Below are 72,089 nucleotides of genomic sequence, written 5' to 3' on the forward strand. Positions count from 1 at the left end.
CTGTGAACTTTCCATCGGATTTGTGCCAAGTCACCACACTTCCTTCCTCTCTTTGACACCACCATACTAGTGACTTTTCCTCCTCGAGCATTGAAACACTAAAACTACCAATAAACACAGAAAAACGGCCACATTTGCGTGCTTTATAATGAATCTAATGTTGAGTGTTCAGTAGGCCTATATATATGTGGTCTATTATTTCTTTACCAGTATGGGTGTCAAAAGCAAAGGCAGCTGGTGGCATCTTAATTGGGGAGAACGGTCTCATAACTATGGCTTGAACAGAATGAATGGAATGGTATCAACCACATGGTTTCCATGTTTTTGTTACCATTACATCGACTCCATTCCAGCCATTATTATGAGCACTCCTCCCCTCACCAGCCTCCTGTGGTCAAAAGTTATGGTAAAGTGAGTGTAACATTCAAAACTTCAACTAAAAGAGGACTTTGTGTAAATATATGTTCGTGCGAATATGGTATTAGATTCATTCTGTTTGATAACACCTGATACTAAGGTTATTTCCAGGCTTCAGCAGGATTAGCTTAGTTGATTTACTAATTAACTAGTAGGGTTGAATTAATTCAGTTAAGAGGGGTGAGGTTAGGTTAAGGTGAGTCTGTGATTCCCATACAGGTGGCCTGGGAAGAGGTTCGTGATAGGCCTATCTAAACAGTATTTTAAGTGGAAACACTACCTTATTCAAACAAATACTAGAGGGTAAGCACACAGTAGTAGAATTCAAGTACAGTGTAGTATATTTCAATCCTGTTGCTTCCTGTGGCTAGTTATGTTCCATAATTGATGCAGTTTTCCAGAAAGGAATAATGTTACACAACTTAAAACAAACAATTCTTATTTAAGCTGGATGTTACCTGATATTGCATGTAGGATTTGATACTGTTATGCTATTTTATAGCTTTTATCGCCACGCTTGATGCCGACTGCGCTCATCCCATCTGTGCGGGTCTTTCAAGTGCCTGTCTTCCTTTATTGGGAGAGCAGAAGAGGGGGATTAAAGAGAGAAGATTACACACGCAGCTTAGCCCTCTCTAATACAGACTCCTTTTATTACTTTTCAGACAGGGAATTAGAGGCTCAGAGAGCAGTTTAATCTGAGGCAGAAGCTCAGAACCTCACAGACAGCTGTTATGGAATGATCTTATCAGGGCAGCAGCTTAGTGTACCAACGGGAAATGAGATGTATTGTCACGTTAGTCTTGATGGATCCATCCACAGTGTTCTCCCATCTCAACCATTGATTGAGATGGTTGAGATTGGCATAGTCTGCCATCCTAACTGAGCTGCCGGAGAGGAAGGTAACTAACTGTTCAGGGATGTGACCATGAGACCAATGGTGATTAAAACAGCTGTTTCCTTCCTCTCTGGCAGCTCAGTTAGGATGGCAGAACGTCACACTATTACTATGGAGACGGAACAGAAGTTCATCTGAGTTAATTTCATCCCCAGCTTTGGAGGACAAAGCTCAACCTCATATAGGGTAAACCTATCAAACTATTAGTGTTACTGTCGGTTGGATTATAAACCTTGACTCAACTGTTCGACCATGACCAGAGGATGTAAACCAACTACTCTGTACACATTTTAATAGTAAACTATATATGAGAGAATGTGTGTAAGTTGACAAGAAATATCAAAGACGACACCTGCAAGACCTCTTGGGGTGGTGATGTATATCACATTGTCTTGGGCAGTCAGCACATGGCTGAAGCTACCTGCCGTATTAAGAGCAGATCTAGGCCTAATAAAAAGCATAAGCCCAGCAGTGACACTGTTTAGACACGTTGGCGTTGGGAGTAGGTATCGCTCCACACCGGTAAAGAGGGCTTAATGCAGGACTAATGAGGACTCCGCAAAGGTCGTTCTGACTCAGACTAACTGGGACACTGCTAGAGTTCCACTTGAATGTTCTAGAACTGATTCTAGAATTTTTATGTAAAGTTTCTAGAATGTCAATGTGCGAGAGACAGTTTTACTGGATGATTTTTAACCACTCATAAACGTGTTTATACAAGGAAAATGTATGTTTAACTTGGTTATCCAATAAAGATCAGGCCCGGATGTCAGTCCACAGTGGGAGAATAGGCCTGCTAGGTAGAGATACAGTATAACCACTGCGGTAGAGGGCATTTTGGGATAATCCTAAAACGGATTGGAACATGTGACGAGTGGATAACCGATCCCTGCAGTTTGGGACATTGTAGTGACTGGTAGGTTTGGCCAAACTGGAGGATTCCCATTTTTCTACACCTGTGATGGTGCATGCAAAGTCGTGCTGTGATTTAACTATTGTAGGGAGACAGCCAAATTATACAAAAAGCACAGCTGGTTTGGGGGAACATTGTGTGTAGACAATTGATTTTTGACATCCTCAGCTATATGGGTAATGAAATGTCTTCATAAAGTTGCAGTTACCATAATGCTGGAAGAGATACAAAGTTTCATGGCGTTGCAATAAACATGCTACAGTATCTAATAATGTAAACATGTTACAGTATCTAATAATGTAAACATGCTACAGTACCTAATGTAAACATGCCACAGTGTCTAACAATGTAAACATGTTACAGTACCTAATGTAAACATGCTACAGTATCTAATAATGTAAACATGTTACAGTATCTAATAATGTAAACATGTTACAGTACCTAATGTAAACATGCTACAGTATCTAATAATGTAAACATGCTACAGTACCTAATGTAAACATGCTACAGTATCTAATAATGTAAACATGTTACAGTACCTAATGTAAACATGCTACAGTGTCTAACAATGTAAACATTCTACAGTACCTAATAATGTAAACATGCTACAATATCTAATAATGTAAACATGTTACAGTACCTAATGTAAACATGCTACAGTGTCTAATAATGTAAACATTCTACAGTATCTAATAATGTAAACATGCTACAGTATCTAATAATGTAAACATTCTACAGTATCTAATAATGTAAACATTCTACAGTATCTAATAATGTAAACATTCTACAGTATCTAATAATGTAAACATTCTACAGTACCTAATAATGTAAACATTCTACAGTACCTAATAATGTAAACATGCTACAGTACCTAATGTAAACATGCTACAGTATCTAATAATGTAAACGTGCTACAGTGTCAATATAATATAACAATATAAGGGGCGGCAGGTAGCCTAGTGGTTAGAGGTTTGTACTAGTAACCGAAAGGTTGCAAGATCGAATCCCCGAGCTGACAAGGTAAAAATCTGTCGTTCTGCCCCTGAACAGGCAGTTAACCCACTGTTCCTAGGCCGTCATTGAAAATAATAATTTGTTCTTAACTGACTTGCCTGGTTAAATAAAGGTACAAAAAACATGCTACAGTATCTAATAGTGTTTAACAAGGGCTACAAAGTCAGGTACAAATATATGTAATTATATCTATTCATTAATTACATTAACAGTTCAGACAGCCCGGTATAGTCTCAGGTTAGTCAAAACAGAACGTTGTAATCAACCCTACCTATGACCCTGAAAGGGGAATCTCACTCAACTCTTGTTTGGTATTTAAACTTGACTGCTGACATGCAAAACATTTTGGGACTGAATCAACAGTGGACTAATGAAAAAAAATACCAAAGTATAATTTTGAAGTGGAATTCCACATTAAGGTTTTGACCCCATGCTAAGAGGACCTGGTTCCATGGTGTGACTGACTCAGGCATCTGGCTACATGACCTGTTCTCAGTAAGTCTCTGGCCCTATCCCGTTCTATCCCTGTCCTGCTCTCAGGTCAACTAAGCTCAGCTCCCTACTGTACCTGCCAATGCCGTGACGATTGCAACCGGATGATCCGGGCCTGCCTGGCTACTACACAATTGGCTTATATTTCAACTTTAACCATTTTTATTTTCTAGTGTACTTCATGATTTGAATGCATACATTGGTAAATAAAAAATGGATTGTGCAATGTGGCCAAGGATAAGATGTTGGCAAGGTATTGTAGGCTACCTCACACAACATGCATTGACATCAACCTAGGACAATACTGGTACGGTGTGTTTGGGTTCAATCCTATTGGTGGGTCTTGACAGTGCCAACACCATTCAGCCCTGATCCCTATTGGTCTTCTATTGGCAGCAGACCAAGAGGCTCTCTTCACCAATGGAAGTAAGTGCATGGTCAGCAGCACAACCAGAGACAGCCTACTCCCTCATTTTATCTGGTTCATATGCAGTCAATGAATAAAAGCAGACCAGACCCAGACGCTAATGCATTGGTGCCTACAGTATGGGAGCGCCACCCCTTAAGCGGACAGTAACTGACCATTTTAAGACAGCGGGACATCATTTGCCCACCATCTTTAAAAAGAGCATGGTCAGCAGCACTCACCCTAACTTCAACACGACCACCTCTGCTCCCTACAGCCAGTGGGTTCAGGGGGTCATGGAGAGACGGGCATGTATTTTATATCTAAATAGAGCAAATGTTGTTTGAAAAGAAGTGGCGCAGACGTCAAGCTGTCCAACTAAGACCAATTGGATCATGACGTTTGGACTTACGTGAACACCCTTCAGTTGAGTTATTACAGTCATCAACCCTTGTCAGAGCCTGGCCTTTGAGTCAATTAATTTAGGACACTGGAATACGCTTCGTCACTGTTTCTTAACTAGCGGTGCAGTGAAATAGCCTAATCACCAGAGGGCAGCATGTACAAGGATAAATAGATGACTTGGTCCATCAACGTCAATGTAATGGGCTAATGCTGAGGCCCAATATAGCAAGCCCTGAAAGATTGGCATCAATATGTACAAACTACAGGAAAACAAATCCAAAAGGTTATTTATTCTTTAAAACGAACACAAAAAAATCTTACATTTAAAAAAAAAAATTAAACATCCTTTCATTAATTTATTAAAATACATTATTCTCCTTTATGCTACATTCGGGCAAACTCATAATGCCAAGGTTGTTTTCTAAAAACTCATCCACCAAACATGAGCTATAATAACTGCCAGTCTGTATCCACACCTCAGCCATCCAACCTATTGTACATGGTCAATATCTAGCCCTTACGAAGGACTACATTTGAGTAAATTGTACTTTGACAGAATTGAACTGCTAAAGTAGAAGTATTGTAAAATAAATCAATGTAGTCCTTAATTTAAGGGCTAGGTCATATATACAGACACGTCAATTGTGACCGTTTACGTCGTCATCTCTTCCACATGGGCTAATCCTTGTCGTCGCTGCCATTTTGGTCATCGTCGATGTCCCTGCGTGGCAAGACAGTGCGGTACAGAGACGTCCCTTTAGCCTGGATGAAGGTGAGGGTCATCTTGTCCTTGGTTACCTTCAATACAAGACAACTTTATTGATCCCCTCAGGGAACGGCAAATGTACGTCTGAAATGGCACCCTATTCCCCATGTAGTGCACTATTGACCAGAGACTATTGAGAATAGTCTGCCATGTGACACATCCAAAGTCTGTCTTCAAGTATCAAAAACACAAACAGTATACAGATAAGACAATTCAATAAAACACTAGAATGGACAATTCTATTTATGACTGACCTCTCCGTGGACAAAGCCTCCCAGGGTAGAAGCCTGGCCTGTAAAAAACTTGAGGGTGTCTTTGGGGACATGTTGCCAGTGACGCCTGTCTGGGTCCAGGAAGTTACCGGCACCGCTTACTACATAGCCCACACCAGACTCCTTCAGGTACTGAGGAGAGAATAGGGAGGGGGAAATCAGTCAGGGTCATGTTTGGCAGAGCTCAAACATTTAAAAACAGCCACTACCTGAAAAGATATAATTGTGTTGAATATTTTTCTACAGTTAGCCATTCCGAACGATACCATGATGCAACTTAAAAACCTCTTAAGGATCCACCCTTTTTTTTCAATTTTCACCTAAAATGACATACCCAAATCTAACCTTCTGTAGCGCAGGCCCTGAAGCAAGGATATGCATATTCTTGGTACCATTTGAAAGGAAACACTTTGAAGTCTGTGAAAATGTGAAAGGAATCTAGGAGAATATAACACAATAGACCTGGTAAAAGATAATACAAAGGAGGAGAAAAAAAACTTCTGTATTTTTTTTGTACCTTCATCTTTGAAATGCAGAAGGCCATAATGTATTTTTCCAGCCCAGGTGCAATTTAGATTTGTCATTAGATGGCAGCAGTGTATGTGCAAAGTTTTAGACTGATCCAATGAACCATTGCATTTCTGTTCAGAGTTTTGTATCAAGACTGTCCAAATGTGCCTAATTTTTCTATTAATAACTTCATGTTCAAAATTGTGCACTCTCAAACAATAGCATGGTATTCTTTCACTGTAATAGCTACTGTAAATTGGACAGTGCAGTTACATTAACAAAAATGTAAGCTTTCTGCCCATTTCAGATATGTCTATGTCCTGGGAAATGTTCTTGTTACTTACAACCTCTTGCTAATCGCATTAGCCTACGTTAGCTCAACCGTCCCGTGGAATGGTCACCGATCCTGAAGGAGTTTTAACATTATCCATCAATAAATCGAGAATGCTAAAGTGACATGCTAAAGTAAACAATCTTCCATATGGCCTTCCTTGAACAGCAACCCTCTAGTTGATAGAATAGTTGGTTACACCACTAGTGGTTTAGGAGAAGACTATGCAAAATTAAGTTTCAAAACCTCCACAAACCTGCAGGTTGTGGTCGTGACCACAGAAGTATGCAGTGGCCTTGTGTTTGACCAGAAGGGGGCGTAGTCTCTTCAGGAGGCACTCTGTGGGGCCGTGCTCAGACACTGACCACACCGGGTAGTGACCAGCCACAAGCAGGAAGTCAGCCTTGGACTGTGCCATCCTCTGTTGCAGCCAGGTCAGCTGGTAGGTGGATACAGTAAATTAAGACTTAGTTATTGATCATTTCCTCTATTACATTGTTTTTTGAATTTGATGGAGAATTTGTCAGCAGTTGCAATTAATTAACCATAAGGACAAGAGAAGAATAACAAAAGTGTAAAAAGTACATCCAGTTGCAACAATGGTCAGGTTGACAGGGTCGGTGGAACAAAGAAAGTCAATAGAATCTCAAATCCTAAAGTGACTTTAAAAGTTCAAGCCAAAAACATTTTATTTAACAAAGCTCAGAATAATCTGTGTACCTGTCGGTTGGCCTCAATGGTGCTCAGGGGTCCGCGGGGCTTCTCATCAACGTAGTCGTCAGAGTTACCACACAGCATCACTGTATCCAGCATCATGATGCTCAGAGTGCGCTTGGTGTTGGGGATACGGAAGTTCAGCTCGTAGTAGTAGTGAGGGAACCGCCTGAGGGAGGATTGAGGCTCAATGAATGAAGACTGATCAATCAAGGTAGAGATAGAAACAGCTCAGTGAAACGGTCTGCATCCCAAATGGCACGCTAATCCCAACAGTGTACACTATTTTAGACATTTGGGATGCAGACTAGGGTGATGCAGTGAAAAGTGATTCTGCTGCATAATACAACATTCATGATCAACAGAGATGCGAATAAAAGTTTTTATGCTGTCAAAGACTTGCATAAGTTCTAAGCAAAGACAGTGGATAAATGAAGATGTCCCACTCAGGCCGTTTACCATTGAAAAAAAGGGTCACAGTTCCGTTCTGCTGAAGGAGTGGCTGTCCCATAGGCACCAATGCATTATCAGCTGGGTCTTGTCTGCTTAGTTCATGAACCAGAAAAGAGGAGTGAGTGAGATGTCTCGCCTCTGGTCTAAGTGTCCGTTTCTTACCATCTGTCAGACTTGCGGCTGTAGTCGATCTGAGCCTTGACGTTGCCCTTATGGTCGTGGTTTCCAGCCAGGATGTACCAGGGAATGTTGAGAGAGTCAGCCGTGTACACGCGCTCAAAGGTATCCTGAGAGGGCAGAGGTCATTTTAGACAGATTGATAAACAAGCGCATTCCCATTCTGTTTGCAAACCATACACCTTTCAAATTCCTTAAGACGTAACAGACACCGCAACTAACCATTAGGATCAGAAAAACATTCACAGCAAAGAAAGTAAAGATATTTGATCCATTTTGCCATAGCTGGAGTACAGCTGGAGTTACTCTGCTTAACAACTGACCTGGAATCTTGGAGAATCTGCACTGTTCACTCCAGAGTAGTAGAAGTTATCACCCAGGGCCAGAACAAAGTCTGCGCCCATCTGCTCTGCTATCTTGCCCATCTCCCAGGCCGTAGCCTTCTCCACCCGTGTGATGTAGGGAGGGTAGGGCACCCCGCCCCAGTCCCCCAGAGCCAGGAACCGGATGGACGTTTGGTTCTCTGGGGGAGAAACAACCACCATACATGTAGTATTATAGCCATTTAACAGACACTTTTAACCAAAGAAATGTACAGTTCAAGTGTATGAGGCCCATGCAGGAATCAAACCCATTACATCCTCCAACAAACACATAGCATCTCAGGACAAGGTAGTGTATATAGACAACTTACTATAACAGATTGATTTGTAGCCAAATGGGATGTGTCAGTGGAAGTATAACTGAAAAGCAGTGGGCTGGTGGGAGGTGCTATAGGAGGATGGGCTCAGTGTAATGTCTGGAATGGAATCAATGGAACAGAGTCAAACATGGGTTTTCCATTTGTTTGATACCATTCCATTCCAGCCATTACATGAGACAGTCCTCTTATAGCACCTCCCACCACTGTTGAAAATGTACATACTGCTGCTTTGCTCCAGGTCCTGGAAGACAGTGGGGAAGCAGTGGACCACAGTGAGGGCAGTCAGCAGGAGGGTGAACAGGGGAAGGGCCATCTGAAGGACAAAAACAATTCATGATAACTTGCTTGTCCAATGTTAGGACTATAGAAGAACTGAAAATACTCTGATATGGCACTACAGATTGTAGCATTCTCCCTGACAAAGCACAAACTACAGATTGAAACTAAAACATGCCAACTCAGCACAAGCAATAACCTCACATTGCACCAAGCATGAAAACTACCACAAGTAACCAAGGCTCTCGCATCATGTGTTGACAGACTCAATTCTCTATCTTCCCCAGAGCAAGCACCCCTTCTTGTAAGTCCAAAATGGCTGCTTATTGATTGTTAAGTGAGTTGACCAATCCCAGTTGGGACTCGCTGTTGCCAGTCAGAGTTCTAGTACCACTGTGGTAGGGAAGATAGAATACAGCTTGTCAGAGTTGACCATTCATAGCAGGTTAGGATAATTAGGTTAATGTTAGGGTTAGCTAAAATGCTAACAAATTCAACTTTTGAATTCAATTTGACATAAGCTGTATCCTGTCGAACCATGACCCAGGGAAGGGTCATGACTCGTGATCTCATCTCTCTCATGCCCGTTGTATTAGAAGTGTCAAATAATGAATCTAGCAGAAGTTTTGTACCTAACAAACTATTTCAAATAACCTACATCTCACCTACAGAACTACTTCTCCAAACCCCAGATACAGAGCAGTCAACTTTACATGAAGTAAAAACAGAAAATGCAGATCTATTTAGCAAAAAACAAATAGCCAGCCATATTCCTTATGAAAAAATCCTGAAAGTGCCATTTCTCCTACACTGAAACCCTACAGGTTGATAAGAATGTTATGTAAATACACTCACTGTGATGTTGGTGAGGTGTCCTGAGTGTCCTACTGCAGCCGGGTCAACAATGTCTGTCTATTCAGTCTCCACTCCTCTTTTATCAGATCCTGATTGAACAAAGGTAACCCCAGGGCCACCCCCAGCCACACCCAACCCCACCCCCAGCCACACCCAACCCCACCCCCAGCCACACCCAACCCCAGCCACAACCCCAGGCCAGTCTGTGATCAAGCCCAGACTACGACCATGCCACTGGAGCATGACAGTTGCTCACACTCTTCACCCGAGTCAGTCTTGGGACCAGAGGAGTGCTGGCATGTGACTGACATTGGTTATAAAAGCTAATGGTCAGACTCCACATTTTCCACCTCAGTGTTTCTCCTTTTCTATCTCTCAAACCTTTTTCTTCTCTCCTCTGTTTGCTCTCTCCTTATCCTCTGTTCACCAGTATCTTGAAGGCTTGATGGATTGCTTTTGAGCAAGGGGTCTTATTCCTTTTCTTGGAATGCACCCCCCATATGTTTGCAAAAAAAATAAGTAGTTTACTTATCAGTGCTTATAAATCACAGCTAGTTTCACTTCACTGTTTACTACTGTACATTTACCTCTATGAACCCACCAGGCCCCACCTAGCAGCATTGTGTGACCTTGCCATATTCACTCATCTGTCAATGTATGGGCAGATTCTGAGAAACATGACCTGAGAGGTCCTGAGGTCAAAGGAGCTGCACATCAATGATCTAACAGTACGTGTCAAACCACAGATTATCCATTATATTGACCAGGTACTCAATTGGCCGCTCTAACAATGAAAATAAATGTCTTCACAAATGGAAGGGATCAGGTGGGACCATTCTGGCTAATGTGTTTGGACACACCTACTCATTCCAGGGTATTCTTTATTTATTTCTACATTGTAGAATAACACAGAATAACACTTTTTTGGTTACTACATGATTCTGTGTCATTTCATTTTTTTTTGTCTTATTCCACAAATGTAGAAAATAGTAAATAAAGAAAAACACTTGAATATGGTCCAAACTTTTGATTGTTACGGTCTATCTATACACACACACACACACACACACACACACACACACACACACACGTATATAGCAGCATTGTATAGATAGATATCTATATTGATTACTTTTTCAATGCTACTTTTAACTTATCCAATCAGAGCTGTGAAACACAGAGGGACTTATGAGGTCTCCATGTTTGCAGCAGACACGATCACAGTTCAATAGAAATGCTGGTGGCGAGTGATTGATCCGTTTGATAAATTCCAATAGTGTTTTTTCTCAAATTTGTCAGTAGACTCAGAACAACCTAAGCATTACAAAACGTACATTAGATCAAATAAGCCATTACATTTTTTGTTAACCAAATTCAACACTCATTGACCTCCACACAAAAACTACTAGCTTGGCAAAAGAAAAAAAACACAGCATCTCTGGTCAAACTTATTCCATGATAACCCACAGCCTTTCGTTCCTCCCTTTTACTTGATTGATGAATTAAGGTCACTAATTAGTAAGGAACTCCCCTCACCTGGTTGACCAGGTCTTAAACAAAAAAAACAGCAGACAATAGGCCCTTCATGGAATGAGTTTGACACCCCTGTAGTAGAACAGGACAGAGAATATGTATGGAGGTTAATCAGAATTGTGGGAAAAAGCTGTGAATAAAACAGTATTGCATGTATATGGGGCTATATTAAAATGTACAATTTACACCACAATGGATGTTCTTCATTTATGTCATATGGTTTTTGAAGAATGATAAACAAGCAGACGTTCTCAATTAACTGATAGTTGTAAGTTGCAAATAAACTCTTCTAGCTACAGTACATACAGTGACAGTGGGGTATGGTAGGCCAGGCTCTAGAACCACAATGAGGAAGTGCATTCAGTGGCTATTGGCTAAGAGTAGAAACTAAAGCATAGCATACCTTCAGAGAAAGCCTTTGGGTCATTGGCTCCCAATGCATGAGCCATGATCTGCATCGTAATGTTACTTGTGAGGATCATCCCTGGTATTTTAAAGTGCTGCTCAAGATAAGCTAGCTACATAGTCTTTCTAGGCATTTAAAATGTAACCACCGCCAGTCAGGTCAACTATAGGATTCAGTCTATATTCAATACAGAACTAAATGTTATTTATTACAAGTTGGCCCGCAGCATGAAAACATGTCAGGGGATCGGTTGCCATGTGGAGAAGAAGCCTAAACACAGTAAACCTGGGTTCAATAACTACTTGATACCTTTCAAATACTTTGAGCGTTTGCTTTAGGCTGCCTGGAGTTTGAGTTTGCACATTTGGGACCTTTCTATTGTTTGCATTGCAACAGGCAAGCTCAATCAAGCACAGAAAAGTATTTCAAATAGTATTTAAACCCAGGTCTGAAAAACAGTTGTCAGTGTATGTAAAGTATGACACTTTGCTCCAAAATAAAAGTAATTTATTCTTACAAACAACCAGATACAAGCCTTTTACCGAAACCTTACAATGAAACAGCAATTAGCACATTTCCATTGCTCTTTCACATAAAAATCCAAGTTACTGTCAACTTGTTTTTTTTTACCACACTGCTGGTTAATATAATAACAGTTAAAACATAAAACAGTGATTCAAATTAAAATCGAAAAGAAAAAATGTAAAGAAAACAAGTCTTTGAAATAAGAACAGATTCTCCGTTTACATTCACATTCAACCTCGGGTGGCTTGACAACAGAAAAAGTGTTAAAAAAAGAAGGAAAAAAAAGAAAAAGAAACTTGAACAAAACAAGAAGTCTATGACCCAAGATAGCATCATTCTGAAAGCACTATTATTATTTCCTTTTTGTAATCCCTATACAGAACTGAACTACTTGTTAGACACATTTAGGTTACATTTACCACATGGTAAATAAAGAAATAGTCTGGTTTATGAAATAAAGAGACGGTGAAAATGACTGAGGGTTTAGGATTAATCAATTTTAGATCAATATAATGAAAGTAGAGAAAGACATGAGGGTCTTCTTTTCCTCTGGGGGAAGGCTTTATAGGGTTGGTGGGGGGCTTGAGAGAGGGATGTGGTGTGTGTGGTACCTCCTATTTGTACTGATAGTTCATGTTTCCATATCCTGTGGGGTAGGAGGTCTGCTGGGTCTGGGGAGTAGCAGCCGCGCCGTAGCCCTGGGCGGAGGCGTTCCCGTACATGCTGAAGCTCGATTGGTTGCCGTAGCCTACGGACCAATGAAACATCAATAAGAACAAGGCATTAAATAATCAACCAATCAGATGCTCTACTAACACTCTTTAAACAATTATTAAGACCACATTTGGATATCAAGTGACTAAAGACAGAACCAATATCAGAAATAATACCAGAATTCTCTATATATTGGTATACACACACATACAGAGTCTTCAGAAAGTATTCCCACTCCTTGACCTTTTTCACATTTTGTTGTTACAGCCTGAATTTAAAATTGAATAAATGTGGATTTTTTTGTCACTGGCCTACACACAATACCCCATAATGTCAAAATGGAATTATGTTTTTAGAAATGTAAACATTGGAAAAGCTGAAATGTCTTGAGCTAATAAGTATTCAACCCCTTTGTTATGACAAGGCTAAATTACGTTCCATTATTTAATAAGTTGCATGGACTCCCTCTGTGTGCAATAATTGTGTTTAACATGATTTTTGAATGACTGCCTCATCTCTGTACCCCACACATTATCATCATCATCCTCTGTTAGAATACTTCTGAAGGCACTGTTACATCAGCCAGTTACCGGTGTATGAATGCGTGTATGAGTGTGTGTGGCGGTAGGGGCCTCCTTTGGCCCCTTATATAGATTTTCACTCACCGAATTCCAACTCACCGTAACTGTACATTTGGCCCCCGGTGACAGAGCTGGGGTAGGCTGTACTGTACATAGAGTAGTCCACCTGTTGTTGCTGGGTCTGTTGGGCTTGAGCCTGAGCTGCAGTCAGCAGACTCTTCTTATCCCCTCCGTAGCCATAACTATAGGGGCTCTGCTGGTCCAGGGGAGGGGGCACCGACTGGTAGGCACCCAGGGAAGATGCACCGACCTGGGCTTGGGTGGTCATGGCGGCCGAGGTGGTGGAGGCGGTTATGGCCGGTGTGGTGTAGGATGATTCGGGGTAGAAGGTGCCGTAGCCGGTGGTGTTGCCGCTGGCGTCTGCCTCTGTGGAGGCGTCACCGGTGGAGGTGGTTGTAGTGGAAGCAGCCTCTGTTGCACCCATACTGTACAGATTGTCTGAGGGAGAGATGGACAATGAAGTTACGATTGTGCGATTGGTGAAAGGAGGACATTTAGTATTGGTTGGATGAACACTTGGCAAATGCTTTGAAGGGGATCTTTTTGAGAAAAACTGAGAAATGTATAGTGATCGTCTCTGTATCTCAGCCAAACAACTTCAACTAGGAAGTAAAAATACGGTTTATTTTCCTTTTAATTAGTCTTATTATACATTATTATTATGATGACAAATGCTCAACATTGTGTTGCAGCCCAGCCTCAGCATTTAAGTCAACATGATGGAGAGAGATGCTAGGGTTTAAATAAGAGAAGCAATGTGTAAGTGTTAAGACTCAACTTAGAGGCCAAGGAGGACAGAAAGCAAAGCTAGCAGTCAGGGCCCCCTTAGCCCACTTCTGGGGCCCCATTCCTCCCTTCTTTGAAGTAGGCCTAATCACTAATTCAATCATTATACAGGTGATGCAAGGGGGGCACATGGCTATCTAATTCATGGATTTCTAGTGAGTGATAGGTTAGGTGTGTTCATTTGTGTTTGGTAACTTATCTCTTTAGCCTTATCTATTCTATAGCCACTATAGTCTATTGAGTCACTGGTACCCATTTGAATTCCTTAAAAAGTACTTCCTTCAAGTATAATCATTAGTTCCCTTGACAACAGTGTGGAGAGAAGACACTTACGATAACCAGAGCCAGCACTGCTTCCATAATGGTAGTTTGCTGTTAACAAGAAAAGAGATATACATTTATTACCTTAACGCAAAGGAGCCAAAAAGAGTTGGACGATTTCCTAACAAGCTCTCTAGAACAGTCCGACTACAGGCTTATTATCTAGTCATTAACTTATTTACTAAATAATCAAAAATAAGCCATATTTGAATGATTTTCTGATAACCTCATCTCTGTGAGAACATGCTCTTAAAGACCTTAAGTCCAGTCTAGATCCAGAGATAGACAGTCCAAGTGAAGCGTCCTACTTTGGTTGTAGCTGCTGCCAGTCGTAGGCTTTCCTCGACCCCTGCCTCGCCCGCGGCCCCGGTTGTTAGGCTCCGTGTCGGTTGGAATGCCTCGAATAGTGCCAAAGCCTGGGATATGCTGTTGAGGGAGGGTCAGAGGTCACTAAAGGGTTCCTAGTCATGGTGTCTGTGTGGATTAATTAATGGCTATTCCTAGTCATGATTCTATAGTATTGTGAGGTGCATAACAGTGTGTGTACGAAAGATAAACTCAGCAGAAAAAGAAATGTCCCTTTTTCAGGACCCTGTCTTTCAAAGACATTTGGATTTTTACAAACTAACTTCACAGATCTTCATTGTAAAGGCTTTAAACACTGTTCCCCATGCTTGTTCAATGAACCATAAACAATTCATGAACATGCATCTGTGGAACGGTTGATTAAGACAGCAATTAAGGAAATTAAGGTCACAGTTATGAAAACTTAGGACACTAAAGAGGCCTTTCTACTGACTCTGAAAAACACCAAAAGAAAGATGCCCAGGGTCCCTGCTCATCTGCATGAACGTGCCTTAGGCATGCTGCAAGGAGGCATGCGGACTGCAGATATGGCCAGGGCAATAAATTGCAATGTCCATACTGTGAGACGCCTAAGACAGGACGATCAGCTGTCCGTGCTCGCAGTGGCAGACCACGTGTAACAACACCTGCACAGGATCGGTACATCCGAACATCACACCTGCGGGACAGGTACAGGATGGCAACAACAACTGCCGAGTTACACCAGGAACGCACAATCCCTCCATCAGTGCTCAGACTGTCCGCAATAGGCTGAGAGAGGCTGGACTGAGGGCTTGTAGGCCTGTTGTAATGGTGAGGATCCTCACCATTACATCACCAGCAACAACGTCGCCTATGGGTACAAATCCACCGTCGCTTGACCAGACAGGACTGGCAAAAATTGCTCTTCACTGACGAGTCACGGTTTTGTCTCACCAGGGGTGATGGTCGGATTCGCGTTTATCGTCGAAGGAATGAGTGTTACACCGAGGCGGAGGGTCCGTCATGGTCTGGGGCGTTGTGTCACATCATCATCGGACTGTGCTTGTTGTCATTGCAGGCAATCTCAACGCTGTGCGTTACAGGGAAGACATCCTCCTCCCTCATGTGGTACCCTTCCTATAGACTCATCCTGACATGACCCTCCAGCATGACAATGCCACCAGCCATACTGCTTGTTCTGTGCGTGATTTCCTGCAAGACAGGAATGTCAGTGTTCTGCCATGGCCAGCGAAGATCCCGGATCTCAATCCCATTGAGCACGTCTGGGACCTGTTGGATCGGAGGGTGAGGGCTAGGGCCATTCCCCGCAGAAATGTCTGGGAACTTGCAGGTGCCTTGGTGGGAGAGTGGGGTAACATCTCACAACAAGAACTGACAAATCTGGTGCTGTCCATGAGGAGATGCACTGCAGTACTTAATGCAGCTGGTGGCCACACCAGATACTGAATGTTAATTTTGACCTCCCCTTTGTTCAGGGACACATTATTCAATTTATGTTAGTCACATGTCTGTGGAACTTGTTCAGTTTATATCTCAGTTGTTGAATCTTGTTATGTTCTACAAATATTTACACGTTAAGTTTGCTGAAAATAAACGCAGTTGACAGTGAGAGGACATTTCTTTTTTTGCTGAGTTTATATCATGTCTTACCATGGAAGTGTATGTGACTGGTTTCTTCTTCTTGGGGTCAGAGTGAGGGTTATAGTAGGGCCCCGTCCCCTCTGGGAAAAGTTTGTCCAAAGCAGCTAAGGCTGCGTAGGCTTTGGCCTCCTTCTTGTTGGAGCCTCGACCTTTGAACTTCTGTCCATCTACCTCCACCTGTGAGTGGCGGAGGTGGTAACAAAGAGACACATGCTGGTTACTGTGTTTCCACATCCTGCTCTGTCAACTACATCTGGGCCCATATTCATAAAGCGTCTCAGAGTGGTAGTGCTGTTCTAGGATCGTAATGAATAAGATTCTACATAAACATGGGGGACCTGATCCTAGATCACCACTTCTACTCTGAGATGCTTTGTTGATACAAGCCCCAACCTTACTGGTTATTCATCTACTGTAGTTTCCAAATCCTTGCGCAATGAATCGATAGGATTGTCCCAAGCGTGCAAACCCCGCCCATCTGCCACTGACTGACCTCCATGACGAAGCATTTGTCATGGCTGCCCCCGGTCTCAGCAGAGAGCTCGTACTTCAGGCTGCGTCTCTTCTCGTTCAGCTCCATCACTGGGTTCTTCCCGTGCTTAGTGAGGATGGGACCGTTCTGATAGTATGGAAGACATAGCAGAACAGTCAAGTCCAATGAACATCAAGTCTATTGCAACATAACTGCTTTATAACTGCTTTATGAAAGTATTCTGTGAGATTCTGGCATTTAAGACCTTGTTCTACGTACCCAGAGTCAGATAAACTCACGGATACCATTTTTATGTTGTTGCATGCAGTAGGAAGGAAGGAAGCGGTAGTTTCGCAAGCTAATGCTAACTATCGTTAGCGCAATGACGAAGTCCACAGGTACAGTAGCAATGCTTTGTGCTGCTTTATGAAAGTATATTAAGTCAACCATTTTAAAAAGTAACAGGGAAAAGCCAGAGAACATGGGAGATATGAAGAGAGAATGACAACCTCGTCAGATGCCATGGACGCATCACTTGCTGTAGGTGTGGATGGTACGTTGGCTCCTCCCTCTTCGCCTGGTTCAATCTTCACATCCGCCCCAGTGGGCAGGCCCAACTTCTGCAGGACCTGAGACGGACAGGGAGCGAGAGGACTTGGTGGACGGCAGCCATTATAGACAGAGTCAATACAGATGACAAGGCATTCAATGCAAAAGCAGTGGATTACATTCTTGGAGAACATTCTTGGAGAACAATGACATAACACTTTGATGACAGCAAGCGAAGGTTACAGAGAGGAGAAACACTACTCTTTCTTTCAAAGAGAGTAACATTTGATTTCAGGGACCAACTTGTGTTGTACCAGTTAACCACCATCTTAAAGGGATAGTGCGATATGTGTCTAGTTACCCAGAGTCGTGGATACCATTTTTATGTCTCTACGTGCAGTATGAAGGAACTTCCAGGTAGTTTTGCACGCTAATGCTAACTAGTGTTAGCGCAATGACTGGAAGTCTACTGGTACAGCTAGCATGTTTTCGCCTAGGCATACAATCCCTTACCTTGGCAGCTAGGTGGAGTTTGGCGGTGCGTTTGGACGGCCCCGAGGCCTCGTATGTATCGCCGTCCACGTCTACGGACATGGTGAACACCGGGAAGTGCACTGGACCGCTCTGACCCGTCAGACGGTACTGCAGACCAGGCTTGTGCTGGTTGAGACGCATCAGGGCGTTCATGGCCATAGGAGAGTCCCCGGGCTTCTCTTCTGTGGCTGGGGGAAGGGAGAGTGAAAGAGAGACAGGGAGAGATAGTGAGAAAGAGATAGATGGGGGAGAAAGAGAGATGGGGGAGGGGGGAGAAAGAGGGGGAAGAAATAGAGAAAGAGGGAGAGAGCATATCAGAACAGGAACAAATGTAACCTCCTCAGAGCCTCAATGGTAGAATAGCTACGAAATATCCCATTCGAAGACCACTTCGGATACATACACGACTTCCTAGGAAATTTAGGATATTTCTGGAACTTCTGAGACTTCCTCTTCTTGCTGTCGTCTCCCCCTTTGTCCGCGGCATCATGAGGTCTCTTGGGAGGGTAGGTGGAACTGGCAAGGATCTGAGCTGGTAGGGACATGGAAAAGGGACAAGGTTCAGGAGAAGTTCAAATTCACAACACGTCAAGACTACTACTAGACAGCTAATATGAAAGTCACATTTGAGAAGCATGGGACAGGCCAGGAAGATAGCCAAAAACTGAGGAGATACTAACAACCGTAGTTTCTGAGACCTGGCCCTATGGTCCTCCTTGGTTCCCTGGCAGGCAGGGAATCCATCCCCAGCACCTTGTACAGCTGTCCGAACGCAGACAACCTTAGGGCATGCTGACAGGGAAAAACAAACATAGAACACAGTCAATCACAAAAGGAAGCACATGGGAGAGGATAACACAATTGATATTTGATATTCTACCTGGGGCGTGTTTAGGACACAACATAACAGAACTTTCAGTGACAAAAATCTTGTGTAGAACAGATATTATTGTTTTTCAATTAGAGTAGGGAATCATGTCAGCTCCATTTGTTACAATTCTACCTGGAACGTTATAGGCATAAATATTTCACCTAACCGAATAAAACTGAAGCCTGTTTCACCTGGGCACTCTGTGTAATGTCCTCACGTTGCTGAGTGTCCAGGTGGCTGATGGCGTCCACCTTCTCCTTCTCACAAGGGTCCTTGATACCCGGACCGTCTTTGGACAACAGAAGAACATTTGAATTAGTTTAATTTGGTGGACGTCATTTCTACATTGTTCTGAGAGGTGTTCCGCAAGGCTATGCTCTAGGCCCTATATTTTCTCTATTTACCCGATACAGGTCTTTAGGGATAAAAGACTTACCGGCCATCAGGATTCCAGACGCCAAGCACTCTAGAACTCTGCGGAAAGACTCTCCTGCTCCCATTGGCCGATCGCATGTTCCAATGGCCTTCTCACACAGCAGCTCTAAAGGCTAGACAGAACAGAGATAAAACAGTAGATAATGAATCTAGTTCAGGCCTGGATCCCACCGCTGCCACCAAATGTAATAATATTTATTTTCTCATATTTAGTCATTTATTGTATGACATGTATATCATTATAGTCAATATTACCTGTATTATATTAGTTTGACTTGACTCACCCATCCTCTGAGTGGAGCCCAGGTGGGGACGCGGTTACACAGGTCTCTCATAATACGGATCACGATGGCGGCCGACTTCAGGTCGTTGACCTTAGCCTGAGAGAGACAAGCACGGGCCGAGCTGAGTCAGAGGGTGCGATATCCAAAGACCTACCTACCTAGAGCACTGGCAAATTAAATAAATAAAAAGGGGTGCAATATTTCAGTAGCCTCGCGAGCCGCATGATCCCGCGAGCTTACATGAATGCGCGCTGCAGGCAGCTCACGAGGCTAATATTCCTGGACAGCACAAAGGAAAAGTGTGATACGAGTCGAATTCAACCAATTGTGTAAGTACTGAGTCATCAGGAATATTGCACCCAGAGGTAGCATAGGAAGGTTAGTGCAGTATCCCTCCAATATACCATTGGGGCCAAACACTTAATTATGAGGGAAAGGGGATACCTAGTCAGCTGCACAGCTTAATGTATTCAACCAAAATGTGCATTTAACCCAACCCCTCTGAACGAGCGATGGTTACATAGTGTGTAGGGATCCTTAAAAACAACGTAGCTACAATATCAGTTGTACTAGCAAATAACAACAATATAGTTCCAAGGAAGCAGAATGAAATCATAGAAAACAATGAGGCATTGTGAGAGCATACAAACTCACAACTCATTATGGGACAAGGCAGAATAAAAGGCACATTTGAACACTTTATTTGACAAGTAAAGACGAGATGCAAACCTGGAACCACTTGGCGTGGCGGAGAGATGCCAAGGCAGTTAGGCATTTCTGCCTGTCCAGAACGTCCGCCGGCGCGTCGCTGTCGACCGTTAGCTTTTCTATTGGTCGATGGGTGGGACAAGAAGACAAGGTACGGTTTGACCAAGGGGGGGTTCTGTCTCGAGGCTCGGGGAGGGGGCAGCTTTTCCCAAGGCAGGACAAGGACTTCTACATCTGTATTGCTTGCTGTTTGGGGTTTTAGACTGGGTTTCTGTACAGCACTTTGTGACATCGGCTGGTGTAAAAAGGGCTTTATGAATAAATTTGATTGAAGGGGACTCCCCGCATTTATAGAGAATGGACTTACCCACCTACCCTGTAGCACAAAACCCTATGCTAGGTCTAAGTGATGAGAGTGTACTCTAGCCATCAGATTCACAGTGGGTACCAGAGCATAATATTTCTCAATATAAGGTTTTGCTCGGGGGATTTCTTAGTCTTAATCAATCCTAGTCTTAGTACCCCTTCCCTCCGCCCCAGTGGTTTGGGTCATGCTGCTCTGCACCTTTCCGAGACAGAATGAGAGGCCAGTTGGTCAAAGGTCCAGCGTCCCTAAAAACTGACACACTAGAAGGCTTAGTAAGAGAGAATCAATCAGGTTTGGAATTACTGTACAAGGCAGTTGGAATCAGAATGCATCTGTGGTCGGCTCGGTACTGCAGCAAAACTGATGACTGCTTGGCTTCAGCTTGGCTTCCCCCAGCAACCAAATCTGGTCTTGATCCAAGACAAGGCCATTCTCTTGGAGGACGTAGCTACTAAAGCAGATTGAACTCAAAATGCCCTTTTTATGACTTTTAATTAGATCACATTCATCCCTTTTGCCTCTCACATACACCCCCATGCATTACTCACTCACACACACATATTGCTCTCTCTCACATACACTTTCCCTTCCATATCCTTTGCTTGTGACTGGTTGTGTTCCCATTCAACCAGGCAGGTCAAAGGAAGGGTTCAAAAACATTACCTGTCATGCCGATCAGTTTTGCTGCAATACAAGCCTCACGTTACACTGTTCTGCATTAAAAACACATGCAATCAAATCTATATCCGCGCATTGGCTGGCATTCTCAGAAAAGCCTTCATTTCTTAACTTGAACAATACAATTAACTGTAAATTAAGTCGTACATTACTGTTATTAAAATCACCAAAAACATTATTACACAATGCATTATTAACGACTAAAAGAGGCATTGTAGCGATGAAGATTGTCGCCGTTTTGTTACATAATTACAGCGAATAGAAGAACTCCGAGCTCCAGTGAAGAACCAATCAGATTGTTTGTTCACTGGCATCGGTTCTAAAGTAGCCACTGTGCAGGTTCCACTAATCTCTATATTGACTGATCAGGTATTTAAATGGTGTCTCAGTGTATGGATCAGTAGGGAGCTGCACAGTAACATGCTTTAAGTGAATAGTAACACACAGATTATCAGCTGTTGCTGTAGCTGATCTGAAGTTGCCTGCTGTTAAGTGCAGTCCAGGGCTGCCTACATTCAGCAAAGCACAATGTTGTGGAACATTGCAGATAGAAATATCACACATAATATCTATTGGTGCACATATCTATCACAAATAGATCTCTACATCATATTTCTATCTGAGACGTCCCACAACGCTGTGCCCTGAACACAGCCGTGGTAGTGTTGGGCAGTCCCAGCCTCCTGGCCTGGTTTGAGGCTGGTCATACCTCCAGGTGGTCCCTCCAGGGGGGTGGTAGCTTCGGCACCCTCTGGCTCAGCCTCCATGCGGATCATGGGGGAGGTCAGGTGAATGGTTAGGGTCAGGACGGGCTCCTTGATGCTCTTGATCACAATCTCCGCCTCCTCTGGGATCTGGGTGACCTCATACTTGTCCTCTGTGACGAGCTTTAGTAGAGTTGGAATGATGGGAAAATACATCAGTTAGGATTTTGGCTTACAGAAGGGTTGGCTTGGCTTACAGTACAGTACAGAAAGAGAGACAATATTAGCATAGAGGCAGCACCTTTCACAACCAAAAATACCTTAGGTCCTATTGCAACTCTCTCGGTCACTCTCATACTCTCACTTCAAAATTACCAGAGAGACGTTAACATCATCGAAGGATATCGGTCTCCATTGGGAAAGAGGTCTTCTGAGCGAAATGGGACTTCCTGGTTGAGTAAAGGTTAAATGAAATAGACACACTACCTCAATCTGGGTGGAGAGGTTCTCAGCCACCTTCTTGAGCAGGGTGACAGTGGGTTTCTCAGTGCAGAGCAGCACCAGCTCCAGGTCCATGTCTCCCTTCAGCAGCAGGCCCTTGGCCACCAGGCCCACCCTCATCACCCCACGCAGGATACGCTCTGGAGGGGGAGCCACCTCACTGGGACAGGGGAGGGAGTACCAAGGAAATGCTTATTCAGAGACAAATGCAATAAGTAAATCTACAAGATATGAAGAACCACACATTTCCAAGATAAGATGTACTGTTATCCTTCACTTCTTTCTTTCTCTCTCTAAAAATGCATCTTGCCTTCCTATGTTGAAGTATTCATTACATTTTAGACTTTTAGCAGATGCTCTTATCCAGAGTGACTTACAGGAGCAATTAGGGTTAAGTGCCTTGCTCAAGAGCACCAACAGATTTTTCACCTAGTCGGCTTGGGGATTCGAACCAGCGCCCTTTCGGTTACTGACGAAACGCTCTTAACCACTAGGCTACCTGCAGCCTAAGAGTCACAGATCTTAATTGCTTGGATTAGTGAAAGTAATAGGATGTTAATCCTGCTCTCAGCATCAAGCTGAGCTTAACTCAAGGAAATGACGAAAGAAGCGTTTCCAAACAAATCAAATCAACCTTTATTTGTCACATGCGCCGAATACAACAAGTGTAGACTTTACCGTGAAATGCTTACTTACAAGCCCAACAGTGCAATTCAAGAAAAGTTAAGAAAATATTTACCAAGTAGACTAGAGTAAAAAGTAATAATAAAAAGTAACACAATAAGGAGGCTATATACATGGGGTACCGGTACCAAGTCAGTGTGCGGGCGTACAGGTTAGTTGAGGTAATCTGTACACGTAGGTGGGGGTGAAGTGACTATGCACAGATAATAAACAGCAAGTAGCAGCAGTGTACAAAAGGGGGTTGAAGCTGTTGAGGAGCCTTTTGGTCCTAGACTTGGTGCTCCGGTACCGCTTGCCGTGCGGTAGCAGAGAGATCAGTCTATGACTTGGGTGACTGGAGTCTCTGACAATTTTATGGGCTTTCCTCTGACACCGCCTGGTATAGGTCCTGCAGTACCAGGGTCTTTGATCAGTCTTTCTTACCTCTCCTCTGCCCCCTCCACAGGTACAGGCACCACCCCGACTCCGGCCTCCACATCCAGCAGGTCGGAGACGGTCTTGAGGGCACACTCTACGTGGGAGATGACTGTCTGCACCGCCTCCAGCTCCTCAGACGATGGGTACACCGCCGCGTGCTTCGCCATCATGTGGCGGTCGTCGCTCACGAAGATACGCATGGGAGGCGTGCGCACCGGAGGGGCCTGGAAGAGAGAAGGTAAGATGGAAAAGGGTAAGTGAGATGTGGGTCGTGTTCAGTTGGGCACACAGCAGGAAAACGGTTTGTAAGGGAAAACTATGTTCTTATTGTAATAAAATCAACCGTGCATCTTGCCTTTTTAAATGCCCGGCCATCTTTAGACAGCTGTTCGTTCCACAACACAAAATTCTAAAACAGTTTTGTATCCTCTAGTCTCTCCTTATATTGGCTGTTAGATGTGAAGTAGGCTTATTTTACTTTAATGCTTTTGGGTAAAGTTTGTTAACTTAAAAAAAAAAAATTATGGTATTAAAACAGTTATTTTATTTTCATGGCGGTCTTCATGCATAATTGTCGGTTACATGATTATACAGTTACCATGCCAGCCCTAAGCACTGCTTTAATTTGTTCCAATGGAATAGGATGTGTATGAATGATCTGGAAAACCAGTATGACTAGTAAGTACAAATAGACTGAGGGGAAAAACTGTGACTGGAAAATTATAGTTACTGTATCATCTACAACTTCTGCATTTACATGCCTCTTAGCAAGAGGGGAAATAAAATATTTTATTAATGGCCATCATGTTGGAAACAAATCATAGGACCATTTGTCCAACATATCAAAGTAGGTGCAATTGGCTTCTCGTGTTGGCCTATAAACAGCATGCACAGCAGAGGAGGCTGGTGAGGGGAGGACGGGCTCATAGTAATGGCTAGAGCAGAGTGAATGGAATGGTATTAAACACATCACAGTTTCCAAGGGCTTGATACCATCCCATTCACTCCATTCCAGCCATTATAATGAGCCATCCTCCCCTCAACAGCCTTCTGCGCTGTACAGGTGAAACAAATTGTTCTTCAAGTAGAACTCAACACCTAGGGATAATTCTGATTCTCCAATCGTTGTGTTCATGCGGAGGTGACAGGCATTAGCCAGCGCTACATTCACACACACAGGGAATTTGTATTGACATGAAGAGAAACGGTCGAGGTGGAAGTTTGAACCTCAGTTTGGGGTCGGTTCTCCTCGATCTCCTGTATGGCGGCGATGTACTCATCGTACTGCCTCAGCTCCTCCTCGTAACAGAGACAGTCATACCAGTAGCGCAGCTCCTCATATCTGGGAGGGGAGAGAGACACAAAGTAGTTAGAATAGAAACCAATTACAGCACTAAATTCACCTCTGGAGATTCAACATCGACCAATTTTGGAAGAGATTAGTGCAACCTTTGGAGAGAATTGAAATGCCTTGTGTGTAGAAATACTACATTGTAGTTGTCATAATGTAACATTATTATAACCAGGTGGAGTAAGTATAAAAGGCATGGATGAGAGAAGGAACTGCTCTTTAGTCAGTGTTCCTTGCATTTCCCCCCATTAATGGTTAAAGGAAAATTCCACCCAAAAACTCTTAATCCATTGTTGATATAGTCCCAAAATATTTTGCATGTCAGAAATAGAGTTTCAGACATATAACTTTCAAAATACATAAATACAGCCAGTATGATGCATTTTGCACCATATAATGCAAATCCATCATACCTGCTATATTTTTGTATTTTGAAAGTTATATGACTGGAAAACTCTATATTTCTGACATGCAATACATTTTGGGACTATATCAACAATGGACTAATGAAACAAATACCCAAATATAGTTTTAGGTGGAGTTTTCCTTTGAGGTTAGGATTGGGGAGGGGATGTGGATCCTAGATCTGTACCTCGTTGAAACTTCACCCTGGAGCGAAACAGTACCTGTCAAAGTCGTGTGGTAGCAGGCGGTGGCCTCGCTGTATCAGGCTGTCCCAGTACAGGAGCTCTTCATAGGCCTGCCGTTCGTCCCAGACTGCATCTGGCACTGGCTCTGCTGCCATAGCCATGAGCTTGTCTTTTTACTGCCACCTGTATGACACCTGCTGCAGCCAGAGAAACAGAAACACTGAAAATCACTCTCTCTACAATGTACCACCTCATGACAAACACATGGTAAAGAAAACTATATACAGTTTGTATAAGAACATTTGGTGAAACTGAAGTTAGTGTGACGTACGACAGGCTTGTACATCACGTGACATCCCCGAGGTAACTACCTAGCTAACATTCGTAAACATACCAGGCAGTTGCACAACGACGTGCAGGTAAACTATGCTAACTAACTGTTTGTTTACCACCAAATGTGTAAGCAGCTGTCCATACCGCTTTTGGTAATTTGGTTTTAAAACAACAAAAAAACAAATTAAACACGCTGCAAACCAATAATTATTGGGCTAACAGAATTTGTTTTCAACCTGCTGTGCCGACGCCATTTTTTATGGCAAGATAGCTAGCATGATACTACCAGATCAGATACCGTACCAGATGCTGTAGTTAGCAAGGTAAGCTAATACTTTTTTGACGTTTAATTCAGCACATAACTGCAATTAAATACATCGCTAGCAGAATGTCTGTATTAATGTACAAACACTAAAGTAACAACCTTTTCTAGATCGTTAAAAACACTCACCTGAGAAGGAAGGAGGCACGGTAATGTCGCGCTGTTTGGGGGCGTGGAGCTGCGCGGTGTCGCGCAATAATGACGTCTTTTAGCAACACCTTGCTGGCTTCTTCTTCTGTGGGACAGTGGCGAACTACAGCCCTAAAAGGTGTATTGCCGCCACACAGTGGACGGTTTGAAAAACCAAAACAAGGTAAAAATAAAATCCATATGTGATAGGGAAACTAACTTAATACACCTAAATAAAAATAGTACATTGACATAAAGAAAACAAAACTCCTACTTCTTCCTTCTTTCAAATCTCCATATCTCGGCTTGTGACAATATTCAATATAACTCGTCCGCTGAGAAGTCTTCCAGTCGCAGGAACCGCTCCGCCACATCCACAATGATACCTATTTTCCCAGACCTTCTCGCCACCTTGGCATTGCCATTAATCACATTAATCACCATAGAAGGCCACCTTCTTAACCTTTAAAATGCTAGGTCCTGCTGGTGAAAGGCAACCCGTGAAGGCCTATCTACCACCATCGACTCTTCAGGAGCACCTTTCAACCCCTCAACCCTTTTAACAGCGGCTGCATATGAAATGCTCTGGACAGACCTGAATTTGGCCACCTCATTCTCTTTCACTCTTGTAGGGTAATTGAAAGATGTAACTTCATGGTTCCCACCACAATTGCAACATGTCACATTTTCCTCACTTTTAAAACACATGATATGATCTTTTCCACAACTTGGACATCTCGGCTTCTCCCTTCTGCAAACACTTGAAACATGACCAAAAGCTTTACAATGGTCACACTCCATTGGTCATGGGATAAATGCTCTGACTATGTAGTTAATATACCCCAACTGCGCTTGAGTAGGGAGAGACTCCATATCAACAAATAAAAGAACAGATAAACTCTTCACTTTTTCACCATTCATCACACCATTCATCCGACGTGCATCAATCACTCTAGGAATATTTTTAATCTCTTCAAAATCGACTTCTCACGAGATGCCAGATATAACCCCCTTGAGGGGTGCCCTGTTCCGAAGAGACACACACGACACTTCAAACTTATCAAATCGGGTGAGACGCAATGCACGTTCCTTCTGATCCGCAGAAGCACAACAACTCTAAACAAGCCGCCTCTCGTGATCCTCACAGCCTTCACTTTACCCAGCACGTTCTCCACCAGTTTGGATATCTCAAATAACACCTGGCTGCCACCTACTGTAGGCCGTATCTAGGGCATATCTAGGCCTACAGTAGGTGGCAGCCAGGTGTTATTTGAGATATCCAAACTGGTGGAGATACAATTGAAGTCGGAAGTTTACATACACCTTAGCCTGACATTTAATCCTAGTAAACATTCCCTGTCTTAGGTCAGTTAGGATCACCACTTCATTTTATGAATGTGAAATGTCAGAATAAAGTAGAGAGAATGATTTATTTCATCTTTTATTTATTTCATCACATTCCCAGTGGGTCAGAAGTTTACATACACTCAATTAGTATTTGTTAGTATTGCCTTTAAATTGTTTAACTTGGGTCAAACATTTCGGGTAGCCTTCCACAAGCTTCCCACAATATGTTGGGTGAATTTTGTTCCATTCCTCCTGACAGAGCTGGTGTAACTGAGTCAGGTTTGTAGGCCTCCTTGCTCAGACACACTTTTTTAGTTCTGCCCACACATTCTCTATAGGATTTAGATCAGGGCTTTGTGATGGCCACTCCAATACCTTGACTTTGTTGTCCTTAAGCCATTTTGCCACAACTTTGGAAGTATGCTTGGGGTCAATGTCCATTTGGAAGACCCATTTGCAACCAACCTTTAACTTCCTGACTGATGTCTTGAGATGTTGCTTCAATATATCTACATAATTTTCCTGCCTCATGATGTCATCTATTTTGTGAAGTGTACCAGTCCCTCCTGCAGCAAAGCACCCCCACAACTTGATGCTGCCACCTCCGTGCTTCACGGTTAGGATGGTGTTTTTCAGCTTGCAAGCCTCCCCCTTTTTCCTCCAAACATAACGATGGTCATTATGGCCAAACAGTTCTATTTTTGTTTCATCAGACCAGAGGACATTTCTTCAAAATGTACGATCTTTGTCCCCATGTGCAGTTGCAAACCGTAGTCTGGCTTTTTTATGGCGGTTTTGGAGCAGTGGCTTCTTCCTAGCTGAGCGGCCTTTCAGGTTATGTCGACATAGGACTCGTTTTACTGTGGATATAGATACTTTTGTACCTGTTTCCTCCAGCATCTTCACAAGGTCCTTTGCTGTTGTTCTGAGATTGATTTGCACTTTTCGCACCAACGTACGTTCATCTCTAGGAGAGAGAACGCGTCTCCTTCCTGAGCGGTATGACGGCTGCGTGGTCCCATGGTGTTTATACTTGCGTACTATTGTTTGTACAGATGAACGTGGTACCTTCAGGCGTTTGGAAATTGCTCCCAAGGATGAACCAGACCTGTGGAGGTCTACAATTTTTTCTGAGGTCTTGGCTGATTTAATTTGATTTTCCCATGATGTCAAGCAAAGAGGCACTGAGTTTGAAGGTAGGCCTTGAAATAATTCCATAGGTACATCTCCAATTGACTCAAATGATGTCAATTAGCCTGTCAGAAGCTTCTAAGCCATGACATCATTTTCTGGAATTTTCCAAGCTGTTTAAAGGCACAGTCAACTTAGTGTATGTAAACTTCTGACCCACTGGAATTGTGATACAGTGAATTATAAGTGAAATAATCTGTCTGTAAACAATTGTTGGAAAAATTACTTGTGCCATGCACAAAGTAGATGTCCTAACCGACTTGCCAAAACTATAGTTTGTTAACAAGACATTTGTGGAGTGGTTGAACAACGAGTTTTAATGACTCCAACCTAAGTGTATGTAAACTTCCGACTTCAACTGTACATACGTGGCTACCACAATTTTATTCAGTGTGGCTTGGAGTCCAACATTTTATAGGAAAGAACTATGAGTGTTATTTATTGACTGCCATGGTCGATATAATTTGCTATTTAATTTACTGACTCTAAACCAACATTCCTTTCTTGCTCTTGTCCCATGGGAATCACATTTCCAGCATAGTTTCCAGAATCTTATCATTTGAATGAAAAAAAGACCAAGTCAGACAGAATATATGAATTGTAGACAAGACTGTAAAGTCTAGAGACTATAGAGGAAGGATTGTAAAGGGCCCTGAGAAATAAATAAACCAAGCGTTGGACTGAGAACTGAACAGGGATGTTTTATGAGGTGTTATGATGACCCTCAGTCCTGGTTTGCTGGGTTGGCTTGTGTTGTTGCATGTGTTTAGGGAATTTGGTGTTTTGCTGACTTTGGCCTTTCTCCAAATGTATGATTTAAATGCTGTGTCAAACATACAGTTATTTGAGAGGAAAGTTTTCAGAGAACTACGTAGGCGGTAAGCAGGCTGCAGTATTTATCTTCAGTTTCCTATTGAAGAATATTCACTTGATCATAATAGTCACTGTTTACTAGAATGGACCCAGTTACACCAGTTGATTTCTTTGCATCGTGTGTTTTTCCACCATATATTCAGGATACTGTACACCCTTTGAACATACTGTATTATTGTAATACTGTATTTAATACCTTGGCGGAGAGGAGAAAAAAAGGACAACAACGGTATCTAATTCAGTCAAAACATTCTTCTTTATTTCATCACATTCAATTGCTTTACATTCCATAACTTCTTTACACGTCCCCAGAGAATTGAGGAAAAGCAATAAATATTTATAACTTGTACAATATTTGACATGAAGTAGCATTTTATACATCAGAAGCTCAGGAAAAATCATAGTTCTCCCTTTACTTAACAAACAATCTTAATCTTAGCATAACATTTACATAGCATACAACTCCGTTTCTTTGGAATCGTTCTGGAATCGTTACACATCGATGATGTTAAAATGTCATTGTTAAACCTTAACCAACAGACTTCAGAATAATCAAATGTAACGTTCCACAAATGAGATCCAATATGTTGAATGAATTGTGATATTTTTATGCGTTACATTCTATTCATGAAGATATGTAGCTAGGCTTTGACCTTCTGATCTCTCAGATGAACCTGTGCTGATATAGCTGCACATTTTCATACGCTTCAAGCCTTTGACCTACTCACTATGCAAGTGTGTTTCTCAACTCTCCATCTGTGGGGTAATGTGTTTCTCAACTCTCCATCTGTGGGGTAATGTGTTTCTCAACTCTCCATCTGTGGGGTAATGTGTTTCTCAACTCTCCATCTGTGGGGTAATGTGTTTCTCAACTCTCCATCTGTGGGGTAATGTGTTTCTCAACTCTCCATCTGTGGGGTAATGTGTTTCTCAACTCTCCATCTGTGGGGTAATGTGTTTCTCAACTCTCCATCTGTGGGGTAATGTGTTTCTCAACTCTCCATCTGTGGGCTAATGTGTTTCTAAACTCTCCATCTGTGGGCTAATGTGTTTCTCAACTCTCGGTCAGTGGGATAATGCAGACTGACTGGTCCAATAGACCGTACTCGGACACCGGGTATGTCCGTACTCAATTCCTAGTTTTAATTTAAGAGATATCCAAAGGAGGATGATCTTAGCTTGCCAGTCACTGTGATAAAGAAGATTGAGAGATACTGCCATGGCTGAAGAACTTGTAATCCTCTTTTTTCATAGCATCGTATCCTTCACTATACGTGATAACAGAAATGTCCTCTTTTTCTGTCGGTGACCTCCACAAAGTACCAAGGACCACGCTCGCTGCATGATGAGTAACCTTGCCTGAGACCTAAAGAGTTGCTTTGGCTCCCTGGTCAATACTAGGCTTTAGCTTAGCGGGCTAATGCAGTCTTCTTCTGTCATTCACTCGAACACCGTCGGTCACACAGTCATATCCTGTTGACTGTTTTCTTCTCCAAGCTTTGACTCTGAAAGGGGTTCCACTCCCAGCGTAGCAGCACACTCCCCTTCAAATCGGCCTGGCGCTTGGTTATGATCTCATATCCTGTTAACGGGATTGTTCTCTGAGCTCTTGCTCTGAAACGAGTTCCCCTCCCAGCGTCGGAGCACACTCCCGTTCAAATCGGCCTGGCGCTTGGTGATGAGGTAGATCTTGCGGAGGACGGCCCGGCGCAGCAGGATATAGACCCAGGGGTCCAGGATCTGGTTCCAGGAAGCCAGCCTCACGCCCATCAAATTCAACGTCTCGTAGGTGGCCATGTCAGCTTTATCAATGGAGCCCCTATAGGAGCGCATCACCGACATGAGCCCGAAGATCTGGGGCATAAGAGAAGAGATATAATTGTTCATTGTTATACTTTGATCCAGAAGCATCATGCAACCTATTTTTTTGATGGGGCATTGACGACCTAATTCGATTTCTTTGGAATAATTATGCGTAAAATAAACTATCTTGTGTATTTTCAGTGTACAAATGGATCAAACTGAAGGGGCCTGTGGCCAGTCTTTGTTGTTGGGTGACTTTTTTCTAGATGTGTAGCGGGTGTAGGGAATAGGCATGGTGTGGTGGATGGAATCAGTGGCATCAGCATCTACACTTGTTCATGTCCTAGGCAGCGATTGTCCCACTCACCAGCAGAGGGCTCCAGCAGATACAGGACGTGACCATGATGCCCACCAGCTGCACCACCATCTCTATATCATGGCTCTTGGCTACTGAGCGGTGGCTGTGGGACGTTGAGTAGCCCGATGGCCTCCGTCTCAGCCTGGCCAGAACCAGGGTCAGCCCGCTAATGGTGTTACACACCAGGGCCACCCCCAGCGACGTCAGGCCCAGCCCGGAGAAGAGCGTAACGAAGGCTACGTCCGCTTCCTGGGTGTCGTTAGCTAAGACCTTGATGAAGGAGAAGACAGACATTTAGTCATTGTTGTATGTAACTCTGTACTTTATCCTGTCATATGCCTCCAAAAACATCCCATTCACTTTAATGGTGGTAGGCAGATTTACTAAACGTCACATTGTAACTCCCATAGACCTTTGAGAATGTTCAACCTGAAGCATTAGGGGAGCTCAGTATCTGGCTGCCAGGGCTGGGGTCAATTCAAATTGAATTAAATCAATAAATAATACACAAAAACGTTTTTCCATTTCTTACATTTTTTATTAAAATCCCTTTCTGAACTGACAGATGTCAATTCGAATTGACCCCAGCCCTGCTGGCTACTGACCTTGATAAAACACCAGCTGTTGGGGTGCTGGTAGGTGTATGACCCCAGCTGGAAACAGGGCAGCAGGGCCACGCAGAGGGCCACCAGCCAGATACCAGAGAGGGACAGCTTGGTACGGGTGGTGGTAACTAAGGAGGAGTGGAGCAGCGGCTGCGTAACACCCAGACAGCGCTCGGCGGCCATCGCACAGCCCAGGAAGAGCGGGCACAGGCCGAAGAACACCATAGATCCACCCAGGAACTGGCACATGGGGTCGGTCGAGCCGTTTGAGGAAGCGGCGGCCGCCTCGGGGAACACCCCTCCGGAGAGGTAAAGCCGGAGGACCAGCGCTCCCGGGATGATGTGGCCAAAAAAGTCTGTCAGTACCAGGGAGCTGGCGAAGAGGAGGAAGGTGGCTTTGGAGCGTCGGCGCTGGTGGGAGTAGGCGTTGGCCAGGATGAACAAGGCCACGATGTTGGAGATGACGCCCAGGGTCATGGAGAGAGCGGCTGCGATCGGGCCTCCGGACATAGGCTTGTCCAAGGTGAGGTTCCCCTGGTGAGCCAGACTCTCCATTTCCACCTATACAATATGCAATATACAATACAACTTTATGTCCAATCACATCTGAACTGTGTCTTTTTGCTGTCTTGTGTTATCCAACCCACCGGACATCACACATACACACACCCAGAAGTGAAACCAGCCTCCCTCCATTAGCTAGTTCTGGCCCCCTGGACTTTAACCAGTGACCTTCCGGTTACTGTTCCACTTCTCTGATATCTGGCCTACCTACCATCTCCGTGTCCCACTGGCTGAGGTTAGAGAGGGGGTCGAGGGCCCCCGGAGGCCCGGAGAGGTTGTAGTGATTCATGGCTAGCATCACTGGGCTTTGAAGGTCAGGAACCCCATCACTGAGAGAGGCTGAGAAGAGAAGGAGAGAGACAATATGATTATAGTGGTATTTCAGGCTTCAATGACCTGTAAGTAACATGGGGGAATGGGGTCATCGTATAGGTAGCAATATAGATGGGAAACACACACAGTCAATACTAGAATTTAGACTCTCAAGTTTCAGCAACACATGTCTTCTTCCCTATCTAGCTATCTACTAGCTATAAAATATCATGAGGATGAGTAACTCATGAATGACACCACAGTTCTCTATCCTATTTAACCCACATAGATACAGAATATGCTTTAAAGCCCCTTTAAACTTAAACTTGACAAAAATAGCTATTTGCACCTCAGAGAATATCTGTACCTTAGAGACTGTTTGCATTGACTCTCCACACATCCAACCCTTACACACAAGCACAAACACAGAAGCACACATAAACACACACACGCACACGTACACACACACACACACACACACACACACACACACACACACACACACACACACACACACACACACACACACACACACACACACACACACACACTGCTGTTCTATTATATACCATTTATTCAACTGCGCAACCAAGACACTATCCACTTTATATTTGTAACACAGTCATACTTGACATAACACATTCATTATCTATACTGTATATTCTATTGTGTACATATCAGTTTTACTATGCATACTACCTTCCTCTAATTACTCATTCTTTTTACTTTTGATTTTTATTGATATTGTACTGCGATGTTGAGCGTCTATCACGCAAGCATTTCACTTAAACTTTTATACCTGCTGTAAACTGTGTACATGATGAATAATGATTTTTATTTATTTAACATTTTTATTTGAGGTAATAGCACCTAACCCCTAACCACAGGTCTAGGATCAGCTCATTCTACCCCAATTCCCAAACATAACCATTAAGCAATCATTAAACAATATCTGATCCTGTATCAGCGGTTAGAGACAGCTTCCACCTAATCCCACAGAACAGCTGCTCTATTCACCCTTAGGTTGTACAATTGATGTACAACGCATTTGACACAATAGTTGTGACACAACTGATATTTCCGTGATACAACTGAGAGGTTGTCTGCACACAAATATAGACACAACCATTCTGCAGTGTCTCCACACACTGGTGTAATGACTTTTCTGCTGAAAAACGCTCTGTTGTATCACACAATCTGTTGTCCATTAGTCATACGCCACTGACGGGTTAGAACGAAGGGCAAGTTATAACAGTTCCCTGTTGACAAGGTCACAACTATTGAGACACATTCCATGAGCAGCTTCAATCCCTCAGGCTGTGTTCTAGATCAGGGAGGCAGCAGGCAACACACGCTCTCTCTCTTGACAAAATGGTTTCCTCACATTAACACTTGTCTTTGGGAAGCATGGAAACATGGACATTACATTGAGGTGATGGTTCTTTTTTAACCGCCTCAAATGGTCTGTGTTCGTTGGTGTAAAAGTAGACTTTCAAGCAATACATCTTAAGCAAAAAGACACATTTCTGATAACTCTACACACATGTTTGTGTTTCAGCAGTGTGTCTATATTGTATTGATGTGGCAGACAGTCTAGAGGCTATGTTTCTAATACAGATTTGTCTGTTTTATTCAGTGGTCTAATGTCACTAATAGAGGTGATATATGCTGCCAAGATTATTCTACCCAACTCATTTAATAACTAGGCTGTTCTATTCTACTCAATTATATTCTATTATTTTCTGTTCTATTATAGTAAAAAAATATCCCAACAGGTGGTTTTGCACCTGTTTACATTCAGTATAAATGCATATGTGTCATGAATAGACCTACATACTCACTAAACCTGAGGAAAACAGTTCTCCAGGCACAGCTCACCCTTACTGCAAATGAAACTAAAATGGATTGACCTGTCACCTTTCACTATCATCCTAATCCCCCTACTCAATGACTAATTATTACCTTATCATCGAGTCACCCTGTAATTATTATTGAGTTCAAGGTGTGTTTAGCTATTTTAAATATGCACTACCATGCCAAACATACCACTGACATGTCTTTGTGGCTCTGAAACATTCTTAGCATCATTTCTTTGAGGAGAGTTATTTTTTTCCAAAGCTGTCCATTTGCTTACCCTTTATTAATACTGTTGCCATACACAAAAATAAAATAAAAAGCCATAATAATTATGATAAAATATTGAATGAATAATCATTACCATTACAGATGGGGATGAATAATTCCAGTCAATTGTGATGTCCACCCTGTCAACGGAATAGTCCGTGGTGTTATTCTAAATCCAGATTCCAGAAAGATATACAGGTATCTATATAATCCAAAGAAACCGTTGAAAACGAAACACATTCACCAAAGTCTTCCTAAATCGACTGGTGCAGAATAAAAGTACTCTAAAAGAAGAACCATTGTTCCATGATATATCTTCGGCAGAATGACGACATTGAGTTCATATTCCCCATTGTTCTCGGAAAACAAATGTTCAACAACTTCCCAACAGAATTGCCTTCATCGCTTTTAAATCCGTTTGATTGGAGTATCCTGACCGGAGAGTGAGCGCGAGGATTATTCCAATGCTGCGGATAGGCTGTACCGCAGGTTCTCTGACGCGTGCTTCTCAATAGCGTTTTATATAGCGCCGTGTCCTAATGGATAGGTAGCCCATGGGCGGCCCCGTGAATCAAGTCCTATTAATTTCAGACATAGAAGAACACTTTTTCATGTCATTTGTCCATGTTTACATATACTTTTTACGGTCACTGTTATACTAGGCTACTGTAGCCAATGTGAGTCACATTACTTTTGAATATCAGTCTGTATATACATGGTTCAGGAAATAATAACTCAAATAGCATTACAATAACCAGCTGCCGAACATCTATAGTTTAAAACAGAAATATTTAAATATGTGGTTGTTTTTAAATAGCCATTATTGATTAATTTGATCATTATTGCTCAGTAAAAATGACATGAACGTATGGTCTTTAACCCACATGCAGTAGGTTAGACAGTATAGTGCAGCCTGTATAGGCACGTGTCAAATGATACTTATACTTATAATTCACCATTAAATACTGGTATCCAGTAATTCAGGCTATTTTCTGTGCTCCTGTAAAAATACATTTGTTGCAAGTGTTTTTAACTTGTGCATCTCAGAGTATGCCTTGAGGTATTGTAGCAAAAAATGTATATGTTTTATTGTCACATACACCAGATAGGTGCAGGGAAATGTGTTGTTTTACAGGGTCAGTCATTGTATTATGGCAGCCCTGGAGCAAATTAAGGTTAACTGCCTTGCTCAAGGGTTCATAAACAGATTTCTCACCTTGTCAGCTCGGGTATTCAAAACAGCGACCTTTCGGTTACTGGCCCAACGCTCTATTCGCTAGGCTACCTGCCGCCCTAGTGAGATCTATCTGATTTCTCTAGATCAAGTGTTCTTTTTCCAGGTCCTAGGATCAATGCTTGGTTTCAAATTGATGATAAAGTGCAAACCGAGACGAGAGATGGCATTTCTCTCTTGCTACGCTGACGCTGCATATGAAACATGATGTTATAAATAACTAGAGGTGTCAACTATCAGGCCAGACCCAGTAAAAGTTGAATACTTTGCTGAGGACATACTGTAGGCCTATGAGGTAGGCAGACTGGTTCTCTAGTGGCTTTTTACTCTCCTATCTAAATGTATGATGTAGGCTAATATTAGGAAAATATATTCTAAACCAGACACTTAATTCATGCAGTGATTGATTATGACAGGCTTTATTAGCCTGCTATAGATAGCCCAGATATCAAGGGAATTAATTCACTCTGATCAGCCCAAGAATTATTAATATTTATACTACTTACTGTAGGCCTGTGTCTTATCCCACTCTGGTTTTAAATACTGAATGTAATTTTAATACTCACTCATATGGTTACCCAGAGACCATGCAGCTTAGTTAGGGAACTCTTTTCCATCCTCTACTACTAACATTATTCATTTAGTGCTGAAACTGTCTGTCTTTCTCTCTCTTTGATTGACAGCTTAGTATAAAAAGAGGAGATAGGAGGAATGTGTCAGGTGGTTCAACCAAAGTGTGGCGCTCGTCTCGTACTGCCCACTGGAGACAGGTGCACATGTTTGTTTAATTAAATCATTATTTGGCAAAGACACAGGCTTGTGGCTTGGCATTGGATTAAGAGCAATAAGAAGTGGATGGAAAGGAGTTCAGAGAGAGAGAAAGAGAGGAGGGTGAGGAAGAGAGAAAGACACAGAAAGAGAGAGAGAAAAAGACAGAAAGAGACAGAAGAGGGCGAGGAAGAGAGAAAGAGACAGAAAGAGAGAGAGAAAGAGACAGAGAGAGAGGACATTCATGTTTGGTATGGTTCTGAGGGAATACTCTGAGACATTGGTTTGGTATTCCATTGGACTGGACCAGGTCTACTAGGCCTTCCAAATGGTTCAAAACATCTCTCACAAAGAGAGGCTTTGTGAAGGCTGAAATGGCGAGAAAGATGTCTGGCTGAAGAGTAGTCTATCAACAAAACCAGAACACAACGTAAGAACCACAACATCTGTTAGAGTGAAAGAAGGTGGGAGATGGTGAGAATTATCAAACGCGCGATCAAGAAACAACTTGTGTGCGAAAAGTAAATGCAATGCCGCATTAAAAATTGAAAAGGGAATTTAACGAGGTGCATCAAAGGAAGGTTTTGACCTTCTGATCTAAAAAAATCGCCGAAGCAATCTGAGGTGAAAACATCTCCTGAAATTCACTTCCCATTTCCTTTTTTATATTCCTTTTTCCATTTTAATGTGACATCGGACCTGAAAAACAACCCGTGTGTGAAAGTAAATGGAATGTAACATTGAGGTACAGTATATTAGTTGTCACCTCTTTGATCTAAAAAACGATTAACCTCCGAAGCAAGAAACATGAAAGCATCTCCTTCATTTCACTTCCTACTTTCTCTTTAATTCCTTTCCCATTTTAACGTGACATTCCTGAAAATCAATCAATCAATGACATTTACTTATAAAGCCATTTTTACAGCATGGTGGCTAGAGAAAACTCCCTAAAAAAGGCAGGAACCTAGGAAGAAACCTAGAGAGGAGCCAGGCTCTGAGGGGTGGCCAGTCCTCTTCTGGCTGTGCCGGGTGGAGACTATAAGAGTACATGGCCATTAAGGCCAGAAAAGAACGACGTCAGTACCAGCCAGACTACCTTCACCTCACACATCCGCACCAAACGGCCTTAACAGTGGCAGGAGGTGGTTTCTCTTTCAACGTTCCTCAGTTGGAGGCCAGGATCTGATAACACAAGCAGGAATCGCGTGACAACCGACGACCTTGATCATCAAGAAGCGCAAAACAGCGTTGGAAGTTCAAAGGATTGGAACGGCTCAAACCTTCCCCATTAGGAACATGTCTACGTCCCAAATGGCATCCTATTCTCTACACAGTGCACTACTTTTGACCAGGACCCATAGGGCTCTATAGGGAATAGGTTGCCTTTTGCGATGCACCTCATCTCAGAGGGCCACAGTTGTGGGAATATTGATCTTGGAAGTTGGATCCGGAATTCAGGACCAAGAAGAAGACAACTTTCGTTCTTTTTTTAACAGCTGGGGTTGTCAGAGTCAGACCCGTAGAGCAGAAGTCAAGTCAAGCACTTGGCCCCGACGAGACGTCCCCCCCCCGGGCCCCATTTTTCTATGAAAAATGTTCCCCATTCCGATATCTTTCCCCCATTTTCTTGGTAATTTGCGCTCGCAAACTTTGCCATTTGGCCTGTGCCACGGCCCCGTTGTCCTTCCAACACCCAGTCTGGCTTTGAGGCCTCCTCGGGCTCCCTCGGCTCCTCAATCTCCCCCACTGACCACAAAGTGGTCCTGAAAACCACTGACTGCTCTCCTCTTTCTCTCTTCCCCCCTTTTCTGTCTCAACAGTGAACCTGCCGGCCTTTGAACCGCTCTCTGATGGAGCAGCGAAATGGAGTGTTGGAAAAGCCAGGCAAAAGGTTTCGGATAAAGATCTCTGTCTGTTCATATCAAGTTGGAAATGCTAGACTAAAGAAAAGCACAGAGTTAAGTCCTCTTTGGTCACTGCATACCGCTTGCGTGCGCGGCACTGCGCTCGTCCAAATCTGCATCCCGTGCGGTAAGAAAAAAAACACAGTCTGTCTGTATCGCTGAACACCCCATATCTCAGCCTGTCTCAGGCGTTTTAGTGTCACCCCCAAACCCAAGAATAGAGATGGTTGTGCCTCTCCGATCAGTTTCTGGTGAGAGTTCCTTCTGTGCAGTCTCTCCAGTCTTCATTTGCGCTCAATTCTTCAATATCTTATGCAATAAACCCACCTGATGTTGAATTAATATGAATTAAATGAGCCCAATCAGATGTGGTGCAGTAGCAGCTGACACTATGTCTGATGTGACTTTATTATGTGCTCTTTTGTCTGTATTTTGCCTTCAGAACAACCTCTCCAACTGCAGAAATCTTGATGCCCATGCAACAGCAGCTGCAGTCCTAAATAATTTGAACAGTTTTGTTTGCCAAACTGTCCACATGCACACAGCACCGTGAGTGTTATTTTGAATAAAACAATATGCAGTCATTCAATTTATTCACAGAGACAAACAGAAACCACAGACCATGTCATAATCTGTCCCGCAAACGTTTTACAGTGAGATGTTTTGCTGTCATGATTGGAAAGCCATATGCTATCTAGCCACTCTAGAATCAACAGGATACATTGGACGCCTACTGGAATGACTACAGTACATCAAAATATGCAAATCAGCATCGTTGACTCTAAGCACTTAGTCCATTCATAAAGAGATGACTATGACGAGTGGAATGGAAGGAAGATGGAAGCTTGTTGGTTCTGGAACGGTTGGGTGAGTTCTTTCGGTTCCGCTGGCAGGCTAGGCTACCTCACTACTTTTCTCTGTGGGAGGGGGGTGACAGTCTGACAGACAGACACTCAGACAGACAGAGACAGTAGTGGTTCTTAGATTTACCACAGCGATGGATTCATGGAATATTCCACACTTTCTATCCATCACGCAGTGTTTATCTACCAGCACTGAGCACTCACACATTTCAATCCCCCGACCTGGGGTATGCTAATATAGGTGTTTATCGTGGCCAGGCCTTCTCTCCACCAGAATCCCATGTTGAAACCAAGAGCAGAGACAAAGAGGATAAAATGGGTTTATTGATCTTCTGGGCACTTGGGGCTGAAATGCACTCTGGGTAGTCTTAGGCTTCGTCCCAAATGGGCTTTCCTTATATAGTGCACTACTTTTGACCAGAGCCCTATGCACTATGTAGGGAATAGGGTGCCATTTGGGAAGTAGGCCTTATAGTTTCTGAACAGCACTGTCAGTGATGGATTGTCTTGGCTCCCACAGCTGAACACGGAGGAATGGACATGGACTGATACAACACAGGTGTGCAGCACAGAAAGGCTTGCCAATTAAAAATCCACTTGTGTCTAGTTCACAATCAAATTCCTTTCAAGGGCAAACATTTCCAGTAATCAATTTAGTTAGATCTTGTCAAAGAAAAGGGTCATGCATGTGTTTTTGATAAATCACTGCACTAATTATCAGTATATTCATATTTCAGTAACCAACAATCACACCCCACATTTCTTTTAAATAATAAGATCGTACCCCCACCACAATGTATTTTTTTGACCTGTCTCCATTACCAATAACAGGGGAGGTTAGCATTTGGGGGGTGGGGGTATGATCTCATCCAACAAGTTTGAAGAGTCAGCTTGAAGTAGTCATTGCGGGCTAGGAATATGGGACCAAATACTAAGCTAATATACAACAAAAAATACAAAATGAACATCAAACATATTTTAAAACCATATGATTATGTTGGAAAGCAACCATTACCTACATGGTAACAAACATAACTCATGTACAAACCAGATGTTGAGGACAGGCGGAGGACATGTGTTGTTTAGTGGGTCAGTTTAGTATTTCGCTAAAGCGGGAAACAGCTGTCGTCATCATTCCAAGAGGTTTGAACCCACAGATATAGATAAATAGATGTAGCTCTAGGTTTGAACCGATAGATGTAGGATCTTAATTTGATCAGTTGCAGGTGAACTCTCCTGCAATGCAGGACATTTAAAACGTGTAGTGTATGTGAGGTTTAAAAAGGCTTCTGAAATGTGTAACTTCCACCTTGAGATTTCAGACTTGATTTACCCTAACGAAAAATGTATCAACCCCTTCAAAAATGTCCAGTATTTATAATCCACGTAATAATTATAATTTCCTGTTGCTGCAGGATTATTTTCCTGTTGTAGCAAACTGGCTCAAATTAAGATATGGCATCTGTTCAGCAGCATCGACTTGATTCTAGTTTCTCTCTCCACTCCACAACGTCACCAAGTAGAGGGATATGAGCTCAAAGCAACACAAGCTGTTACGTGGAATCCCTGACATTTGTATAAAAGACCCTATCTCAATATTGTATTTAGTGTGCACTGTGGCTTGTCGAAATGGTGCTCCGAAAAACGGTTTTATTATTTATTGCTTATGAATTTGGACCAAAGCCTCTGGCGCTCTTGGTGGTTCATACTTTGAACAAGGCCCAGTAGAATTTCAACGAGGGTTTGAGATGGAGGAGAGGAGAGGCCAAGTTTGATTTAAGCTGTGGGTCAGTGTGGCATTTTTTTTCTCTCTCTTTGCAATAACAACAATTAGCCTGAAATTCCACGGATATAATAGTATGCAACCTAAATGCTTAAAATATTTAAGCCTGACACTTTAGCCCAATTCCAGATCTGTTTGTGCTGTTTAGCCAACTCCCATGGTCATACATGAAAACACAAACAGATCTGGGATCAGTCTAAAGTGTCAGGCTGCCGAGCTGCCAAAAAGGGATTTGCATCCGTTATGAAATGTGTCACTAGAGGGACTACTAGACTGATTCCAGATCTGTTTGTGCTGTCTAGCCAACTCCTATGGTCATACATGAAAACACAAACAGATCTGGGATCAGTCTAAAGCACTGGTTCTCAATCCTGGTCCTGGGGACCCAAAGGGGAGCACATTTTAGTTTTTGCCCTAGCACTACACAACTGATTCAAATCATCAACTCATTAAAATGCTTTGATGATTTGCATCAGGTGTGTAGTGTTAGGGCAAAAACAAAAATGTGCCCCCCTTTGGGTCCCCAGGACCAGGATTGAGAACCACAGGTCTAAAGTGTCAGACTGCCGAGCTGCCAGAAAGGAATTTGCATCCGTTATGAAATGTGTCACTAGAGGGACTACTAGACTGATTCCAGATCTGTTTGTGCTGTCCAGCCAACTCCCATGGTCATACATGAAAACACAAACAGATCTGGGATCAGTCTAGTAGTCCCTCTAGTGACACATTTCATAACGGATGCAAATTCCTTTCTGGCAGCTCAGCAGCGTTTTGAGGAAAACCATGAACTTGTCTTTTCTAAATATCATTAGACTGTCTTATTATGCGTCTGATTTGTGTTGTGATGACTAACTCTCTCTAATGCCATATGTGCCTGTCAACACATTTCATCACTTCTCCCTTTTCTGGCCAAAGATCTGAAACCTAAACAAGGACTGTATCTGTCTATTCTATTGTGAAATGTAAACATTATTATATTGTCTTAGTCTGCATCAGATTTTTGTTGTGATAGCTAAGCTAGTCATTCCCACATTCCCACATGCTGTTATGTTTTCTCACATTTCTCCTTCTTCTTCACTTTCCCTTTTCTGGCAAAGTACCATATCTGAGTAAACATTAGTTACATTTATCTATTGTGAAACATAAATAAACAATTCCATAAAAGTAAGCGTGGAAACATGTAAATAAATTCCTGTTACTCCCTTGTAGCCTACCAATAAGGCAAGGTGTGGGCGGCAAGGTTTGAGGTCAAATTACTGTACCTTTGACCTCGAGGGTTGCACAAATGACGTTTTAGATTCAAATGAGAGGAAAGGAAACCTGGGCTGATGCCACAGTTGTTTCTCCTCCATTTGGTTCCACAGCAGATCATGTAGAGATGATCCTTTACAGTGAGTATATAGTGTTATCATTTACTTATCAAGACAAACAGCCATTAAACACTACTTTAACTTTCTTATACATTTTATACCATGCCATACATTGGCCTAGATATATGAATACTTACTTTGTAAAATACTTGTCAAAATATATATATATTTTTTAGCAACCTATTTTCTTTTTAAATCACATGTCAAACTCATTCCACGGAGGGCTGAGTGTCTGCAGGTTTTCGCTCCTCCCTTCTATTTGATTGAAGAATTAAGGTCACTGATTAGTAAGGAACTCCTCTCACCTGGTTGTCTAGGTCTTAATTGAAAGGAAAAAACAAAAACCAGCAGAGACTAGGTTCTCCATGAATGAGTAGGACACCTCTGTATTTAAGTCAATCAACAATGGCAATCAGTAATTTAATCCCAGTTCATATGCATATGATTTAGATCCTGTACTAGGACGCAGGCGAGCACGCACACACACAAACACACACACACACACACACACACATTATGTTCTTCTATCCTCGCCGGGACCTAAAATAACACACACACTCCAGCATAAATCATCCCCATCCTGTACCAAGACAGACCGACCAGAGAGGCAGACCGACCACAGAGAGACATACCGACCAGAGAGACAGACCAACCACAGAGAGACAGACCGACCACAGAGAGACAGACCGACCAGAGAGACAGACCGACCACAGAGAGACCGACCACAGAGAGACAGACCGACCAGAGAGACAGACCGACCAGAGAGACAGACCGACCAGAAAGACAGACCGACCAGAGAGACAGACCGACCACAGAGAGACAGACCGACCAGAGAGACAGACCGACCAGAGAGACAGACCGACCAGAGAGACAGACCGACCACAGAGAGACAGACCGACCAGAGAGACAGACCGACCAGAGAGACAGACCGACCACAGAGAGACAGACCGACCAGAGAGACAGACCGACCACAGAGAGACAGACCGACCAGAGAGACAGACCGACCACAGAGAGACAGACCGACCACAGAGAGACAGACCGACCAGAAAGACAGACCGACCACAGAGAGACAGACCAACCACAGAAAGACAGACCAACCACAGAGAGACAGACCGACCAGAAAGACAGACCGACCACAGAGAGACAGACCGACCACAGAGACAGACCGACCACAGAGAGACAGACCGACCAGAAAGACAGACCAACCACAGAGAGACAGACCGACCACAGAGAGACAGACCGACCAGAGAGACAGACCGACCAGAAAGACAGACCGACCACAGAGAGACAGACCGACCACAGAGAGACAGACCGACCACAGAGAGACAGACCGACCAGAAAGACAGACCGACCACAGAGAGACAGACCGACCAGAAAGACAGACCGACCACAGAGAGACAGACCGACCACAGAGAGACAGACCGACCACAGCTGGGAGGTCTTCAGAAGAATTCTTCACAGTTAACCTCTTTCCACTGTTGAGACCACAGATTATGGGTCTGAAGGAGGGGGGGTCAAAGGTGCAAAGTGTGTGTGTGTGTGCACGTGTGTGTTGAAGCTGAAAGTCAAAGCTGAAACGGGAGTGATTGGGAGGTCAATAGCCCCAGCTCATCCCTCTATCCTTCCATCCCCAAATTCCTCTTTTCCGTTCATCTCTCCATCTGAAAACCGCTGTCTAGTACGCCACACGCACATAAAAATATCAGGGGCTCTGAAAAAAGAAAACATCCCGTCTTCCCCCTTTTCCTTCCACATCTCTGTCCCCCAGATGGAAAGGCAATGTGGGGCTTGTGGGTTTGGACGGGGTGGGATAAGCGGAGCTTGGAACATGGAATGCCAGTGCCTCAGAGAGAATAATAACTGATTGATATTGGTGACATGCCACCAGGCCGTTTGTGAAGTGTTGATATTTATTTGGAATAACAGAGAGAGTAGGAGGCATGGAGAGAGAGAGAGAGATGGGGATGGTGACAACATGGTCAACAAACTAGTGGGATGATGGGGCCTCCCGGGTGGCGCAGTGGTCTAGAGCACTGCATCGCAGTGCTAGCTGCACCACCAGAGTCTCGGGGTTCGCGCCCAGGCTCTGTCGCAGCCGGCCGCGACCGGGAGGTCCGTGGGGCGACGCACAATTGGCTTAGCGTCGTCCGGGTTAGGGAGGGTTTGGCCGGTAGGGATATCCTTGTCTCATCGCGCTCCAGCGACTCCTGTGGCGGGCCGGGCGCAGTGCGCGCTAACCAAGGGGGGCGGGTGCACGGTGTTTCCTCCGACACATTGGTGCGGCTGGCTTCCGGGTTGGAGGCGCGCTGTGTTAAGAAGCAGTGCGGCTTGGTTGGGTTGTGCTTCGGAGGACGCATGGCTTTCGACCTTCGTCTCTCCCGAGCCCGTACGGGAGTTGTAGCGATGAGACAAGATAGTAATTACTAGCGATTGGATACCACGAAAATTGGGGAGAAAAGGGGATAAAATTTAAAAAATAACTAGTGGGATGATGAGGACTAAATAAGATGTAGCTAAGAACATCAGACAGACAAAAATAGCTCTCAATCCGTCACAACAATCCTGGATAATATATCTAGATCGGGCCACTTGACTTCAAGCGGTTGGCTCATGTGTTGCTTTAGTCATGGATCGACCTGTGACCTTTATAGCGATGTGGTCCTTTCAGAAAGCAGGCACGTGATCAATCGATACAGAGCCCGTGGCATCAATAAGTTACTGGTGTGTGTGTGGTGTTTGCGTTCCTCTAATTGACATGATGAAGACAGTTCCTGCTGGCAGTTGCCTTCCCTCCTGAGACATACAGTACAGTACGTTGACCTATAGGTAGGTTGATGACTCCACCAATCACTGAAGATGAGTGTGACTGTGAATTGTAATAATAAGTAAACCCATCCTCCAGGACAAGAACAGAACAGAACGTATCCAATGTGAACGACGTAAACAAGGAGCTAACAAGCTTTTGGTTTTCTATTCAGGTCTCATATAAACCAGGCATCTTTAGATGAGCTTCATTGACCTTTACTTTCAGTTTAACAGCCATTTAAGATGTACTAAAGAAAGGATTTGGACTACAAATTGGATGACCTATTATGCATCAGCACAGAAATCGAATAAACCTCCCTTTGTCACATTTGTGATTTGTAATATCCTACAAAGCTTTAATAATATAAACGTTTCATTTATATATATATCTTCCGCACTGGCAAAGTGCGGAAGATATATTGTATAACTTAAACAAAGAATCAAATCAAATGTATTTATAAAGCCCTTCTTACATCAGCTGATGTCACAAAGTGCTGTACAGGAACCCAGCCTAAAACCGCAAACAGCAAGCAATGCAGGTGTAGAAGCACAAACCACTTTAGTTAATGTTTTTATTTAGCTTTCAGCGATTTCCAGGACCCTTTTAGCAAAGACGAGAAACCTTTCTAAATGTCCTCCTCTTCACTAAAGCACCGGAGTGCGCCAATATCACACTTCCTCTCTATGCTTTATAATGTCACTGACTGGCTCTTTATCTTTCCAGACTAAACCGATGACAGCTTTCCACATACTCCCATAGCCTTCTAATGGGCACCATCTTCCTCAAACATTGGTTCATTATTGTCGGCCATCTTGGCCCCCGCCAAACAAAACCTAACCAGCATCCCTAAAAAAACACACCACCTCTCTCTCTTTCTATCTCTCTCTCACTCTCTCTCTTTTTATCCTTCTCTCTCTCCTGCTCTCTCATTCTCACCCTCCCTCTCTCTTCCTTTCACTCTATCTCTTTCTTTCTGTCTCTTTATCGATCTCTCTCTGCCTCTCTTTCTCCTTTCTCCATGAGAACTTGACTCTCATAATGTTTACTATTCACACTGAACAGTTTGGCTCATGATATGGCAGCAACCATTATTGTTTTGCTTTTCTTGGCCCCATGCATTAGCCCGCAGCAGACCTGGGTTCAAATCCTATTCGAAATCATTTAAATGACTTTAGCTGGACTTGATTGAGATTGCCTGACGCAATGGAACCAATAGAATAGTCGTAAAAGTGCAAAGTGCAAACCCAGCCCTTCTGGCACTTCAGGACGGCTAAGCAAACGCTTTAAAATACGATTTAAAATAGTATTTGAACCCAGATCTGGCTGGCATTGCTTAAAAATCCTTCACAGATTACCTATTGGCTATTACACGTTGTTCATGTGTGGATCGGCATGCCAGTAGAAAGAGACTTGGAAGTGGAACATGAAGTCAGAATGTAGGACAAGAATTGGAGTTTAAAGATTTTTTTGTTGTTGTCTTTCTCTGCAGTCTTGACACATCTTCCTTCCCCATTCAGGAAGACAGCCCAGAAGTAGGAAATACATTAAGAATACATTGCCCATCTGCCTTCGCAGCAGAGATAAGAGTGAATTGCTTTTGCAGTAAATGTCAGAGGGTGCGTTGATGCATGACACCCCCCACCACTATACCTCATGGTTGTGCCGTGTTTTAATTCTCCATCGGTGGCTTTGCTGACGTTGGTAAGAACATCATTGGTGGTAACGGTCTGTGGGAGGTAGGAGGTGGTAGTGACTAAGGAATGCCCTGTCGACACACACACACAAACACACACACTGTCAAGGGATATAAAGGTAGAGGAAGCAGTGATTAAAGTGGACCTACAGAACAGAGATATTTAAGAACTGAAAGCTGCCTGCTAGCAGAGTCAACATTCAGCTAATTAATGACTGATGCCATGGTACCAACACACGTAGAAACACACACACACACACACACACACACACACACACACACACACACACACACACACACACACACACACACACACAGGGATGCACATGCCCTACACTACACTACATGCACGGCGCGAACACACACAATATTACACACACACTTGTAGGCATGCACATAGGCGACAGAGAGCAAATATAGTATAGACTCAAATATAGTATAAACTCAATTATAAACTGGTTGGTTCAAACCCTGAATGCTGATTGGCTGACAGCCGTGGTATATCAGACCGTATACCACGGATATGACAAAACATTTATTTTTACTGCTCTAATTACGTTGGTAGCCAGTTTATAATAGCAATAAGGCACCTCTGGGTTTGTGATATATGGCCTAAGAACATCCCTTAGCCGTGGTATATTGGCCATATACCACACCTCCTCAGGCCTTATTGGTTAATTATCCATCAGGCCATGCTCCATGGGGAGACAAACAAGATCGATGACGAGGCTCTCAGACATCAATGTAGAATAATTACTGAAATAAGCCTGTGAGTATCTTATGAAAACAAAGAGACTGAACCTGGCCGGAAATGACCATGACACACACACACACACAAACACACACACTAACACAGGAACCATTAGCCAAGAACACTCTGAGAGCCAGACGGTATCGAACGTGTCCCGAATCCGAGTGGAACGGTTATTGCGTAAAACTGCAGGACAGAAATGAGATGATGAGAATTAGAGCTCAGAGGTAGAAGGAGGTGTAATGAGATAGTTACAAATGTAGGATCTTAATTTGATCACCCTGTTGCAGGAGAACTTTCCTGCAATGCATGAAATGAAAAAAATTGGAATGTATTTGTGTTTCAAAAAGGCTTCTGAAGCTTGACATTTCAGACTTGATTTTCCCTTATGAAAAATGTATCGACCCATACAAAAATGTCCATGAATTATAATCCACAAATATAATTCACATTTCCTGTTGCTGCAGGATTATTTTCCTGCTGTAGCAAACTGGCTCAAATGAAGATCCTACATCTGTAGTGTCATTCAGTTGTTCTCAACATGGGGTACTACTGTCACAAGGGGATACTTAGGAAGACTCATAAGAACATGGGTCTAATGATCAGTTGCTCATGAGGGGGCACTTTGGGCAGAGCAAAACGTGATTGAGGGTTCAATACCAAAAAGGTTGAAAACCACTAGTACAGCCTGCTCAGCAACTTAACAATTCAACTTGATTATCTTTTTCAAAACTCATTTATCTTTTCCTTTGCCCTATTAGAAAGCCATTTGTTTGAATGACCACTACACTTGAGATGAATGACCACTATACTTGAGATGAATGACCACTACACTTGAGATGAATGACCACTATACTTGAGATGAATAACCACTATACTTGAGATGAATGACCACTACACTTGAGATGAATGACCACTATACTTGAGATGAATAACCACTATACTTGAGATGAATGACCACTATACTTGAGATGAATGACCACTACACTTGAGATGAATGACCACTATACTTGAGATGAATAACCACTATACTTGAGATGAATGACCACTATACTTGAGATGAATGACCACTATACGTGAGATGAATGACCACTACACTTGAGATGAATGACCACTATACGTGAGATGAATGACCACTATACTTGAGATGAATGACCACTATACTTGAGATGAATGACCACTATACTTGAGATGAATGACCACTATACTTGAGATGAATGACCACTACACGTGAGATGAATGACCAGTATACTTGAGATGAATGACCACTACACGTGAGATGAATGACCACTATACTTGAGATGAATGACCACTACACGTGAGATGAATGACCACTATACTTGAGATGAATGACCACTACACTTGAGATGAATGACCACTATACTTGAGATGAATGACCACTACACATGAGATGAATGACCACTACACATGAGATGAATGACCACTACACATGAGATGAATGACCACTACACATGAGATGAATGACCACTATACTTGAGATGAATGACCACTATACTTGAGATGAATGACCACTACACATGAGATGAATGACCACCTATACTTGAGATGAATGACCACTACACGTGAGATGAATGACCACTATACTTGAGATGAATGACCACTATACTTGAGATGAATGACCACCTATACTTGAGATGAATGACCACTAATAGGAATGACCACTATACTTGAGATGAATGACCACTATACTTGAGATGAATGACCACTATACATGAGATGAATGACCACTATACTTGAGATGAATGACCACTATACTTGAGATGAATGACCACTACACATGAGATGAATGACCACTACACATGAGATGAATGACCACTATACTTGAGATGAATGACCACTATACTTGAGATGAATGACCACTACACTTGAGATGAATGACCACTATACTTGAGATGAATGACCACTATACTTGAGATGAATGACCACTATACTTGAGATGAATGACCACTATACTTGAGATGAATGACCACTATACTTGAGATGAATGACCACTACACTTGAGATGAATGACCACTATACATGAGATGAATGACCACTATACATGAGATGAATGACCACTATACATGAGATGAATGACCACTATACTTGAGATGAATGACCACTATACATGAGATGAATGACCACTATACTTGAGATGAATGACCACTATACATGAGATGAATGACCACTATACATGAGATGAATGACCACTATACTTGAGATGAATGACCACTATACATGAGATGAATGACCACTATACATGAGATGAATGACCACTATACTTGAGGAAAAATAGTCCTGCAGCAGCAGGAAATCTGAATTATTTTGTGGATTATAATTAGTGGACATTTATGTAGGGTAAGATGCATTTTTAGTTAGGGCAAATTAAGTCCAACATTTTTATTTAGAAATTATACATTTTAGAAGCCTTTTTAAACTTTGAAAACACTACAAGTTTGCATTTCCTGCTGTACAGCGAATTAGGATCTGACACCTGTAGCATATTGTGGAACTGTCTGTGCTCAACACCACTGGTCTGTCCCTGAAATTGAACCCTGTTGACAAAATGAGTCTGCAGTGGTGTGCCAGAAACACTGTTTGCCTCAGTTTGACAGTAATCAGTGTTGAGTTGAGCCCTAATGGTAGACATGTGTCTATTGGTTCTCTTGTTAATTTGACACACTCGTGTTCTGGTTTCACTTAGTTTTTTCCAGTTTATGTCTTAAACTGCATTATGTGTATGGATTGACTAACGATGTCCTCTGATTATCTCCATTTGATTGTATTTAATAATTAGGGGGTGCTTATATAGTTCAGTTTCATTGTATGTACAAGTGGGTAACCTGTACTGGTGTGAGGTGTGAATTTGAAATGTGTTTTTGGCATATCCCATTCCCCCTGAGACACCCTCGGAGAGTGGGGTCACAGCCAGGGATCAGCCATTTTTGATGGCGACCCTGGAGCAATAAGGGTTAATTGCCTTGCTCAAGGGCAGAATGACAGATTTTTATGTTGTCGGCTCAGGGATTTGATCCAGCAACCTTTGGATTACTGGCCCAACGCTCCTAACCGCCAGGTTACCTGCCACTAAATCACATACAGAGAGAGATCTATCACTCGATTTCTTTGACAGTACTCCTCTATGCTTTCTGATACTGCAACATGTTTTGGTGAGATATTTAGCCTATGCTCAGATCCCCAGATCCATTATAATATAGCCTCTGAACTGACGACCGAGACCGAAACTGATGTTCTTATAACGTTCCTGAGTTCCCATAAATAACCACAGGAAGATGTCTCCCACCCTGTCTAAGAATGTGTCTAAGAATTCTGTAAGGATTTCCGCAGTACAATAACATTGGCAAGCTAGTGACTTGAAGATGATGTCCTCTTGTAGCCTGCCATTGACACTGATGTGGCTTTAATACCAGTGCCAGCACTGCGAGAAATCATACTTCCCTACATTTGATCCACTTCACCAGCTGTACTTGGAATTGAGTGGCAATTTGCCTCACAAATAGTTTGATCATGATAGTAGATCCAGGCAATTGGCTGTATCAGAATTGGTGCCTGCAGGCTAAGTGTATCATGTGTCAACCTGGTCTCAGACCATTTAGTATTATTCTGTACGTAAATCCAAGACAAACAATTTAGTATGATATGTTACGTTTTGTATGGTATGTATTAATTTGTAGATGTGGCAAATTACAATTCATATTAAATGAGGTTACGGATTTACAAACATACAATATGTTACGAATTTGCTAAACGTATGATATGTTACGAATTGTATGATATGTTATGACTGCTGAACAATTAATCAAACGGCCACCCGGCCTATTTACACCCCCCCCATTTTTATACTGCTGCTACTCGCTGTTTATTATCTATGCATAGTCACTTTACCCCAATCTACATGTACAAACTACCTCGACTACCCTGTACCCCCGCACATTGACTTGGTACCAGTACCCCCCTGAATATAGCCACGTTATTGTTATGTAATTTTATTGTGCTACTTTTTATTTTTTTACTTTAGTTAATTTAGTAAATATTTTCTTAATTCTATTTCTTGAACTGCATTGTTGGTTAAGGGCTTGTAAGTAAGCATTTCACGGTAAGGTCTACCTACACCTGTTGTATTCGGGACATGTGACAAATAAAATTTGATTTGATTTGAATTCTAGCTAGGTGGCTAACGTTAGGTAGCTTGCTAACGTTAGCGGGGCTAGGGGTTAGGGGTTAGGGGTTAGGATTAAGTTTTGGAGTTAAGTCAAAGTGTTATGGTTAGGGTTAGGGTTAGGGTTAGGGGAAGAGTTAGCTAAAAGGATTAGGGTTAGCATTAGGGGAAGGGTGAGCTAACATTCTAAGTAGTTGCAAAGTAGCTAAAAAGTAGTAAGTAGTTGAAAAGTTGCTAATTAGCTAAAATGCTAAAGTTGTCCATTATTTGATTCGAACTTGCAACCTTTGGGTTATACGCCCACCCATCCACCCGACCAATCATCTTCCTTTTTGTTTTTGCCTTAAGTAACCATCTGTCTTATGTAACCATACCAAACATAACATAGCATACTTTTATTTTTATTTAATTTGCTAAATGGAGTTTCTCGGATTTATGTATAGAATAATACGAAATGCTCTGAGACCAGGTTGCATGTGGATGCAGGCAATGGTCCATATCATCACATAGAGATGAGAACGCATAGCTCACTATTCGCCACCACTTCCAAGGTCAAGCTGTAACACGCGTCTCTTAGGACACCCCTTTGAACATGTTCAAAATAGCCCCCCCCACCCCCCCTCTCTCATTCTTTCTCCCTCCCTCTCTCTCTGAAGATAGACTGCGCTGTGTTAAACTAATGTTCATTCATTTTAATAACACAGAGAGTATGTTGACATTTATCACGCTGTGTTGAGCTTACCTCAGCCCACATTCATTCTCTCAATTCAATTTAAGGGCTTTATGGCATGGGAAACATATGCTTGCATTGTCAAAGCAAGTGAACTAGATAAGAAACACTTTGTGAAATAAAATACACTTACAAAAGTTCCAGAAGAATAAAGACATTTCAAATGTCATGTTATGTCTGTATTTTTGTATTTTTTTATTTAACCTTCATTTATATACAGTGTTGTAATGATGTGCAAATAGTTCAAGTACAAAAGGGAAAATAAATCAACATAAAAATAGATTATATTTACAATGGTGTTTGTTCTTCACTGGTTGCCCTTTTCTTGGTCACAAATCTTGCTGCTGTGATAGGACACTGTGGTATTTCACCAAATAGATATGAGAGTTTATCAAAATTGGATTTGTTTTTGAATTCTTTGTGAGTCTGTGTAATCTGAGGGAAATATGTGTCTCTAATATGGTCATACATTTGGCAGGAGGTTAGGAAGTGTATATGAAGGATATTTTTGCAGAATTCTGCATGCAGTCTCAATTTGGCGTTTGTCCCATTTTGTGAATTCTCGGTCGGTGAGCGGATCCCAGACCTCACCTCAATAAAGGGCAATGGGTTCTATAACTGATTCAAGTATTTTTAGCCAGATCCTAATTGGTATGTCAAATTTTATGTTCCTTTTGATGGCATAGAAGGCCCTTCTTGCCTTGTCTCTCAGATCGTTCACAGCTTTGTGGAAGTTACCTGTGGCACTGATGTTTAGGCTGAGGTATGTATCATTTTTTGTGTGCTCTAGGGCAACGGTGTCTATATGGAATTTGTATTCGTGGTCCTGGGAACTGAACATTTTGTGGAACACCATTATTGTTCTCTTACTGAGATTTACTGTCAGGGCCCAGGTCTGGCTGAATCTGTGCAGAATATCTAGGTGCTGCTGTATGCCCTCCTTGGTTGGTGACAGAGGCACCAGATTTCAGCAAACAGTAAACATCTGACTTCAGATTCTAGTAGGGTGAGGCCGGGTGCTACGGACTGTTCTAGTGCCCTCGCCAATTCTTTGATATATATGTTGAAGAGGGTGGGGCTTAAGCTGCATCCCTGTCTCACCCCACGGTCATGTGGAAAGAAATGTGTGTTTTTTGACCATTTTAACCGCACACTTGTTGTTTGTGTACATGGATTTAATAACGTTGTATGTTTTTCCCCCATCACCCCTTTCCATAAATTTTTATAGCAAGCCCTCGTGCCAAATTAAGTCGAAAGCTTTTTTGAAATCAACAAAGCATGAGAAGACTTTACCTTTGTTTTGGTTTGTTTGTTTGTCAAATTGGGTGTGCAAGGTGAATATGTGGTCCGTAATTTGGTAAAAAAAAAACGATTTGACATTTGCTCAGTACATTGTTTTCGCTGAGGAAATGTGTGAGTCTGATGTTAATGATAATGCAGAGGATTTTCCCAAGGTTGCTTTTGACGCATATCCCACGGTAGTTATTGGGGTCAAATTTGTCTCCACTTTTGTGGATTGGGGTGATCAGTCCTTGGTTCCAAATATTGGGGAATATGCCAGAGCTGAGGATGATGTTAAAGAGGTTAAGTATAGTCAATTGGAATTTGTGGTATGTATATTTTATAATTTCATTTAGGATACCATCAACCCCACAGGCCTTTTTGGGTTGGAGGGTTTGTATTTTGTCCTGTAGTTCATTCAATGTCTTTGGAGAGTCCAGTGGGTTCTCGTAGTCTTTAATAGTTGATTCTAAGATTTGTATTTGATCATGTATATGTTTTTGCTGTTTGTTCTTTGTTATGGAGCCAAAAGATTGGAGAAGTGGTTTATCCATACATCTCCGTTTTGGATAGATTAACTCTTCATGTTGTTGTTTGTTTAGAGTTTTCCAATTTTCCCAGAAGTGGTTAGATTCTATGAATTATTCAATTACATTAACCTGATTTCTGATGTGCTGTTCCTTTTTTCCCTCCATAGTGTATTTCAAATCAAATCAAATTGTATTTGTCATACAACAGGTGAAATGCTTACTTACAAGCCCTTAACCAACAATGCAGTTTTAAGAAAAATACCTAAAGAAAAATAAGAAATAAAAGTAACAAATAATTAAAGAGCAGCAGTAAAATAACAATAGCGAGGCTATATACAGGGGTTACCAGTACTGAGTCAATGTCCGGGGGCACCGGTTAGTCAAGGTAATTGAGTTAATACGTGCATGTAGGATAGAGTTTTTAAATTGACTATGCATAGATAATAACAGAGAGTAGCAGCAGCGATAAAGAGGGGGGCAATGCAAATAGTCTGGGTAGCCATTTGATTAGATGTTCAGGAGTCTTATGGCTTGGAGGTAGAAGCTGCTTAGAAGCCTCTTGGACCTAGACTTGGCACTCCGGTACCGCTTGCCGTGCGGTAGCAGAGAGAACAGTCTATGACTAGGGTGCCTAGAGTCTTTGAACATTTTTAAGGCCTTCCTCTGACACCACCTGGTATAGAGGTCCTAGATGGTAGGAAGCTTGGCCCCAGTGATGTACTGGGCCGTACGCACTACCCTCTGTAGTGCCTTGCGGTCAGAGGCCGAGCAGTTGCCATACCAGGCAGTGATGCAAATGTTTTAGTGATTTACCATAGTGAAGGCGTAGGCTCAGGTTTTCTGGGTCTCTATGTTTTTGGTTGTATAGGTTTCTCAATAATTTTCTTAGGTTGTCTGCTTGAAATGTTTAGATTTGATAGGGAATCTGAGAGGTCAAATATACTGTTTAGGTTTTCTACTGCCAAATTTACACCTTCACTATTACAGTGAAACATTTTGTCCATGAACTTGTCTAGAAGGGATCGAGTTTGTTGTTGCCTAATTGTTTTCAGTTCCTTTGAGTTTGATGCCTCATGATTGAGTATTGCTCTGTTCAAGTAGACTGTGATTTTGCTGTGATCTGATAGGGGTGTCAGTGGGCTGACTGTGAACGCTCTAAGAGACTCTGGGTTGAGGTCAGTGATAAAGTAGTCTACAGTACTAGCCAAGAGATGAGCTATATGTGTACCTACCATAGGAGTACCCTCGGAGCCTACCATTGACTATGTACATACCCAGCGTCCGACAGAGCTGCAGGAGTTGTGACCCGTTTTTGTTGGTTATGTTGTCGTAGTTGTGTCTAGAGGGCATATGGGGGAGGGAATGCTGTCACCTGCAGGCAGGTGTTTGTCCCCCCGTGTGCTGAGGTTGTCTGGTTCTTGTCCAGCTCTGGCATTTAGGTCGCCACAGACTAGTACATGTCCCTGGGCCTGGAAATTGTTGATCTCCCCTCTAGGATGGAGAAGTTGTCATCGTTAAAGTATGGGGATTCTATTGGGGGGATTAAGGTAGCACACATGAGGACATTTTTCTCTCTTGAGATCATTTCCTTATTCTTTCTAGCCAGATGTAAAATGTTCCTGTTTTGACTAATTTATTAGAGTGGTTTAGGTCTGCTCTATACCAAATTCGCATACCCCCTGAGTCTCTTCCCTGTTTCACACCTGGTAGTTTGGTGGATGGGACTACCAGCTCTCTGTAACCTAGAGGGCAACCAGTGGGTCCGTCTCCTTTATACCATGTTTCTTGTAGGATGACAATGTCTGTATTTCCAATTTCTTTGATGAATTCTGTGTTCCTACTCTTTAGACCAAAGGCAGATGACCTCAGACCTTGTATATTCCAGGATGAGATAGTAAAAGCTTTGTGTTCGATAGTGTCTAGTGTTGTTTTTGTGTGATTTAGGCCCGGACCATCACAGTAGGTGTGAGCAGAGCATGTTGAGCATCTGATACATACCTCTTAAATTGCAGGATGGGGGATGAGTGGGTGTAATAGTGGGGGTTGGGCCTGTTGCTCTGCTCACGGCCTGGGCATTATGTCCTGCTGTCATGTTGAGGTCCTTGCCGCAGGGGCGGGAGGCATGGAGTGGGCAGAATGGGCATAGGTCTGATATGGGGGGGGCAATATAGAGTGTGGCCAGGGTTTGTTCTCGCTCTCTCAATATTTATCATGCTGTGTTGAGCTTACCTCAGCCCACGTTCATTCTCTCTCTTCATCTCTCTCTCTCTCCCTCTCTCTCTCTCTCTCTCTCTCTCTCTCTCTCTCTCTCTCTCTCTCTATATAGAGTGTGGCCAGGGTTTGTTCTCGCTCTCTCAATATTTATCATGCTGTGTTGAGCTTACCTCAGCCCACGTTCATTCTCTCTCTTCATCTCTCTCTCTCTCCCTCTCTCTCTCTCCTCTCTCTCTCTCTCTCTCTCTCTCTCTCTCTCTCTCTCTCTCACTCTCTCTCTCTCTCTCTCTCTCTCTCTCTCTCTCACTCTCTCTCTCTCTCTCTCTCTCTCTCTCTCTCTCTCTCTCTCTCTCTCTCTCTCTCTCTCTCTCTCTCTCTCTCTCTCTCTCTCTCTCTCTCTCTCTCTCAATTCAATTCAATTCAAAGTGGCTTTATTGGCAAGGGAAACATGTTTACATTGGCAAAGCAAGTGAATAAAACAAAAACCTAACAATAACAACAAAAACCAACAAAGTAAATTAAACAAAACAATCAGACATTAACAGTAAACATTACACATACTGTTTACAACAAAAAAAACATTACACACACATTACACACAATCTCTCTCTTCCCCCCCCCCCCCCCCCCCTCTCTCTCTGAATAAAACTGGCATCAACAGAAAGCTGGTGTTGGAGTGGACCCTTTGTAACAGAGTACAACTCACTGAACAGAACGACAATCCGGTAATAAAAGCTATGCTGTGCAAGTATAACTGTCAAAGTGTGACATTGTCATTCATTTGGGACGTGAATGTAAATTAGCCTCCTAGGATACTGGCCAAATAGATATTGTAGTGTATGTTGTTTTAATGGAATCAGGACTATTATCGATGAAAGGTTTCAGTGATTAAAATCTTCAAAAGACTTGGTTCACACAAGCACCTTGTTGTCGATGTTAGCTGATATTATAATCAGTATGGAAACCCCATCGAGGACTCCAGCAGGAGTTCTCAGACACTCAAAGTAGATCCCCGTGATGGAATAATATTACTTGAATGTAATACCACCATTATTAATAACAAGCATAGTACTGTACAATCAGAGTTGCTTCTGGATTGTTTGTTGTGAGGAGGGATCTCTATTTCAGAAAGTCTTTGATGATAAGGATGACACTTGTCTTCTGCTGCTGGGTTCTGGTGTTTATGCTCACTGCGTGTCTCTTACACACAGACAGTGGTTATCTGCCCTCTCCTCAACCCTCTTGAGGCCCTGATACAGGATCAAAGCTGAATCATCACTGTGCTCTGTGCCAAAACATTAGTGTTGTCCAGGGACCAAGCCTGGCTGAACCAGACTGAATGCTGCTCTGACTCACTAGCAGGCGAGTTCTGACTGGTTTAGCCAGGCTAGGGTCCAAGCCAAGGCATTGCCCCACTGAACTGGAAATCACTGTCTGTGGTTTTATTAGGTTACATATGAAAATCATATATTATTACACCATAGTCATGGTTACTGTTGCTATTATTAAGGTCACATCTCCTGGCATGTCGAATATGTACATATATATATATCTGCAATTTCTATGAATAAATCTAGAAGTGAATTAACTTTATCTAATTGAGCTTTCTCTAAATTATATATGATTTATGATTTTTCTCTCATTTAGTGTCAAAATCAGTTGCTCTGAATTAAGGATAATTTTACCCAGATTGGAAATACTCCTAACCTTTTTGATAGTAAAAAGCAGTTTGAAGTCAATACAGTGGTTAGCGTAGTTGTTGTACATTGTTTTCCAGAGGACATTGTGGAGCCACGTTTATATCAGCAACGATGGAATGTGATATTAACATCTACCAGCACTTTGTCTTACATTTTATCGATATTTCTGACTAAAATGGTTCAAAAGTAAATGCGCTCTTTACATTGATTTTATGTTTGTATTTTGAGACTTTAACGTTTGTAACACTGTTTCAAAATGTACAAAAATCAGCCAAGTGTAATTGGAAAGGTTTAGGCCTCCCTTCATTTTATGGCTCTCATAACATTGTTTGATAAATTCTTGGCAAGCTCGACAAAACATATTTTTTAACTTTTGCTGTCCATCTTTCTTTCTTTCTTTCTTTCTTTCTGAACTCAAATCAAATCAAATCTTTTGTAGTCAACTGTAATTCAGTTCTGAACTCTCTTTGTATTGATATTTTTATTGATTCTGGGCTCCATGTAGCATTGTGTTCAGTTCCAATCCAGTCCAGGCATTTGTCAAATTTCTCTGTCTTTATTGATGAACCTTTACAGACTTGCCTCAGTGTTTTATTTGTAAACCACTAACACGTCCTTGTAGGTGGCCCCGGTGGAGAGAGGCACCAGTCATAGGAACAAGTACTGGACTAATGTGTAAGGAAGAAATATAGAGCTGACAGTAGTGATAACAAGACGGGAAGACAGTAATACTGTAGTAAGAACACATACAGGGCCTATAGAAACTCTACACCCTCTGGAACTTTTATAACATTTTGTTGCATTAAAGTGGGATTGAAATAGATTTAATTGATCAACACAAAATATTCCATAATGTCAAATTGAAAAGAAAATGTGACAATTTTTTTTACAAATTCAATAACTAAAATATAGTCGTTGCATAAATATTCACCCCTTTGTTGAGGCAAGCCAAAATTAGTTCAGAAGTCAAATTCTGCTCAACAAATCACAAAATAAGAAATGGTCCCCAGTCAACTATTGAATTTCAAGCACAGATTCAACTACAAAGACCAGGGAGATTTTCAGGAGCCTCATAAAGAACGGCAGATGATTGGTAGATGGGTAACAACAACAAATCAGACATTGAATATCTCTTTAAGCATGGTCAAGTTAATCATTATGCTGTGGATGATGTATTAAACTACCCAGACACATTAAAGATGGCCTAAATGCAAAGTGTTATGTTTGGGGCAAATCCAACACAGTACATCACAGAGTAACTGCCTACTTATTTTCAAGCATGGTGGTGGCTGCATCATGGTTTGGGTATGCATGACATCGGCAACGACTGGAGAGTTTTTCAGGATCAAAAGAAATGGGATGGAGCTAAGCACAGGCAAAATCCTAGAGGAAAACCTTCAGTCTGCTTTACACCAGACACTGGAAGAGGAATTCACCTTTCAGCAGGACAATAACCTACAACACAAGGCAAAATCTACACTGGAGTTGCTTACCAAGAACACAGTGATGTTCCTGAGTGGCCAAGTTACAGTTTTAAATTCGCTTGAAAATCTATGGCAAGACTTGAAAATTGCTGTCTAGCCATGATCTCCAACACCTTGACAGAATTTTGAAAAGTAAAAAAAAATACAGGTGTGCAAAGCACTTATGTGTCACGGCCGTCGTAAGGAGGAGACCAAGGCGCAGCGTGGTAAGGGTACATTCTTCTTTATTTAAAGAACGAACACTGAACGAACTAACAAAATAAACAAAACGAACCGTGAAGCTAATATGGCTACTGCAGACAGGCAGCTAAACATAGAATAAGAACCCACAAAACCAAAAGGGACAATGGCAACCTAAATATGATCCCCAATCAGAGACAACGATAAACAGCTGCCTCTGATTGGGAACCAATTCAGGCCACCATAGACATACATATACCTAGACCTACCAAAACCCCTAGACATACAAAAAACCCTAGACAATGCAAAACAAGCATACCCACCCTCGTCACACCCTGACCTAACCAAAATAATAAAGAAAACATAAATAACTAAGGTCAGGGCGTGACAGTACCCCCCCCCCCCCCCAAAGGTGCGGACTCCCGACCGCAAACCTGAACTTATAGGGGAGGGTCCAGGTGGGCATCTACCCTTGGTGGCAGCTCTGGTTCTGGACGCCGCCCCCCCTCTTTACGCTGATCCCTCCGCCTTAGTAGATCCGGACCGTGGATCATTGCCGGAGGCCCCGGACCGGGGACCCTCGCTGGAGGCCCCGGGCAGGGGACCGTCGCTGGAGACCCAGGGCCGGGGACCGTCGCTGGAGACCCCGGGCTGGGGACCGTCGCTGGAGACCCCGGGCCGGGGACCGTCGCTGGAGGCCCCGGGCCGGGGATCGTCGTTGGAGGTTCCGGACCGGGGATCGTCGCTGGAGGCTACTGTCGCCGGAAGCTCCGGACTGGGTACTGTCGCCGGAAGCTCCGGACTGGGTACTGTCGCCGGAAGCTCCGGACTGGGTACTGTCGCCGGAAGCTCTGGACTGGGTACTGTCGCCGGAAGCTCTGGACTATGGAAACGCACTGGAAGCCTGATGCGTGGTGCCGGAACTGGTGGTACCGGGCTGAGGACACGCACCTCAGGGCGAGTGCGGGGAAGAGGCACAGGCCGTACTGGACGGTGGAAGCGCACTGGAGGCCTGATGCGTGGTGCCGGAACTGGTGGTATCGGGCTGAGGACACGCACCTCAGGGCGAGTGCGGAGAGGAGGCACAGGATGTACTGGACTGTGGAGGCGCACTGGAGATCTGCAGCGTAGAGCTGGCACAATGCGTCCTGGCTGGATGCTTACTTGAGCCCGGCAAGTGCGGGGCGCTAGCACAGGACGCACTGGGCTCTGCAGACACACCGTAGACACAGTATGCAGAGCCGGCGCAGGATATCCTGGTCCAAGGAGGTATACTGGAGACCAGGAGCGCTGAGCCGGCACCATCCGTCCTGACTGGATGCCCATTCTAGCCCGGCAAATGCGAGGAGCTGGAATAGAGCGCACCGGGCTAAGAATGCGAACTGGAGACACCGTGCGCATCTCTGCATAACACGGTGCCTGACCAGTTACACGCTCCCCACGGTAAGCACGAGGAGTTGGCTCAGGTCTCCAACCTGACTCAGCCAATCTCTTCGTGTGCCCCCCCAATTTTTTATTTATTGGGGCTGCCTCTCGGGCTTCCTTGCTAACCGTGTCCCCTCGTATCGTCGCCGTTCCTCCTGTGCTATCTCCACCTGCTTCCATGGCAAGGTCTTGTCCCCTGCCATTACCTCCTCCCAGGTCCAGGATGTCCTCCACTCATCTTTCTCCCGGGCCCAGGATGTCCGCTCCTCATTCACACGCTGCTTGGTCCTTTTGTGGTGGGTTCTTCTGTGACGGCCGTCGTAAGGAGGAGACCAAGGCGCAGCGTCGTAAGCGTACATTCTTCTTTATTTAAAGAACGAACACTGAACAAACTAACAAAATAAACAAAATGAACCGTGAAGCTAATATGGCTAGTGCAGACAGGCAACTAAACATAGAATAAGAACCCACAAAACCAAAAGGGAAAATGGCAACCTAAATATGATCCCCAATCAGAGACAACGATAAACAGCTGCCTCTGATTGGGAACCAATTCAAGCCACCATAGACATACATATACCTAGACTTACCAAAACCCCTAGATCTACAAAAACCCTAGACAATAAAAACAAGCATACCCACCCTCGTCACACCCTGACCTAACCCAAAATAATAAAGAAAAAATAACTAATGTCAGGGCGTGAAATTATGAGACTTACCCAGAAGGAATTGCTGCCAAAGGTGTTTCCAACATATAGGCGGTGAATACTTATCTAATCAAGGTATATTGGTGCTTTATTTTTAATGAATATTTTTTTTAAATGTAACATTTTTCTTCCGCTTTGACAGTGTAATGTCAGAGTATACTTTCTATCGGCACTGTACATACAAGCAGGCAAAAGCGACAGACAGCGAGAGAGAGAGAGAGAGAGAGAGAGGGGGAGAGAAGGAGAGAGAATTCATGCATGCTTGCACACATGCTTGTGCAAGTCTGTTTCAGGTGTGTCTCTGTGTCTGTCTCGGTACAATAACAACCATGTTGCAGGTTGCCAGGCCGACACTCCTTGGCATCCCGGGACAGTGTAAACCTAAAACACATGGCTTGGCTTCGAGTCACCTGGCGCTTCGCTGGAATGGCAGAGACTGTACAGTATGTGGGATGGGCACTGCCACAACTAGAACACTGTTCTGCTTGGCCACAGCACTGGAGGCTGCTGAGGGGAGGACGGCTCATGATAATACCAGGAATGGATGAATTCCGTTCCATTCATTACTATGAACCGTCCTCCTCTCTGCAGCCCCCACTGATGTACTCTTGGTGTAATGTGGTCTCTGGTCTACTTTTCTGTGTTTATCCATATGTCTATTGGCAGTTCAGCTATGGCTATGTTCCAATGTCCATACTAGCATACCACCTAGAAAGCATGCCCAATATATTGCTTCATTCTAGGTAATAAGTAGAATGGGGCGGCAGGTAGCCTAGTGGTTAGAGTGTTGGGCCAGTAACTGAAAGGTTGCTGGATCGAATCCCCGAGCTGACAAGGCAGTTAACCCACTGTTCCCCGGTAGGCTGTCATTTTAAATAACAATTTGTTCTGAACTGACTTGCCTAGTTCAATAAAGGTTCAATTTAATAATAAAAAAATAAGCTAGTGTAGTAGTGTAAATTTTGGAAAAGAGCCTATTTCTTGATTGTTGAGATTGAGACCATGTCAGGGTGGCCCACAGCAGGGCTGCCACTATGCTGCTAACACATAGATACACAGGGTGAGACTTTGACTCAAACAACTCAATGGCGCTTAGAACTGTTTTGAAATTTCACTAAACTGACCTCAACTGTTAATCCCTTTATGGTCTCAAGGTTCAGTGTACATACAGTTGAAGTCGGAAGTTTACATACACTAAGGTTGGAGTCATTAAAACGTGTTTTTCAATCACTCCACCAATTTCTTGTTAACAAACTATAGTTGTACATTTTGGAGAAATGTCCTCTGGTCTGATGAAAAAAAAATAGAACTGTTTGGCCATAATCCCCATCGTTATGTTTGGAGGAAAAAGGGGGATGCTTGCAAGCCGAAGAACACCATCCCAACCGTGAAGCACGGGGGTGGCAGCATCATGTTGTGGGGGTTCTTTGCTGCAGGAGGGACTGGTGCACTTCACAAAATAGATGGCATCATGAGGATGGAAAATTATGTGGATATATTCAAGCAACATTTCAAGACATCAGTCAGGAAGTTAAAGCTTGGTCGCAAATGGGTCTTCCAAATTGACAATGACCCCAAGCATACTTCCAAAGTTTTGGCAAAATGGCTTAAGGACAACAAAGTCAAGGTATTGGAGTGGCCATCACAAAGCCCTGACCTCAATCCTATAGAAAATTTGTAGGCAGAACTGAAAAAGCGTGTGCGAGCAAGGAGGCCTGCAAACCTGACTCAGTTACACCAGCTCTGTCAGGAGGAATGGGCCAAAATTCACCCAACTTATTGTTGGAAGCTTGTGGAAGGCTACCCGAAACGTTTGACCCAAGTTAAACAATTTAAAGGCAATGCTACCAAATACTAATTGAGTGTATGTAAACTTCTGACCCACTGGGAATGTGATGAAAGAAATTAAAGCTGAAATAAATAATTCTCTCTAATATTATTCTGACATTTCACATTCTTAAAATAAAGTGGTGATCCTAACTGACCTAAGACAGGGATTTTTTACTCTGATTAAATGTCAGGAATTGTGAAAAACTGAGTTTAAATGTATTTGGCTAAGGTGTATGTAAACTTCCGACTTCAACTGTAAATAGGCTAAGCTGCTAAATTGTTGAGTGTATGAAGCATAAAACAGGAGAAACACGATATCAGATTGCATTGATACATTACAACTGTAACAAATGAATTCATCCAAGGTGTTTCTAGCATTGCTGGCCCAGAAATGACATTATTCACATTTCACACGCAAAAATTACGATTTACCCGACCCAACTCTAGTCTCTAACACTGTCTGGCAACTTCAAGCTTCAAGCCTTTGAAAATATGGCAGGTTCAACCCTTAGTATTTCACAGTTGCATGATAGACAAAAATGCCATGCATTTTACACTGCAAACAGTCAAATTACATGGTTTTGTAATTGAATTGAACATTGCTGGCTACAAACACCAACAACACAATTTATTGTATATCATATTACTTATAACAACATTAAATTGTGACTGCCTCCCTGTATTGATTCATTAATTTAACAAAGCATTGTTTAAATCATTACTCATAACAGAGCCTGATTATAAACATGACTCACACTGTAGGCCTATCTATTGGCCCTTTCCCAAAGAGAAACCAGGAAATCTATTTCAACTTTTCCTTTCCGATAAACTCTCTGTCTATGTTGTTTTGGCTCATGTATTTTCCTCTCATGAACCATTTCATCCATGTTGGCATTCCCGCCCACAATGATTGGGTGCTTTCCATCTTATCTCTATAGCAGACATGCATGCACACAAGCACACACACACAACTTTGTGATTCTTTATATACCATGCCATCCATTGGCATAGATATATGAATACTTACTTTGTAAAAGACTTATGTCAAAATAATAAGATTTGTGGTCAGCCCCCCCCACTCCTGAAAAAATCGACCTATTTTCTTTTTAAATCACATGTCAAACTCATTCCACGGAGGGCTGAGTGTCTGCAGGTTTTCGCTCCTCCCTTGTATTTGATTGAAGAATTAAGGTCACTGATTAGTCAGGAACTCCCCTCACCTGGTTGTCTAGGTCTTCATTGAAAGGAAAAAAACAAAAACCAGCACACACACACACACACACACACACACACACACACACACACACACACACACACACACACACACACAGTACCACAGAGAGTTTAGTAACATAAACAGGATGGTCTGATATGGATATTGGATACATGAATGTTGTTCTCCAAGTAGGTCTATAGATCTAATTTACATGTAATTCAGTATAGAATCAATAAAACACGTACGTTCGGCATATAAAACATCAATGAAGATTGCACAATTTATCTGCTGATGTTGAATCCAAGTATTAGCCTATATAATATGGAAAGCAATAAGCGCAAAACAAGGCAGCTCTGTATATAAAACATGAATGTGTTTAAGATTGCTGTAACGGCAGTCTACGTCGTCCTCCTCCTCAGACGAGGAGAGGCGAGAAGGATCAGAGGACCAATGTGCAGCGTGGTAATTAGACATAATGAATTTAATCAAACAAAACAAGAAACTGTACAAAACACACTAACCGTCACAGTCCCGTGTAGCACCAACACTGACACAGGAACAAACACCCACCAACAAACAGTGAGAACAGCCTACCTTAATATGGTTCTCAATCAGAGGAAACGTCAAACACCTGCCTCTAATTGAGAACCATATCAGGCAACACATTAAACCCAACATAGAAACACAATACATAGAATGCCCACCCCAACTCACGCCCTGACCAACTAAACACATACAAAAACAAGGGAAAACAGGTCAGGAACGTGACATAACCCCCCCCTCAAGGTGCGAACTCCGGGCGTACCACCAAAAGTCTAGGGAAGGGTCTGGGTGGGCATCTGTCCACGGTGGCGGCTCAGGCTCTGGGCGTGGTCCCCATCCCACCATAGTCAATCCCCGCTTTTGTAGCCTCCTCCCAATGACCACCCTCCAAATTAACCCCACTGGACTAAGGGGCAGCACCGGACTAAGGGGCATCACCGTACTGAGGGGTAGCTCCGGACTGAGGGACGGCAGCTCCGGACTGAGGGACGGCAGCTCCGGACTGAGGGACTGCAGCTCCGGACTGAGGGACGGCAGCTCATGGCTGGCTGACGGATCTGGCTGCTCATGGCTGGCTGACGGATCTGGCTGCTCATGGCTGGCTGACGGATCTGGCTGCTCATGGCTGGCTGACGGATCTGGCTGCTCATGGCTGGCGGACGGATCTGGCTGCTCATGGCTGGCTGACGGCTCGGGCTGATCCTGTCTGGCGGACGGCTCGGGCTGATCCTGTCTGGCGGACGGCTCGGGCTGATCCTGTCTGGCGGACGGCTCTGGCTGATCCTGTCTGGCGGACGGCTCTGGCTGATCCTGTCTGGCGGACGGCTCTGGCTGATCCTGTCTGGCGGACGGCTCTGGCTGATCCTGTCTGGCGGACGGCTCTGGCTGATCTTGTCTGGCGGACGGCTCTGGCTGATCCTGTCTGGCGGACGGCTCTAGCGGCTCGGGACAGACGGGCAGCTCTGACGGCTCGGGACAGACGGGCAGCTCTGACGGTGCTTGGCAGACGGGCAGCTCAGACGGTGCTTGGCAGACGGGCAGCTCAGACGGTGCTTGGCAGACGGGCAGCTCAGACGGTGCTTGGCAGACGGGCAGCTCAGACGGTGCTTGGCAGACGGGCAGCTCAGACGGTGCTTGGCAGACGGGCAGCTCAGACGGTGCTTGGCAGACGGGCAGCTCAGACGGTGCTTGGCAGACGGGCAGCTCTGACGGTGCTTGGCAGACCGGCAGCTCTGACGGTGCTTGGCAGACGGGCAGCTCTGACGGTGCTTGGCAGACGGGCAGCTCTGGCCGGCTGAGGCACACTGTATGCCTGGTGCGTGGTGCCGGAACTGGTGGTACCGGGCTGGGGACACGCACCTGAAGGCTAGTGCGGGGAGAAGGAACAGGGCATACTGGACCCTGGAGACGCACATTAGGCCTAGTGCGTGGTGCCGGAACTGGTGGTACCGGGCTGGGGACACGCATCTCAGGGCTAGTGCGGGGAGCAGGAACAGGACGCACAGGACTCTGGAGACGCACAGGAGGCGTGGTGCGTGGTGTAGGCACTGGTGGTAATGGGCTGGAGACACGCACCATAGGGCTAGTGCGTGGAGGAGGCACAGGGCTCTGGAGACGCACAGGAAGCCTGGTGCGTGGTGTAGGCACTGGTGGTACTGGGTTGGGGCGGGGAGGTGGCGCCGGAAATACCGGACCGTGCAGGCGTACTGGCTCCCTTGAGCACTGAGCCTGCCCAACCTTACCTGGTTGCATGCTCCCCGTAGCCCGTCCAGTGCAGGGAGGTGGAATAACCCACACTGGGCTGTGTTGGCGAACCGGGGACACCATGCGTAAGGCTGGTGCCATGTACACCGGCCCGAGGAGACGTACTGGAGGCCAGATATGTAGAGCCGGCTTCATGGCACTTGGCTCAATGCTCAATCTAGCCCGCCCAGTGCGGGGAGGTGGAATAACCCGCACCGGGCTATGCACCCGTACAGGAGACACCGTGCGCTCTTCCGCATAACACGGTGTCTGCCCGTACTCCCGCTCTCCACGGTAAGCATGGGAAGTGGGCGCAGGTTTCCTACCTGCCCTCGCCACACTACCCTTTAGCCCCCCCCAATTAATTTTTGGGGTTTCTTCACGGGCTTCCAGCCACGCTTCCGTGCTGCCTCCTCATACCACCGATCCTGGGCTTTCGCTGCCTCCATCTCCTCCCGAGAGCGGCGATTCTCTCCAACCTTAGCCCAGGGTCCTTCTCCGTTCAATATTTGCTCCCATGACCATTCCTCCTGGTACCGCTGCTGCTGTCGCTGCTGCCCGTTGCCACGCTGCTTGATCCTTGTTTGGTGGGTGATTCTGTAACGGCAGTCTACGTCGTCCTCCTCCTCAGACGAGGAGAGGCGAGAAGGATCAGAGGACCAATGTGCAGCGTGGTAATTAGACATAATGAATTTAATCAAACAAAACAAGAAACTGTACAAAACACACTAACCGTCACAGTCCCGTGTAGCACCAACACTGACACAGGAACAAACACCCACCAACAAACAGTGAGAACAGCCTACCTTAATATGGTTCTCAATCAGAGGAAACGTCAAACACCTGCCTCTAATTGAGAACCATATCAGGCAACACATTAAACCCAACATAGAAACACAATACATAGAATGCCCACCCCAACTCACGCCCTGACCAACTAAACACATACAAAAACAAGAGAAAACAGGTCAGGAACGTGACAATTGCACAATTCATCTGTTGTTTTTGAACACCAGTATTCATTTCAGTAAGTTTCCTACAGTTAGTGACACCCAGCCATTCTGGGACAGATATAAGTATTAATTTCAGTAAGTTTCCTACAGTTAGGGACACCCAGCCATTCTGGGAGAGATATAAGTATTCATTTCAGTAAGTTTCCTACAGTTAGGGACACCCAGCCATTCTGGGACAGATATAAGTATTCATTTCAGTAAGTTTCCTACAGTTAGGGACACCCAGCCATTCTGGGACAGATATAAGTATTCATTTCAGTAAGTTTCCTACAGTTAGGGACACCCAGCCATTCTGGGACAGATATAAGTATTCATTTCAGTAAGTTTCCTACAGTTAGGGACACCCAGCCATTCTGGGACAGATATAAGTATTCATTTCAGTAAGTTTCCTACAGTTAGGGACACCCAGCCATTCTGGGACAGATATAAGTATTCATTTCAGTAAGTTTCCTACAGTTAGGGACACCCAGCCATTCTGGGACAGATATAAGTATTCATTTCAGTAAGTTTCCTACAGTTAGGGACACCCAGCCATTCTGGGACAGATATAAGTATTCATTTCAGTAAGTTTCCTACAGTTAGGGACACCCAGCCATTCTGGGACAGATATATCTATTAATTCTAATTGAAACACTGACTATGTCTGAAATGGCAGCCTTTTCGCCATGTAGTGCACTACTTTTGACTAGCACCCTGTGGGAGCCCTGTGGGAGCTTTATGGGCCCTGGTCAAAAGAAGTGCACTACATAGGGAATAGGTTGCCATTTGAGGGGCATGCACTGTCTGAATGTACCCTCAGTAACAGGGTGGAATGAAGGTTTCTGTAGAACAACAAATCCTAAATTGAAAGTTGTAAATCACATTGGGATTTCCACGAGGTCATCATGTGAGCGCTTCGTCTAAAGCCCCCTCCATAAAGAAACGAACATAAAGAGTGTTTTTGATTAGGTCAGACAAATCAATGTCCCAATATGGCACTGCTTATTCCCGCTCCACCAGATGCCCCCTATTCCAGATACATTGTTAAAATCTGGAAGGAGAAAACAAGCTGATGTGCTGCCAGGATATAGTTATTGCGTTGGCTTAGTTTCTGATTTTACTGGAATAAGTGGTGTGGTTTGTAATGAGATAATATTCCCTGTTAGTGTTCCATACCATTAGCATTCCCCTTCATGAGATGTTCATACAATAGAGTTACGGGGGAGGGTATTGTGTTGAGCAAGCCCAGTGGTGTCAGTGAACGTGTGCGTAGCTTCTCACATACGTAGCTTCTCACATAAAGTACAGTTCAGAGTTAGGGGTCAATTCCATTTCGATTCAATCAATTCAGGAGGTAAATTGAAAGTCCAATGAATTTTTGTTTACTTTATGGATTGTCTGAATTGAAATGGAATTGACCCCAACACTGAACTGCATCATAATGGAGAAGCTATTGACCAATGACATTGGGAAATGATAGGCCTATGTGATTCCCTGCACTCCTGCACACATCCTGAACTAAGAAAGGCCGTGTGAAGCATCTGGACTGAACTTGATCTACTAGATCAAGGGTACTCAGCTCTTACCCTACGAGATCCAGAGCCTGCTGGTTTTCTGTTCTTCCTGATAATTAATTGCACACACCTGGTGTCCCAGGTCTAAATCCGTCTCTGATTAGATGGGAACAATGAAAAAATGCAGTGGAACTGGCTTTGAGGTCCAGAGTTAAGTTTGAGGGTACTAGATGCAGACTGACAGTTAGTTGCTTAGTAGCGTAGAGGGGACGACAGGACTGGGTGGTTCTCTGCAGCTGCATCCTCCATGATAAGCCAAGAACTCTGTATGGGCTGGGGGGCTATTTACCGTCACACAGTCCCAAAAAAAGAAAGATAGAAGAATGATTCATTGCAAGAGAAAATAAAAAATAAGCATGTTAGACTGTTGCATAAAGTTAACACTATTCTCTGGTACAACGCTGTTTGTTTTCCTGCTAGGGTAAAGGTTGAAGTCTGTCTGCCGATATGCTCCTTTTGTTACCATATATGTGTCTGGTCACGGCCTACTAGACCAGATGGAGACAACTGGATATTTTAGACAAAAACAAACAGAGAGTGATCAGCCATATTTATCTCATGACTGAAGAGACACTGTTAGAGTCTCTTAAGTGTTTTATCTCATGTTTTAGAACAGTCCGATTGTTTTTGACAACAGTCACCAACCTGGCTGGGGTCTGGAAAATCTGACTGCATAAATGACCATTGGCCCATGGAATTGATTTAATCAGCGTTATACCAAAATAAAATAAACTCGTTATCCCTCATCCCTCATCCCCAGTCCCAAACACTCCTCACATCATCCAACCTTCGCATCCAAGAGCAAAGAGGAAAAATCAAGTTCCCTTTGGTCAATTCACCAGGAGAGGAAATTAGATTTAGCAAGGGTCACTCAAACTTCAACGGCCGGTTCCTTGGACTATAATTCCTTAAGCATTAGGGCCACTTTTAATTTACTGAACACACAATATTTTTCTGGCTCAAGC

The 72,089-nt window shown here is 43.4% G+C and overlaps 3 protein-coding genes across 6 annotated transcripts; all 3 read right to left on the reverse strand.

Moving 5' to 3' along the window:
- Nucleotides 1–4,821: 4,821 nt before the first annotated feature.
- Nucleotides 4,822–8,784, reverse strand: acp5a (acid phosphatase 5a, tartrate resistant). The gene is made up of 7 exons (XM_038979213.1): nucleotides 8,694–8,784; nucleotides 8,092–8,291; nucleotides 7,754–7,878; nucleotides 7,145–7,307; nucleotides 6,681–6,863; nucleotides 5,566–5,715; nucleotides 4,822–5,343 (listed from the first exon to the last, which is right to left on the reverse strand). The coding sequence occupies exons 1-7, from the start codon at nucleotides 8,782–8,784 to the stop codon at nucleotides 5,224–5,226; spliced, it is 1,032 nt and encodes a 343-aa protein (XP_038835141.1). The 3' UTR covers nucleotides 4,822–5,223.
- A 3,247-nt stretch (nucleotides 8,785–12,031) lies between these two features.
- Nucleotides 12,032–26,535, reverse strand: ilf3a (interleukin enhancer binding factor 3a). 4 transcript variants are annotated; one of them, XM_038979319.1, is made up of 20 exons: nucleotides 26,447–26,535; nucleotides 25,699–25,859; nucleotides 24,949–25,063; nucleotides 23,728–23,945; nucleotides 22,606–22,780; nucleotides 22,125–22,302; nucleotides 20,392–20,489; nucleotides 19,663–19,758; nucleotides 19,380–19,491; nucleotides 19,135–19,232; nucleotides 18,753–18,864; nucleotides 18,476–18,604; nucleotides 18,052–18,260; nucleotides 17,499–17,618; nucleotides 17,011–17,136; nucleotides 16,527–16,694; nucleotides 14,837–14,954; nucleotides 14,541–14,579; nucleotides 13,461–13,859; nucleotides 12,032–12,814 (listed from the first exon to the last, which is right to left on the reverse strand). In XM_038979319.1, the coding sequence occupies exons 2-20, from the start codon at nucleotides 25,821–25,823 to the stop codon at nucleotides 12,681–12,683; spliced, it is 2,769 nt and encodes a 922-aa protein (XP_038835247.1). In that variant the 5' UTR covers nucleotides 25,824–25,859; nucleotides 26,447–26,535; the 3' UTR covers nucleotides 12,032–12,680. The 4 variants fall into 4 exon arrangements, with proteins under 4 accessions (XP_038835247.1, XP_038835245.1, XP_038835246.1 ...); XM_038979317.1 differs by having other exon boundaries at nucleotides 13,446–13,859; XM_038979318.1 differs by having other exon boundaries at nucleotides 13,446–13,859; nucleotides 25,699–25,856; nucleotides 26,447–26,512.
- A 3,629-nt stretch (nucleotides 26,536–30,164) lies between these two features.
- Nucleotides 30,165–33,184, reverse strand: ptger1a (prostaglandin E receptor 1a (subtype EP1)). The gene is made up of 3 exons (XM_038979138.1): nucleotides 32,624–33,184; nucleotides 32,028–32,288; nucleotides 30,165–31,711 (listed from the first exon to the last, which is right to left on the reverse strand). Exons 1-3 carry the CDS (start codon nucleotides 33,176–33,178, stop codon nucleotides 31,433–31,435), a joined length of 1,095 nt encoding a protein of 364 aa, XP_038835066.1. The 5' UTR covers nucleotides 33,179–33,184; the 3' UTR covers nucleotides 30,165–31,432.
- Nucleotides 33,185–72,089: the final 38,905 nt, after the last annotated feature.

Source organism: Salvelinus namaycush, chromosome 39, assembly GCF_016432855.1.
Source record: "Salvelinus namaycush isolate Seneca chromosome 39, SaNama_1.0, whole genome shotgun sequence".
In the NCBI taxonomy this organism is placed as follows: domain Eukaryota; kingdom Metazoa; phylum Chordata; class Actinopteri; order Salmoniformes; family Salmonidae; genus Salvelinus; species Salvelinus namaycush.

Bases quoted from the DNA above. Each gene is read 5' to 3' on its own strand.
- acp5a (XM_038979213.1), bottom strand. From the start codon at position 8,784: ATGGCCCTTCCCCTGTTCACCCTCCTGCTGACTGCCCTCACTGTGGTC. The intron at 6,864-7,144 runs GTACACAGATTA...TCCACCTACCAG, and splicing joins CCATTGAGGCCAACCGACAG to CTGACCTGGCTGCAACAGAG. The intron at 5,344-5,565 runs GTCAGTCATAAA...CTTGTATTGAAG, and splicing joins GAGGCTTTGTCCACGGAGAG to GTAACCAAGGACAAGATGAC.
- ilf3a (XM_038979317.1), bottom strand. From the start codon at position 25,823: ATGGCTATGGCAGCAGAGCCAGTGCCAGATGCAGTCTGGGACGAACGG. The intron at 20,490-22,124 runs GTATGACCAGCC...ATCGACCAATAG, and splicing joins CCTGGAGGGACCACCTGGAG to AAAAGCTAACGGTCGACAGC. The intron at 18,605-18,752 runs GTTAGTATCTCC...TGTCCCTACCAG, and splicing joins AGGTCTCAGAAACTACGGTT to CTCAGATCCTTGCCAGTTCC.
- ptger1a (XM_038979138.1), bottom strand. From the start codon at position 33,178: ATGGAGAGTCTGGCTCACCAGGGGAACCTCACCTTGGACAAGCCTATG. The intron at 32,289-32,623 runs GTCAGTAGCCAG...TCCTTCATCAAG, and splicing joins ACAGCTGGTGTTTTATCAAG to GTCTTAGCTAACGACACCCA. The intron at 31,712-32,027 runs GTGAGTGGGACA...CTTATGCCCCAG, and splicing joins TCTGCTGGAGCCCTCTGCTG to ATCTTCGGGCTCATGTCGGT.